General features: G+C 34.1%; 9 protein-coding genes and 3 non-coding genes across 18 annotated transcripts; 1 reads left to right on the forward strand and 11 right to left on the reverse strand.

Annotated features, from left to right (window-relative positions):
* Positions 1-8,000: 8,000 nt before the first annotated feature.
* Positions 8,001-10,434, forward strand: LOC109177770 (serine/threonine-protein kinase sel-5). Of its 3 annotated transcripts, none has more exons than XR_002053633.1 (4): positions 8,001-8,319; positions 8,634-8,755; positions 9,904-10,153; positions 10,189-10,434. XR_002053633.1 is itself a non-coding variant. In XM_019327224.1 (3 exons), exons 1-3 carry the CDS (start codon positions 8,070-8,072, stop codon positions 10,069-10,071), a joined length of 540 nt encoding a protein of 179 aa, XP_019182769.1. In that variant the 5' UTR covers positions 8,001-8,069; the 3' UTR covers positions 10,072-10,434. The 3 variants fall into 3 exon arrangements, 1 of the variants encoding a protein (XP_019182769.1); XR_002053632.1 differs by having other exon boundaries at positions 9,904-10,150; positions 10,185-10,434; XM_019327224.1 differs by having other exon boundaries at positions 9,904-10,434.
* Positions 10,435-11,668: 1,234 nt separating this feature from the next.
* Positions 11,669-17,675, reverse strand: LOC109177767 (3-epi-6-deoxocathasterone 23-monooxygenase). The gene is made up of 9 exons (XM_019327220.1): positions 17,262-17,675; positions 14,984-15,317; positions 14,439-14,588; positions 14,090-14,356; positions 13,246-13,335; positions 13,078-13,156; positions 12,839-12,945; positions 12,620-12,747; positions 11,669-12,030 (listed from the first exon to the last, which is right to left on the reverse strand). The coding sequence occupies exons 1-9, from the start codon at positions 17,537-17,539 to the stop codon at positions 11,928-11,930; spliced, it is 1,536 nt and encodes a 511-aa protein (XP_019182765.1). The 5' UTR covers positions 17,540-17,675; the 3' UTR covers positions 11,669-11,927.
* A 6,000-nt stretch (positions 17,676-23,675) lies between these two features.
* Positions 23,676-25,201, reverse strand: LOC109177768 (peroxidase 72-like). The gene is made up of 4 exons (XM_019327221.1): positions 24,910-25,201; positions 24,596-24,787; positions 24,345-24,510; positions 23,676-24,269 (listed from the first exon to the last, which is right to left on the reverse strand). Exons 1-4 carry the CDS (start codon positions 25,135-25,137, stop codon positions 23,857-23,859), a joined length of 999 nt encoding a protein of 332 aa, XP_019182766.1. The 5' UTR covers positions 25,138-25,201; the 3' UTR covers positions 23,676-23,856.
* A 6,648-nt stretch (positions 25,202-31,849) lies between these two features.
* Positions 31,850-32,745, reverse strand: LOC109177771 (abscisic acid and environmental stress-inducible protein TAS14-like). Its single transcript, XM_019327225.1, has 2 exons — positions 32,694-32,745; positions 31,850-32,254 (listed from the first exon to the last, which is right to left on the reverse strand). Exons 1-2 carry the CDS (start codon positions 32,742-32,744, stop codon positions 32,075-32,077), a joined length of 231 nt encoding a protein of 76 aa, XP_019182770.1. The 5' UTR covers position 32,745; the 3' UTR covers positions 31,850-32,074.
* Positions 32,746-35,154: 2,409 nt separating this feature from the next.
* Positions 35,155-35,226, reverse strand: TRNAH-GUG. Its single transcript has one exon. It is a non-coding gene; the product is annotated as a tRNA-His (tRNA).
* A 1,268-nt stretch (positions 35,227-36,494) lies between these two features.
* On the reverse strand, positions 36,495-36,566 carry TRNAH-GUG. The gene has a single exon. It is a non-coding gene; the product is annotated as a tRNA-His (tRNA).
* Positions 36,567-37,831: 1,265 nt separating this feature from the next.
* Positions 37,832-40,504, reverse strand: LOC109177769 (thioredoxin domain-containing protein PLP3B-like). Of its 3 annotated transcripts, none has more exons than XR_002053630.1 (9): positions 40,268-40,504; positions 39,491-39,565; positions 39,359-39,406; positions 39,118-39,260; positions 38,860-38,932; positions 38,630-38,691; positions 38,390-38,487; positions 38,159-38,317; positions 37,832-38,125 (listed from the first exon to the last, which is right to left on the reverse strand). XR_002053630.1 is itself a non-coding variant. In XM_019327223.1 (8 exons), the coding sequence occupies exons 1-8, from the start codon at positions 40,349-40,351 to the stop codon at positions 38,211-38,213; spliced, it is 690 nt and encodes a 229-aa protein (XP_019182768.1). In that variant the 5' UTR covers positions 40,352-40,504; the 3' UTR covers positions 37,832-38,210. The 3 variants fall into 3 exon arrangements, 1 of the variants encoding a protein (XP_019182768.1); XR_002053631.1 differs by having other exon boundaries at positions 37,832-38,094; positions 38,139-38,317; XM_019327223.1 differs by having other exon boundaries at positions 37,832-38,317.
* A 1,105-nt stretch (positions 40,505-41,609) lies between these two features.
* Positions 41,610-47,797, reverse strand: LOC109177765 (UPF0261 protein y4oU). Of its 3 annotated transcripts, XM_019327219.1 has the most exons (10): positions 47,693-47,785; positions 47,373-47,591; positions 46,408-47,067; positions 45,948-46,154; positions 45,315-45,530; positions 44,990-45,191; positions 42,900-43,147; positions 42,598-42,776; positions 42,182-42,435; positions 41,610-42,016 (listed from the first exon to the last, which is right to left on the reverse strand). In XM_019327219.1, exons 2-10 carry the CDS (start codon positions 47,511-47,513, stop codon positions 41,865-41,867), a joined length of 2,259 nt encoding a protein of 752 aa, XP_019182764.1. In that variant the 5' UTR covers positions 47,514-47,591; positions 47,693-47,785; the 3' UTR covers positions 41,610-41,864. The 3 variants fall into 3 exon arrangements, with proteins under 3 accessions (XP_019182764.1, XP_019182763.1, XP_019182762.1); XM_019327218.1 differs by lacking the exons at positions 41,610-42,016; positions 42,182-42,435; positions 42,598-42,776; positions 42,900-43,147 and adding an exon at positions 43,207-44,719 and having other exon boundaries at positions 46,408-47,052; positions 47,693-47,797; XM_019327217.1 differs by lacking the exons at positions 41,610-42,016; positions 42,182-42,435; positions 42,598-42,776; positions 42,900-43,147 and adding an exon at positions 43,207-44,719 and having other exon boundaries at positions 47,693-47,797.
* A 369-nt stretch (positions 47,798-48,166) lies between these two features.
* LOC109177966 (proteasome subunit beta type-1) lies at positions 48,167-52,711 on the reverse strand. The gene is made up of 7 exons (XM_019327484.1): positions 52,566-52,711; positions 52,377-52,484; positions 50,725-50,806; positions 50,259-50,388; positions 50,014-50,156; positions 49,842-49,928; positions 48,167-48,417 (listed from the first exon to the last, which is right to left on the reverse strand). Exons 1-7 carry the CDS (start codon positions 52,610-52,612, stop codon positions 48,343-48,345), a joined length of 672 nt encoding a protein of 223 aa, XP_019183029.1. The 5' UTR covers positions 52,613-52,711; the 3' UTR covers positions 48,167-48,342.
* Positions 52,712-53,914: 1,203 nt separating this feature from the next.
* Positions 53,915-53,986, reverse strand: TRNAH-AUG. Its single transcript has one exon. It is a non-coding gene; the product is annotated as a tRNA-His (tRNA).
* A 790-nt stretch (positions 53,987-54,776) lies between these two features.
* LOC109177653 (heavy metal-associated isoprenylated plant protein 2-like) lies at positions 54,777-55,475 on the reverse strand. The gene is made up of 2 exons (XM_019327067.1): positions 55,243-55,475; positions 54,777-55,127 (listed from the first exon to the last, which is right to left on the reverse strand). Exons 1-2 carry the CDS (start codon positions 55,325-55,327, stop codon positions 54,799-54,801), a joined length of 414 nt encoding a protein of 137 aa, XP_019182612.1. The 5' UTR covers positions 55,328-55,475; the 3' UTR covers positions 54,777-54,798.
* Positions 55,476-55,898: 423 nt separating this feature from the next.
* Positions 55,899-56,711, reverse strand: LOC109177563. Its single transcript, XM_019326950.1, has one exon. It carries the CDS (start codon positions 56,709-56,711, stop codon positions 55,899-55,901), a length of 813 nt encoding a protein of 270 aa, XP_019182495.1.
* Positions 56,712-60,318: the final 3,607 nt, after the last annotated feature.

The following is a 60,318-nucleotide window of genomic DNA, read 5'->3' on the forward strand; positions in this document are numbered from 1 at the left end:
GCTTTACGCGCATTATTTCTGCTGAGCATTGTTTTTTCACATTTTTTGGGACCCACAAAGAAACCCTCCTTGCAGGAGAAAGAACCCAAACAAAATCTAAGCACCACATTTGTTAAAACCCCCACCTCCAACTTTTACTATTCCAAAAGCCATGTAAAATCCCATTTTGGGATGCCCTAATAATTATGTTCATAAAATGAATCATTTTGTTTGTGAGACAAAGAATGTTTTTTAATCAATTGTACATTCTTATTGATGTTTGCTTTTGTGTTTAAAATTCCATTTTTTAATTAACGTTAAACTGTAACATTAGATAAGGTTATGATGATGATAAAACGGTTATTTACACAAGCATACCAATATCACTGCACTTAATTATCTATTGAATTTGAGCGTTCGTTAATTTCCCATACACTCAATGAAGTTTTGATTTGATATAAAGAATATCCAATGGTGAATCATAAAATACATAATTATACATAATATTATATATATACACACCCGCAATAGAGGTAAACCACAATAGAAAAAACTCATGCAGCGGATTTTGACAGAGAAGATGTTGGCCTGGTAAGAATCAAACTCATGATCATCAAGTACGAGAATCATGTTTCATTCGCTTGACCTAATTTGTTTGTTTGTTTGGTATTAAACAATAATTGAACTCTAAATAAACAAATAAAATATATACTCCATATATACATACATATATGTGCATGAATATGCTATATTCATCTCCTGATTCTTTTCCTCATGTTTACTCCCTGACATAATAATAAAATTCTTTATATTTAATTATTATTTATTAGTAATTCATGAATCACTGGACGCCATCATGAGTTAAAAATAAATTTATTTACTAATCAAATAGAACACGAATCATTCAAATAGTGACTCTGAGGAAGTGAGTATTAAGAGAAAAATGTAACATTACTATGTGTGTGTATATATTAAAATTCCGCATTTTATCTTTTTTCCCTCCATATTTTTATTTCAAAGTTCAAAAATATTAAATAGGAAAGACAATAACTATTATAAAGAGATTTGAATCTGATAATGAAGTAGTAAAAGTAGGTAAACAAAAGAGATATGGATTGTGGCACAAGAACAGGGTGAGACCTGCAGGCCACTTATATTAAGTGGTACCAACCAAAAGTAAATAAAATAAATAATAATGTGGACAACTTAACTCATTAGGGTTTGGCATGCTCCAAATCCTTATAACATGCATGTGGACATTCCTTCATATTCAAGCTAGGCTTCTTAATTATCGTGATTCATGCTTGCATGATTTTTGTTTTTTTTTGTTTAAAAAAAAATGAATTTCTCTTGGGAATGTGGTCTAAATTTATTTGGCACAAGTGTCAAATAGACTCATCTACTATTGCGAAGTGCTCAATTTTCACTACGAACTAAATGCAGTGTCAAATAGATCCATCTACCCGCTAAATTTGTTCAATTGACATTTTTTATAAGTTGCCTATTTAATTATTAAAAATAAATAAATAAATAGATTGCCTATTTAATTATTAAAAATAAATAAATAAATAGAATAAAAAAATTAAAAAAAAAAAAAGAATATCAGCCACCGGTTGTCCGACGAGAATAGTCGGTGGCTGATATTTTTTATTTTTTTTAATAATTTTTTATTCTGTTTATTTATTTATTTATTTATAATAATTAGATAGGCAACATGTTAGCAACCTGTAAAAAATGTCAATCGAACAAATTTAGCTCGTAGATTGACCTATTTGACACTTAATTTAGTTCGTGGTGGGAATTGAGCACTTCGCAGTAGTAGATGGGTTTATTTGACACTTATGTCAATTTATTTATATTAAAAAATGTTATGATTCAAGTCATTTAATTTAACGAAACATATCATTGACTTTAAGTAAAATATTATTTACCAGGACTATGTGGTCCAATGGTATTCGAGTTGGACTTCCATTTGGAAGGTTGTGATTTCGAGCCTCAGTGGAGGCATTATTAGCTCTTTGTGTTTCAGTAGGTTGAGAAAGTATATGAACAGATACTACATTGTAATAGAGCTAGTACCATTCAAAAAAAAAGTAAAATATTATTTATGAATGCATTCCAATTAATGAGGGGTTACTACTACTACTACAAACATATTTATGCTTTCCGGTGAGAAGAGTAAACTAATTTGAGCGATTCACCTAAAATAATCAATAGCTAGAAAAAAAAAAAAAGAGAGAGAGAAAAAAAATGACAGAGTCAATTTAAGTTTGTATATTTATGAAATTGACTTCGATTTGTTTTTTCTTATTTTTGAAAAAAAAAATCAATCATTAGATCTACTAGATCGATTATATTTGGGTGACGAGAAAAACTTGCAACCAGTCCGTGGGTATATATGCACTGGGTAAATTTTGTTAATTTGTAATAATTCATAAATCACACAAGAGAGATAAATAACACTAAGAAGATCTTGTGATCCTTTGTGATAACCTTTAGAACACACACGAGCGATAAATAACACTATGAAGATCTTGTGCAACGGACTCATCTAAGATGTTTTGGCAAAAATAAAAATCATAATCTTTTGACACATAATCATGTTCCATCCACTTAATCACCACTTTTAGAGCACTAAAAACATATTTTTCCTAGTTTGGTTGGTGGAAAATTTATTTCAATAGAAAATAAATTTCCTCAAACTTAAGGAAAATGAAATCCTCACTCTCTTTTGATATTTTATTTTTCACACCATTTGATAGAAAAGTTACAACACTAACTCTATATTACTCTCATATATCTTTATTATGTAAAAACATTTGAGCATTTATACTAATTACTCCCAAATAATTCTTTTTCATAGAATTTAAATTCAATTTATTCTCAATTCTTTCTCATGAAGCTGTAAATATGATACAGTTGAAAACAAAGATATTTGTAAAAAAAAAAAAAAAAAAAATTGACAAATTCTTATATGTTGAAATTTTGTTAATTGTCCATTCGAAAAAAAAATATTATCATTTTTAGTCCCTCGACTATAATACATGTATCAATTTTAGTCCTTTGACTATTAAAATTTTCAATTTTGGTGCATGACTATTTAATTTGTATTACATTTGGTCCTTGACTATTAACATTTTCAAATTAAGTACATGACTATTCAACTTGTATCACATTTGATCCGCCGTTAAATTTTCCGATCAAAATTCTGACTAAGTCACCGGTGACTGGCTAATTTATTTAATTTTTATTTTAAAAATTTTTTAAATTAAAAAACTAATAAATAAAAATAAAATGAAAAAATGCCCCCCACCCTCCTCCTTCGTCTCCGGCTGAGACGAGGGAGGAGGGGGGTGGCCAGAGTTCTCTTTCCCCCCTTCCTTCTTCATCTCCAGCGGTGACAAAGGAAGAATGGAGAGAAAGAGAAAGTTGGCCACCCCACCCCTTTCTTTCTTCGTCTTCGGCAGAGACGAATGAGGAGGGGTGAGGTGGCTATCGTTTTTTAATTTATTTTTTTTTAATTTTTAAAGTTTTTAATTTTAAAATTATTAAAATAATTTTAAAATAAAAGTTAAATAAATAGCCCGTCACCGATGATTTTGGCCAGAATTTTGACTAAAAAAATTAACGACAAGACCAAATGTGATACAAGTTGAATAGTCATGTACCTAATTTGAAAATGTTAATAGTCAAGGACAAAATGTCTTACAAATTGAATAGTCATGCACCAAAATTAAAAATTTTAATAGTCAAGGACTAAATTGATACATGTATTATAATCGAGAACTAAAAATGATATTTTTTCATAGAAAAATCATGATTTGTAATAGAATTTTGTCATGACAAGTTGCGAATTGTCTTTTAATAGTAGTTTATGTTATTGATAAATCAGCATTTAATGTAATTAAATTCAACAAAATTTTCATACCGTAATAATGGTACTACGTGAACATCTAGACCAAGCATAAGGTTTCAAATTCAAACTTGCTGCTTAGCTTATTGGTTTAGTAGATTGAGAAAAGAAATCAAGGTTTGAACTTTAATAATGACAGTGTGAGAATTATGTCTAAAGTAAATAGATCTCTTGTGCACACTGACATTTTGACCTTACCTGTTGAGTTATCGTAAAGTCCGTAATTTACATCATCCCAAATATTATGTCATGGAGCCCTTGAGATTAAAAATTGAATCTAAGGTTTCAAATTCAAACTTTTGTAATGAGTCAGAGAAATAGCTTTCCAATGATGGTACTATGTGAATATCTAGCCCAAGACTCGCGGCCCAACAAGGGTTTATGGCCCATATTGGTGTAGATTTGGGCCGAGAATCAATAGTTATGCCATGGACCAAGGTCCACCTTGCAAGGTGGACTCAGATCAAAATATACAATTTATATATGAGTTAATACCCAAAATCGTCCTCGACTATAGTGGTTTTTCTCAATTTCGTCCTAAACGACTTTGGTGACCTAATATCGTCCCAGACTTTTGTGTTTCGCTCAATTTAGTCCCAGACTTTAGTGTTTTTGCTCAATTTAGTCCCTCATTTGTTATTCTGTCCATTTAGTGTTAAATAAATAGACAATTCAGTAATTTTAATATTGGCATCTCTTTACTCATAGACATGTGAACTGCGAAATCCCTTTTTTTTACGAAGTACTCCCAGAATTACTCCTAAAACTGCGAATATAAAATTTGATTTGCAGGTCCGAGAGTAATTCTGGGCGTAATTCGTACAAGAAAGAGGAATTTCGCACTTCACCAGTTGAAAGTAAAGAGAGATCAATATTGACGTTACTGAATTGTCCCTTTATTAACACCAATTTGACGGGATAACAAATTGAGGACTAAATTGAGCGAAACACAAAAGTCTGGGACGATATTAGGTCACCAAAGTCGTTTAGGACGAAATTGAGAAAAACCACTATAGTCGAGGACGATTTTGGGTATTAACTCATTTATATATTGAATGGTCACAATTTACATACTGATTATTCACAATTCAAATTGTGAACATTCAATATGTAAATTGTGAACATTTAGTATATAAAATTGTGAACATTCAATATGCAAATTGTGAATATTCAGTATGTAAATTGTGAACATGTAGTATGAAAATTGTAAACATACAGTATAAAAAAAAATGTTAAACCACTTTAGACAAGCACAATTGAAGGGTTGAACGTGTCTTGTCATCCAAATAATCTCAATCTTCATCTGTCATTGTAGTCGATTTCTTCTTCCTCTCGGTTAGCGCTTTCTTCAAACCGTTCTAGGTAAGAACGACTTCCATCTGAACCTTCCAGATAGAAAAGCTATTTTTTCTCGTCAAACTTCTTGATATCGAACTTGGTAACAGATAACATCTTAGAAAATAATTCTCAATTAAACTTGGCTTTAATACCACTTGTTAAGAATATATCGTGGCTCTGATACCACTTGTTAAGAATATAGCATGACTCTGATACCACTCCTGATCCATCTCCTCTTCTTTTAATGACGAGTGATAGAGTCAGAGGGGATGAGACGATGGGTGGCGGCGGCGATGCTGGTTCTCCTTCTCCGGGAACGACAAGTAGTTGTTCCTGGTTCTGGACTGTGCTCAAGAGAACATGCAGATGATTGCCTTGGTGAAGCCCGGCTTCAAGAACGAACCTATCATCCGTCCATACCCTGTCGTTAAAGATAATGGTTTGATTTTCAGGGGGAATTCCGATAAGGTCTTGGATCATCAGCTTAATGTGGAAAATCGTATGAATATCCTCAATAGAGGAGAAGGGAAAGACGGTGTGCACTTCTGCGGTGAGACGCATCCTTAAAATCAAAGAACAAGAAAGAAAGAATGAAGAAATTGGATGAAGATTTAGGCGGCTCATTTCAAAATTTCATTTTATATTATACATATAGACGACGACAACGACTCTCGACAATTTGAGATTTTTAATTTTAATTTTTTTAAAGAAAAGAGGTGGGTTTTTCGATTTTTTTTAAAAATGGAAAATTTATTATTGTATAACAAAATAATTTGACAAAGGTCCCACAAATTATGCTGCATTCTGGACACGAGTCCAAAGCGACGTCGTTTTCAGGAAAAAAAATGCATAATTTTAGTTTAAAAAAATATGATTTTGTCTTTGTTAACAGCGTTATTCGTTTGTGGCATTATGAATGTACAACTATGGAATTATAAATGTACAGTTATAGAATTATGAATGTACAGTTATGGAATTATGAATGTAAGTTATGAAATTATGAACACAGAGCTCTGACATTATGAATTTACAATTATGAACATATAGTGATAAAATTATGCACTTAGAGCGCTAAAATTGTGAATATAGAGTTTCGAAAATTATGAATGTACAGTTATGAATTATGAATGTACAGTTAATGAATTATGAATGTACAGTTATGAAATTATGAATGTACAGTTATGGAATTATGAACACAGAGCTCTGACATTATGAACTTACAATATGAACATATAGTGATAAAATTATGAACATAGAGCTCTAAAATTGTGAACATAGAGCTTCGAAAATGTACAGTTACGGAATTATGATTTATGAATGTACAGTTATGAAAGTATGAATGTACAGTTAAAGAGTTATGAACACAAAACACTGACATTATAAACTTACAATTATGAACATATAGTGATAAAATTATGAACATATACTCCTATAACGAAGCGTTATGAAATTTTAAAAAAAATGGAAGATAACGGTATCACTAACGGCACCGTTAATGTGTCCACAATGCATGCTGGACACGAGTCCATAGCATAACGATTGCAAAGGTCCCAATCGTTATGTTGTGCATCCGTATGTATCATACATGGTGCATACAGATGCAAAAACGACATCGTTTTGACGTCTAACTTAAAAAAAAAAAAATCAGAATTGCATAACTACACATCCATAATTTCATAACTATACATGCAGAATTACATAAGTACATAACTACACATCAATAACTTCATAAGTATACATCCAGAATTGCATAACTACACATCCATAACTTCATAACTATAAATTCAGAATTGAATAACTACACATTCATAACTTCATAACTATAAATTCAGAATTGAATAACTACACATCCATAACTTCATAACTACACATCCAGAATTGCATAACTATACATCAAGAATTGCATAACTATATATCCAGAATTTCATAACTAAAAATCTAGAATGAATGATCTCAAAAATGAATAACATAATGTTGTTGCTGAGAATCGAAACTGATTTTTTCTTTTAAGTAGGACGCACGTTTTGATGCAAAACGACGTCGTTTTTGCATGTGGTTTTGCCCAAAGGTCCGGGTTGGGCTACTAGCCTACTACAATGCAATAGTTATGCTGTGGGCTTGTGCCCAGCGTGCATCATGGGCACGGTAACGGTGCCGTCAGGCACCGTTATCTTCCCTTTTTTAAAAAAAAAAAAAATTTAATTTCAGACCGCTTCGTTATAGGAGCATATATTCACAGCTTTGTGTTCATAATTTCATAACTGTACATTCATAATTCCATAACTTTACATTCATAATTCTATAACTGTACATTCATAATTCCGTAACTGTACATTCATAATTCAATAACTGTAAATTCATAATTTTCGAAGCTCTATGTTCATAATTGTAAGTTCATAATGTCAGAGTTCTATGTTCATAATTTCATAACTGTACATTCATAATTCCATAACTGTACATTCATAATTCCATACTGTATATTCATAATTCCATACCGAACATTTATAATTTTCGAAGCTCTATGTTCATAATTCCATAACTATACATTCATAATTCTATAACTGTACATTCATAATGTCATAACTGTATATTCATAATTTCATAACGAATATGCCGTTAACGGCGTTACGAACAAATTTTTTTTTTTTAATTAAAATAGCGTCGTTTTCACTAAAAACGACGCCGTTTTAGCGCCGTGCGCACCTTGCACGTGCGCATAGCATAATTTGCCACTACAATGAATGGACCTAAACCCAACCCAATTTGACGTTTAGTCTAGTCGTTTACCACCTTGTTTATCTCCGTCCCGCTCCCGTCTCCCCAAATCAGAGAGTAAGCAATGGGTTTCGGAGCCATAAGATCCGTCGCCCGACCCGTTTCCAGAGCCCTATTCTCTTACCGGAATATCTTCGCTGTTTCATCTCCTTCCACCTTTCCCTCCCTGTCGCCGGAGCTCCGGTTGCTCTTCCGCCCTAAGCTGCCATGGATCCCGCCTTCCACCGCCTTCCACAGCTTAACGGACACCCGGTATCCGAAGCGAAGACCAAGCCTCAAGTCCCGGCGTAAAAGGCCAATCCCCAAACCTCCAGGTCTATTTTCATTTTAGCGTCATTTTCCCTCTTGGCCCCTATAATTAGGGTTTTACTTTTAGGGGTTTTACGATTTTTTTTTTGGAAAATGGAAATTTTATGATTTTCTGTTACACTGTTATAAGCATGTAGATATATATTAGTGAAAGAAATGTAAAAGACTATGTGGAAGGATTAAGCATTTGTGATTTCTATATTGCTGAAAAATGGGACCTTTTTAGCTCATGGCTGGAAAATCATGAAAATAATTTGTTTGGATATATTAGAAAGAAAAAATTAAAAATGGTTCATAAGGCCTTATTCTTGGAACGTAGGGCTGTATGTTGTGGCTAAGCGACTGCCCCATGACCCAAAACCTCCAAAGAACCCCAATGAAGGGAGTCTGAAGCGGAGGAATGAGAAGAAGAGAATTAAACAGCGCAAGGCGTTTATTGTGGTATGTTCTTTTGTAATTTTTTTTCCTGGTTTTGTTCTCTGAGCATGATGCGTTTTCTTGACAATTAGACTGTCTTTTAGGATTGTGGCTAAATGAGTACCCTCATAACATATGCACACCCCCCCATAAAGAATGTGCATTACGGAATCAGACATAGAAGTGTTAATTCTGCTTTTCGTTGTTGATTTCTAAGTAAAATGGTTGATGAATTTTGTCAAAGTTGTTTTGAGTGTGATGAGTACCCGATTGTGATTGAGGGCAACTTATGTCGGTAGTTCTTATTTGAGGATATGCATGAATTTTCATATAATGTACTTGTTCTAAGTGATTTATCTTATTTGATCATAAGATTTTAACTTTTAAGTTTTGCTCTTTGAACTAGGATTCTTGTTAACTTTTACCATTAAGTATAACGCAAAAGGAAAACGTGGGCCTGTGAGGCACTCATCGGGTGCTCTGCTTAATACAGATAGAAACTAAATCACTACTGATTCTGTAAAAAGTATGTCTTTCATATGGGCTGGTTTAGGGAATTGTAATATTGTATACTATTGAGTGTATTAAAAGTAGTGATCATATACTGCAGAAAACGACCTGACTTTAAGAAACAATATAGAAATGAATTCAGAATTCAAGAACCAAAATGTGACATTTTGGTATCAAGATTTGACGGAGATACAGATTAGAGCTTATATAAATAGCGGTTGGCTGATAGCTGTTAGCTGATTGGGTTAGTGAGTTTGATTAGTTGATAGTATTGGCTTATTGTAGAAAGATGTTTAGTAAATTAGCTGTTAGCTATAACTGATTATATGCAAAATGACTTTCTCATAAAGCTAATCGAAAAAGCTGCTTTGAGCAGTTTTTTGAATTTTAGCCTTTTGGAGCAATAAACTGTTACAAAAAGTTAATTAACCAAACATTTATTGTTTAACCAAGTCAAACAACTAATAGTGGTCAAACAAGCCAAAATTGGCTGATAAGCTAACTATTTTACCAAACAGGGCCAAAGAATTTTAATGTTTTGTATAACTGCATCCCCTTCCTGTACCAATGTACCATGTCCATTTCTTTCCTAGTTGCACTTGTGTCTTTCTGTTGGAGATCCTATGTTTCCTCTGGATAAAGTTTTGTTCAACGATGTGCAGTCTGAAAAGAAGAAGCGCAAGGCTCTGGTGCAGGAAGCCAAAAAGAAGAAACTAATTAAAAGAGTTGAGCGCAAGATGGCTGCAGTAGCAAGGGAAAGGGCATGGGCCGAACGACTAGCTGAGCTGCAGAAGCTCGAGGAAGAGAAGAAGGCGGTTGTCATGGCTTAACATTCTGTTTACTTGAATCTCGTATGTCAGCCATAATTCTTTTTGCTCTTCTCCGATCAGGGGTTATAGGTCTCGACGTTGTCTCTTTTTTTTTTTTTTCTGGGTCTCGACGGTGTCTTTGTGTTTGCTTCTTTGCAATCTTCCACAGCTCAGTCTGTATGGACTTATGGTCTCCTGGTGTCCTCAACCTTTTGGTTCAATGTCTTTGTTTGTTATTAGAATTATCAAGTGGAAGTATATGCACTGAATTTATACCATGTCAAAACAAGTTCTGCTTAGCTACAGCCAATTGTTATTGTCAGTGGTCCAAGGACCTTGCATTTGCATTGATTGCATTCAGTTAATAAATATTGCTTAGAATTACTCCTAGATTTGTGACCGTAATTGGTAAAGAATCAGATAAATTAATTTGGGTTATTTATAACTGATCGACTCAAATCAAGAAGGTTCAATAAATCAAAGAAGGCCAATAGACGACTCTATGGGAGTTGAACTTGAAAATTTAAAATATTGTAGTTATTAAACTATCTTACCAATTTGGCTGGGGGTGTCTCATACTATACAATATCTTGCCCATGAATGGTGAAATTTTCTCGTCCTCAGAGTCCCTACTTCTCGGCCCAATATGATAGTTGATGGATAAATCAAATTTGCTCAACAATCCATTAAGTAGGAGGAATCCTGACCCAACAAGATTGTTGATGGATAATCAATGATATTCAATGACCCATTAAATGGTAGGAATCCCAGCCCAACAGGATTGTCGATGAATAAATCAAAGTCACCCAACGACCCATTAAATAGGAAAATTAGTGTCTAATGTTCACAAAAAGCGTACTCTCACATTGCGGTTATTAATAATCTATTAAAGAATCAATTAGCTACTCATACAAGCATATTGTACAATATTTACTATTACTTTTGGTCATTATTGGTGGGGTGCGGCGATGCACGTGTGCAAAACATGGGACGGGACCGCCACCACCTTTCAATTTCATATTATCACTCCACAACCACCCTATGTTTTGTCATTCCCATGGGACATAATCGTGACTTTTAGGTAACAAATTAAGAATTAAGGTTGCAATAATGATTTTCTCCACTTGCACAATAGTACTAATCCAAATCCTGGCCCCCTCATAAAGCATAAAGCAAGACTAATACACTTGAACCAACTTTTAACCTCTCCAATCCTTTATCTTATCAAATTCCCCTTTTAATGGCTGTTAATTAGTGACCCAACGTTTAGTGCATGAAAGTAACTTTAAGAAAAGTAATTTAGCGTATATGACTCATGATAACTTTCCTAGGTTGTCCCTTCACTCTGTCCGCATGGGTAGCTCAACTGGTTATAAAAGTGAAAGTTTGGAAGAATGACTAAAGATCGAGTCAGTTAAGTTACATCCTTCCAAATGTTCTCAAACTTTTCAGATTTTTTCAATCAAAACACTCATGTCAATACCCCAACTCTCCACCAAGTGGAGTTGAAATAACTCAAACTAACAACCTAACTTCCCACAATCTTGTATGTAGGTGATATATGACTATATCAATATGTTTATGTATGTATATCAATCATGACTAAAACGGCAAATAATTCAAGTAAAATTTAACTTATCAATTGAATTAAAAAAAAAAAAAAAAAAAGCATTTATACTCAAAACTATTCAAGACCATACAATCGTTTCCCTGGTTGAATCTACAGACTGGCCTGGGCCTCATCGCCATAAAATTACAACGTTTCCAGTTGGCATATGAGTTGCAGTGCGAGTGTTTGAAGGAAGAAATGGCGACATAAATACTGAGGTAGTCTGTAAAAGGTGGAAAAATAATGGGACAAATTTGTTTGGTCTGAACTAGAGAAGATGCTCCACGGCCAAGGGCGTGATGGTGATGGGCAGCTTCCGCCTCATTTTCACCGTTGGGAAATACACTATTTCGTCCTCCTCCGCCACCCACCTGTCCACCACAACATCACCCTCCTTAGTCCCCATTATTGCTCAATAATTAATTTACTATTGCTACCAATAATATCAAAAACAAACTCACAAAGTGTACTATTAGCACCGGTAGTAATAGTATCCGATACAACTAAGTATACCCTATTCAGCTGTATCAGGTACTATTTTTCATTCTTTTTTTAATAATGAGAGAAATCCAAACCACGGGGTATATCCTGCCTTGTGATTTTACCCGACAAAAAATCACAATGAGGTAAATCAACCTCGGTTACTCATAGTTGAGTGAGTGACGAGAGAAACCCGAGCCTACTACCTGAAGGTATGCACGAGGTAAATCACATCTTGTGACCTTAACTGGCAGAGGATCACAATGAAGTAAATCAGTCTAGATTGACATAGCTGACTGACTCAAATAAAAAAAGGGTCAATAGACTGCTTCCTTAGGTAGTTGAACTTGTAACTTTGTAGTTATTAAATTAACAGTCTGACCAATTTTGATAGGGTTTTTTCCAACTTTTTGATTTTGACATGGTAAAATGAGTAGTATGAAAAAGATTTGTCTAACATCACTCTTTAAAATAATATACCTATAGGTTGTAACGAAGTGATGCAGGAAAATTGCGATTTCAAGCCTGGAGAGTTCTAGACCAGGACACAACCTTTGCCCACCACCGAATGGTGTAAACTTGCTGCTGTTTATGTTAATTCCAGGTTTCTGTCCAATAATAAATATTTTTGTCACACATTAAATTAATTAACTGAATTAATCGAAATATAATAATTTTCTTATAATCAGGAGAACACACCTCCCATCTCCAAGGATCAAACTCGTACGGGTTTTCATAGTTTTCCTCGTCCATGTGCACTGACGTCAAGGATGCCAAGACACACCACCCTTTTGGTATCAAATGTCCTGTAACACCAAAACATTTAAAAAAAAATTATTTTGTTTATTTACTGTTTTTGAATTATTACCCGGAAAATAAAGTTGATTTGATTTTCTGGCTTCATTACAATTCACATGCTAATAGGGGAGGAATCAGACCTTTGATTTTGACATCTTTCTGTGCTTTCCTCCACACTGCATTTATAATATTTGCTATCCTTAGGGTCTCGCTAATCACCTAACATTTTCATTCATTTCCCAATCAGTTCGAACTTTTAGTCAAAACTAAAAAAGACAGATATAATATTTACGAGTATAGTAATATACATTTTGGGTGAATGAGAGTGACATGTAATCGGTCCAAATGTATTCTTCCCCGGAATTCAACTTTCGCATACGTAATTTCATGTTCTCCTCCTGCAACAAGAAAATTAATCTTTTATATATTAGAAAAAAAAATAATCCTACAAAACATGTCTGTTGATTTTAGAATGACAAATTATGAACAAGAACATAGGATCGGGCCGTAATGTGTAACTCATTGGGGTTTAATGAGTGACTGTGATTTATCCCTTCTGTCGGACTAAAATGTGAAGGGCGGAGCAAGAGAGACTCTACCAAATGGGAATCACGGGTTTGATCCCCAGTGAAGATGGTTTAACTCTGTGCTTCATTGGATTAAGAAAGTAGTTATAAACAGATACTACATTGTAATAGAGTCAGCCTGAGTAATAATTTTTTAAAAAATGTGAAAATTTTGGGAAAAATAATGCAAAAGGAATAAAGGCGGTGACAAGAGGGAGGGACAAAGCAGTAAAAGTAGAGGGCGTCAATGGCAGAAAGTTGTCCAATCGAAAACGTACGGCGACGACACATCCCACACTCCTTACACCCACGTGGATGCCCCACGTGCGGTCGTGCAGACAGTGACGTGAAAAGTCAAATGGAAATATTAAATTAAAAACATTTTTTAATAAAAAATACGGGTACTGCACAATCATACGAGTGACGTTTTTTCCTCTGCCGTGTCCCCACTGCACTCTCGTGGGCGTCAGTCTGATCCCAGCCGTTGATTTCCGCCCGCCCATTCCCATCCGTCCGTTTATTACACCCACTAAAATTAATTAAAAAGCTGAAAATTATATAAATTAATGAAAATAGGAATGCATACCACTAACTGGGCTAGCGTCACGGGGTTGTCACTTAAGAATTTGACAACTAACGTCATCGCCGTCGGAAGCGTCTCCTCGCCGGGAATCATCATCTCTATGAGGTTGCTGGTGATGAAATCCAACGGTAGCCGTTGCCTCGTCCCGTCCGATTCTCCCGTGTCACGTAACAACACATCAATTGCGTCAATTGGATCGTCTCTTTTCTCTATCTCCTTCTTCCTCTCTTCCACCATCTTCCCAACCATTTTCAACAATTTCCCCTTTGCCTATAATTTATATTTTTATCTTTAAAATATTAATAAAAAGTACGAATTATTATATAATTAAATAAAAAGTGACATGGCATACCTTAAGGGACTTATACAACGTTGTTCCAGGGAATTTAACAGGAAAACAGATCAACCCCTTCATGAATTCTTCAAATTCTCTCTTCATGAAATCCAAATCTTGACCTGGCTCAACACTCAACAGCACTTTGACTAGAACTTCGAACGCAATCTTAAGGTATCCAAAAAGAATAAAAAAAAAATTATTACACGGTACAACATTATTTTTGCATATATAACAGTACATACAATATTCATCCACCAAACATATCTTCAGAATAATTTCATTACAATCTTTGTTGGGCACTTGGGCTCCCCACATGATTAATATCCTTACATATAAATGTCAAATCAAATAATTGCTGTAATACTAATAATTAAGTCTTTATAACTTATCATTCATTTTTAAACTCACCCCTATTTGCACCATAAAATTATTTAAAAAAAAAAAGAATCTATCATTATTTAAAAAGAAAATTGTCCCCAAAAAAGGTGGGGTCCACAACTAGGAATTGTAAATAAATGCATGCATGTGGGTGGATATAAACAGAGGGTATGGATAAGGACCTGTTTGGCATGATCTTGGAGGTAAATAACGAGGCCGTTGTTTTTATCCGCCCAAGCCGACAGCGAGCGGCGGACAGAGTTCTGAATGTGGGCGGTGAGACGGGCTTTGTGCAGCGGCGATTTCAAGAAGGTTCCGATGAGCGCGTGTACTCTCTTGTGCAGAGATCCGTTCATCTGCAGAATTGAATTCTTGCCAAACAGTTCCGTCACTGATTTCGGATAGGAAGGCACGAATATGTTGCCGTGGTTCAGTAACACAACCTTGTTCACCTCCGGGTCGGTTGATACTATGATTGGTTTCCCCAACAAGTGTGTCTTGAACACCTTCCCATACCTTTTCACCCATCAACACACAATCCCACACACATTAATTCATTTGCATCACTATATATATATATATATATATATATATATATATATATATATATATATATATATATATATATATATAAAGACTTATTGAGAACATTATCAAACAGAACTTATAACTTATTAGTAGTTTAAAATAAACTATAAATTCTTAAATAAGCTCGGCCTGTTGAGCATATAACCATTAATGTGCAATTCAACTATAAGCTTAGATTTTTAGTTGGAATAGAGTGCTTCAATTTAATATTATAACTAATCCAAAGGTACGTGAGGAGACGTGTTGAACATATAGTTATTAATGTGCAATCTAACTTTCAGAAATGTGTAAATCTAGTTAATTTGGGATATAAGGCTGGGGATGTGAGGTTTTTCTGGTTGGGGAAGTGAGTAGGATAATAGGGTACAGGGGCTAGAATAGTAGAGTGGGGGGGAGTGGCAGCTTTTATAATTAGTAAAATGAATGCTGCTTTGTTGCAAAATCTTTTCTTGTTTTTGATGAAGGGAAAGGGAAGCTGCTGCTGGGTGCAGTAATAATGTAGCCATCTATTGGTAAAGCAAAAGGGGAGGGTACAATGCTTCCATGGAAAAAGATGTTTCCTTTTTGCAGTCAGAGCATCATCCTTCTAATGCTCATTTTAAGTACTCCCCCTCTCTTTTAAGTCAAACCCTCTTTCATCCTACTCTCATTCCATTTAAACCCCCATCTTTCTCTCTCCACAATCATAATTCTTCTAATTACAAATCATAAATTTGATTCTTGTTAATATTCTTTTCGATTCAAAGTATCACATAAAAAGACACAAAATCTTTTTGATACAATTTACCTTTTCTCATGTGATTTGTATCCTATTACATAAGAATTTACCCATTGCATATCTTCCTCTAATGAATGCGAATTTCTCTCATAAAAAAAAAATTCATATTCTTAGCTATTATAGAAAATATTTTAAAGTTCCTTCTAAAGAGCCAAATTCGGGTCATGTTTTACTCGCTAATGTAATGAAAAAGAAATAAAAAATTATTTAAAGAATCAAGGCTGATAATATAGTCCTAAATTATTTTAGGGTACTACACAAAATTCCTCACTAATTTGATGTTTTACATTATTTTTGTCCCACTATATTTTCTTTTCATTATTTTAATACTTAATCTAACCAAATATTTAGCCTAATTAGATATTTTCATAATTATAGACTATATAAATAAAAATTGTTATAATAATAAAAAAAATCATGACAATAAGCTTTTGGTTTATATTACATAACATTTTGTTGTTAGACATTTTTAAACCCGTAAAATACTTAGACTAATTCCCGTTGTATCGGGTTGCTCAATTCAGGGGCAAAGTGCTCGAATTTTGACATTAAGATTTGTGTCACGGGAACAAAACTTTAGGAGTTAGAATGTGATTAGTTTAATAATAAAAACAAAACATATGAGACCAAACCATGTCACACGTGAGATTGTTAGATGCAACGGTGAAAAAAAAAAAAAAAGAATTATAAAATTGTGAGTGGATATCACCAAACTAAAGGTCGACAAATAATTTTTGGAGTTAACGGAGTTATTCATAAGGTGGTGTCGGCAATAATAGAAAGAAGACATGAGAACTGCTAGTTGTGGAATTTAATTAACATGATTAATCCCACATCTCTATCAAGATTAATACATTATTATTCGTAAAGCTAAATTATTATATTATATTATATTATATTATATTTTCAATTTAATAACTAATATAATTTATTAAATATATAAATTAGAATATTTTAAAAATGAAGTCAATAAGGATTAAGGAGTGAAATTTCCTGGAGAATTTAAAATATTTGTGTTTAAAAAAAATAAGAAAATTAAGGAGAAATGGAGAGAGAGAGAGAGAGAGAGAGAAAAGGAAAGGCCGTTTACTCACAGAGACTTGCGTTTCTCCATGAACGAGACGGGGCGGGAGGTGTAGCCGCTAGCTATGAAATCGAGCGTTTCGCCTAACAGCGGCCAGCCGGAGCTTCCTCTCGGAACTCTGCCGTCAATTTCTCCGTCATCGTTATCCGGTTTTCTCGTCTCCTTCCGCCGCGCAACCACCAACCAAACGCCGGCTGCGGCAACCATAACGGCCGTCGCGATCACGATAGCCAAGTCCAAACCGCTTCCGGTCGCCGCCGCCGCCGATTCCCATGTCTTCTCCTCCATCTCTTCTCGATTTTCTCGTCTTCGATCTAATCCAAAACCACATACGTTCTCAGTAGTCCGATATTATATAGATATACTGAGTGTATGTATATATGTATGAGTGAGTACATGCAGTGGTCTCTTCTATCTCTATATATTTATATATATATATAACGGCGGGGAGGCGGGGATAGTGGGGTGGTAGGTGGCGGGGGGGGGGGGGTGAATATTTGATTGGGATACGAACACCATAAATGAAAGGCCATTTTTGCTTCAACAGCGGTAGGGAAAAAATTCTTTGGTGGGCCGAATGAGACCTTTACTAAGACAAAATAGTAAGAAAAAAATAAAGAACAAAAAAAAGGCAATTGATTTTATAGTAAATAATTATTGAGATATTATTACATATTTACATATACCATATCAGTCAATCATATTTAAATATTTAAGGGAAAATGGCACTTTTTACCCCTGAGTTATATACTTATAGCACTTTTTCTCCCTCAATTATTTAGGTAAGCACATTAGCCCCCTCAATTATTCTAAAAGTGGTGCTTTTTCCCCCTGATATATTAAATTGACATTTATACCCTTAAAGTAAACATTTTATTTATTTTACTACACCAACAAATTATTGCGTATACGTAGGGATGACCACTGTTCGATTTGAATTGAACCGGATACTAAAGCAATCGAATTAATAGTTTACGGTTATAATTCAGATCTAGAACCCAATATTTAAATGTCAATTTATTAAAATTATGTATCAAAAAATTGAATCTTGAACCGTGAACCGGCGGTTCCGGATCTGATTCGTGGTTTTGAACCGTCTTTATTTTAAAATTTTATTTTTTATTTTAAAATAGTCTAAATTCAACAATAAATGTATTTTATTTTTTTTCGGAACATGAACCGTCCGTTCCGGTTCACGATTTTAATAAACTCTAAATATCGAATTTCGATTCTAAATTGTAATTGGAATATTTCGGTTTGGTTGCTATAGTGTTTGTTTAGTTTGAACCAAATTATGGTCATAATTTGTTGGAGAAAAAAATAAATTAAATATTTAGTTTAAGGGTAAATATGTCCATTTAACATTTCAGGGGGAAAAACAGTCACTTCAATAATTTAGGGGGAAAAAATGCTATAGGTATATAACTCAGGGGGAAAAAGTGCCATTTTCCCAATATTTAATTGATTTTTGCAAAGTTGTAATCAATTTTAAATTTGGAATATCTCTAAAACTATAGACATAAAATTAATCAAGAGTAAATACTCAGAATGGTCCTTCGACTATAGCTAAATTCACAAATTGGTCATTGACTTTCAATTTCAACCAATTAAGTCCTTAACTTTGCAATTTTAGCACAATTTGGTCATCTGTCTATGTGACCGTTTGTTAACTGTGATTTTTGAGGATATATATGTAATTTCATGGTCCATCGTCGGGTTTTTAAGGTTCCGGTTGCATTTCAGACCGCACTGTTACATTTGAATCCACTACCGAAAGCAATCTACCAAATTCGGTCGCCTTTCTTCATCCTCCCTTTGGATTCAATGTAATTGAGTTCGTACCAGAGCGAAGAAGACGACGTGTTTCCGAACCGATGCAATGTCATTCTGGAGGCCTCCACGTGCTCCGATGAGAGCTAAAGGTTCTTCTGAAGATCGTCGATCACGGTCAATGGTCAAATAGATGGAGGACCAAATCGTGTCAAAATAAAAACACCCTTTTGAATTTGGAAGATTTTGCAATAATGGTAATCAATTTTTGCGCAGCACATAAATTGTAATTAATTTTAAATTTAAAAAAACTACATTTAAATATTATTTTTTGGATACTTCAGCAATGGTATCTTCCCGTCCTCAAATTGACCCAATTTTTGCTAAGTAATACTCACACTTACTCCCCTCATTTAAGATATGGGAAATTTTTATAACCTGATAGTGGTAAAAATTTTGCGAGAATGTATACTCTTACTGGATATCGTCTTAAAAATTGGGCTAGAGGAGTGTAAAATAAAAATTTGGTCAAGCACAAACCATGCAAAGTATTTAAGAGCTAATAACTTCAACAAATTGATTAGGAAACATCATTGGAACAAAGTACAAACAAAGAGCAATTTAAGTAATTCACAAACGTAAGGAATGGAACATGGACTCATAATCTTACTATCACTTACTCTTCCATAGATGTTAATGGAAAGCTAGGGATTGGGGATCATGTAGTGGATTAGCAAGAGTCATGGGAGATGCAACAATGGTGTTAATGTTATTATCATAGCAAAATGATTAGACTTGAAAAGTAAAAGCAAAATGATTATCATACCTCTTTGCACGCCAAAGATTCTGCCATTAGAGGGGAAAAACAGTCCGGGAGATTGCTGTTGAAAGCCGCCGTGTAGCTTCCATTCGTGTCGAATAAAACAGCTACTACCGTGGTTTTGTTGGTCGAAGGATGAAAGTCAGCGTCGAAGAAGCATTTCCGCATGGGGACAATAGCGCGACCTAGGCAAGACTCCTCCGGAATCATCTGCGGGCTGCTTCGCGAGTGGACGGAACGCCATGCATATAGTGCGGCAGTGGCAGTCGCAACAAGCTTCTTTGGCGACAGGAGGAAAGCATCCCAAATTGCGCCGTTTCTCGCCTTCCAAATGTAATATAATAGGGCAGCTGTCAACATGATGTCATCGATGTCTAAAATATTTAAAGCTTCATTAAACCAAACGTGAAAAATATTTGCAACAATATTGGAGATTGGAAGGTGGGATTCACACCATATGGAATTAGCAAAATCACACATAGGCTCTGTTTGGCAAACCTAGCTGAAAAGCTATAAGCTAGGAGCTGAAAGCTGAAAAGGAGAAAGCTGAAAAGCTATAAGCTCGGAGCTGAAAACTGAAGAGCTGTTAAGCTAGCTGTTATGATTGAAAGTGTTTGGTAATATTAGCTTTTTGATAAGCTGATAAATGTAAAAAGACTAAAAAGGACATCTTTATAAAATTTAAATTAGTTTGTTTACATATTAAAATTTAATATTTTGAAATAAAATTATTAGCATAATCATGATCTAGCATCTCATAATGAAGTAGCAATATTGTTACAAATGTCATAATAATAATAATAATAATAATAATAATAATAATAATAATAATAATAATAATAATAATAATAATAGTAATAATTATAATAATAATAATAAGGAATAAGGTTCAAATTGGCCACTAAACGTAACCTGAAAATGCAATTAGGCCACTAAGCAATTAGGCCACTGAACACTCCAAAAATGTGAAATTTCACCTGATAGCAGGTTACCCTCAATTTTAGCAGGTTATCTGCTTACGTGGCAGCTGAGTTGGCATTTTTAATAAATTTTAATTAATTTTTAATAATTTTTAATAATAACTTTTTATTAATTTTTTTTTTTAAAAATAAAAACGACTTTATTTTATTTTTTATTTAATTTTTTCCAATTTTTTTATAAAAGTTATTATTAAAATTAATTATTAAAAATTATTTAAAAATGCCAACTAAGCTGCCACGTAAGCAGGTAACCTGCTAAAATTGATGATAACCTGCTATCCGGTAAAATTGCATACGTTTGGAGAGTTCAGTGGCCTAATTGCACATTTTTTGAGAGTTCAATGGCCTAATTGCACTTTTTTTTTTTTTCGTTCAGTGGCCCAATTGCATTTTCAGGTTACGTTCAGTGGTCAATTTGAACCTTATTCCTAATAATAATAATATTTGCGGTAAAAGTTGCGGATAAAGAAAAAGAGAAAATAGTTTTAATTGGGAAGGGTAAATTATGTCATTTCTTTAAAATAATAAGGATAAAGATGGGAAAAAAGTTAGGAAGCTAGGAGCTTATTTTGAAACGCTACCTAAGGTAGCGTTCCAAAATAAGCTCTTATTTTAAGCTATGAGCTTATTTTGGGAGCATTACCAAACAGAGCTTATAGCTTATTAGTAGCTTAAAATAAGCTATAAGCTCCTAAATAAGCTTTGCCATACAGAGCCAATATTAAAGCATGCATGGTATCTTCATGGTAGAGACCACACATGGCACATGTTGGATCAACTTTCACCCTCTTTAAAAGCAAGTTCTTGATTGTGGGAAGAATATCATTTAAGGCTCTCCATAGAAAGGTATTCCATTTGGGGGAATTTTAGCTTCCAGAAAGAGAGTCACTTATTAAAGGTGCCCCATTATCAACATAATTTCCAACGATGAAAATATAATCTAACCTAATATAACTAGATTCTAAGTAGAGAGAAGTTGGGGAGTGGAAATCTAAAAGTTACCCTCAAAATAAGAGTCCATCCCCTTTTGTAACGGTTGAAATCGCACCTTATTATAACGGTTCCATGATCAACGTCATATCGTGACGACTTACCAAAATTTTTGATTTTTGAGCTATTCTTCATCTACTAGATGTTTGAACTAGATTTTGTGATCTTCATGAAAATTGTATATCTCTGAAATAGCTTTCGGATACTGTTAAAAATTAAAATTAATACGTATAAATCGCCTAAATGACACACATGAATCAAATAAGTACATATATAGCTTCAAATTAGCAAAAATATCATATGAATTTAATGTCAAATATACACAAAAGAAATATAGTAAGAATCCACACTCAAACAGAATTCCACATTCAGCAGAGACATTAATTTCTGAAGTCAGTAAAATTCAAACTACAAAGCATTAAACATACAATGAAAATTACAACATCCAAATTACAATGCATCAGGAACTACTTAGATTTCAATATACTAATGTCCATTCAATGTCATTAATAAGCCAACACTAACTGATAGAACTGTCTATCAATTAGTCAAAGGCAGAAATGTCTATGAACTAAAATAGGGCTTATAGAACTGTCAACTGTGCACCTTGGAGCACAGAATTATAGTACTTCTTCAGTTATACTATGTCTTACAGGTTAGACTGTTTGCTGTTAATTATGACACCTACTATTCATCTGGAGATATACAGTGGATTCATCTTCATTTCTGCCAAGAGCAAATAGCATAGTTTCCATTTTTGTGCAAAACAAGAAGTCAGAATCCTGGCAAAGAGAACAGATCATGACTGGAAATGGGAAGGACTGGAATCAGTTTCATGAGAACTTAAAGCTTTAGAGTAAAAAAGATTCTTCCTTATTAGTCATCTTGAAGAATACTTGAGAATGTTTCAGCACAAAAAGGTTCAAATTCATGGAAACCATTGCAGAATGAGCTGAACTTAGTTATATCAAGTATTGCTTGTTTCAAAGAGTGAAGCTTTACGGCAATCCAACCAAGTTGGTTAGATTGTTAGCTTGATAACCATAAAGTTATAAATCTGACTCCTTGTAGTAGGTGTCTGTTAGATAGTTGATACATATTTCGTGATTTACGTTCTCTAACGCCCTTGGGCTGGGGCTCTGGAGACTTAAAGATTAGTCTAGTGTAAGTTGAGAAACCTAATGTATAATAAAACAAAGTTACAAATTTGGCTTCCAGTAGGAGTGGTCTATTGGTTTTCTTAGTTTGAGCAGATCAGCTATGTATAACCTCTATTGGTTTACCACCTTGTGGTCTTTTGTCGGCTAAGGTAACAAGACGGAGTTTTCCCGTGCACACTCTCGAGTAATGGTTGCAGGTTTCCGTACTTGATTTTGGTGTGTGAACTTCAACACCATCACTGATTCTCGGATTGCGCTTCCCACTGTGATCAACCTTATGTGGATAGACAGATTAATAAATGAGACATGGTACAACTAACACAAGCTGAATAGTGAAAGCTTCAGAGTCATAACACTGGCCTGTACTTCTGCAGAAAGGTGAAAGCTTCAATCTGTTCTTCAAGCCTATTTCATTAGAAAGATGCATGATCAACATATAGTTCCAATGGGGCATGTGGTTTCTCTCCCGTGCTGTATGCAAATGAGAGTCCTATATCATATCCAAGAACTGTTTTTATAGGGTTATATGTTTCTCAACTTATCCATGTGATAGTGTACTTGTTAGGGTGACTAGTTTGTGAAAATAAAGATGTCATCTTTTTATATACCCAGATATTACATATATGCTTGTTCGGGTAGATCAGTTGGTTTTTGAGTGACAAACTGTGGGCAACGACACAAGGGGTGTGGGGCCTTAAATAAGCTTTGAAAGTGGAAATTTATGTAATACTTTATGTATATTCAAACACAAACCGATCAAAAAATGAGGAAATACAGACACTCAATAGCTGGAAATTTGGAAAAAGAAGACAATACATGACAATCAAGACACAAATTAAAATATTATTCTTTCTGTTGCCTCTCTGGGGGTTTATATTATTAGTATTAAGAGTTGATTTTCCTGCAATTCTTCCTGATTTCTCCCTTGGAGCCAGTGAGAGGTGAAATGTTGGCCATCTTGATCATGGACGAGACGAAATGTTGAAGGAAAAGCTCATTGTTCTCTGCATATGCTTTCACCAGCTGCAATGATGCTTCACTCTTGGTGGTCAGAACTTGGTCTGAGTTGAGAAGTCCCTTGTTTGCCAACAAGAGCTTGAAGTAGCTGTTGTCGAACTTTGTCGGGCTCACAAAGTCCAAGAAAAACAGGTTCTGATCGCCACCGGATCTCGGGCACCTGTTGCGCAGCTGAGCAGCATAGTACTGATCCAAGGTAGTGTCTGGTTTGCTGTTTCCAGATTGGTTGTAAAGCCTCTGTCTGAAGCTGGTACATCTTGAATTCCCAATTGTGTGGCTCCCTGCCACCAAAATACATAATTCTTAGCATTTAACCAAAAGTCTGTGTTCACAAAACTTAGTAAATATATATTTACCAGATAATGCCACAAGATCAACAAGATCAAGGCCCTGGCGCTTGAACTTGGTAAGAATGGTTTGGAAGGTGTTGTTTGGTGCAGGGATGTTGTTGTTGGAGCCACTCAGGCTGGCACTCCTGGAGTCTTTCCTTCCTAATGGAACTTCCCAGAATGGTCCGCCACTCTGTTTATAGTAACAACATATCATTCAATTTGGTATCAGAGCAATCTATATGTAATCTGGTAGAAACAGAGGTGGTAGTTTTTACCAGATGTGTAGAATCCCGGGCAGCAAGCTGCAGAATGTCAGCGCAAGAAACCGTGTGAGGGCACTCCTTCTCCAAGGCAGCTTTGATATCGTCAATTACATTAAACCCACGAGCAGATTTTCTGTTGGGGTTAGAATTCTTCTCGCTGGTTATGCCATTACCGCTGTCTAGAAGCAGAGATGCATCACACCCCTAATACACCACACATGCATGTTATAATTAGTCCATGCAGAATTGTTTTTTGACAAGATTTGAACTCGTAACATAAAGTAAGGCCCCTCGAGACCGTACAGAATAAAGTTTTTGACAAGTACCTGGACAAAACAGTCATGAAATGAGAGCCTGAGCAAAGAAGCAGCCATTCTTGCTTCTTTAGCGACGGCCTTGGCAACCTCAGACCAGACAATCTCTTGCACTCGTGGGCACGACTTCTCGTAATACTGTGGATACAGGCTACCACCATAGCCATTGTGACCGAGGGAAAGCGGTGCAAAAGCAAGAAGAGTAATGGCCATGAAGAAACACCTGATTGACACAGCCATTGTTGCCAAACTTAAGAAGCTGTTATACTCTCTGGAAAGTACTGAAAAGCAATGGCTAGCTCTGATGAATATGTGGGATTGGGTGTGGGTATATATAGAGTCTAATAAGTGGAAGAAGACTTGCACAGATACATCAATGGAGTTTTGGAGTTGGTGTGGAAAAGTAGTATTCAATTGCCCCATGAAATTAACAAGTGATGGAGTCAATCAACCCAGAGTTTTTAATTAGGCATGATTAGTCAATAGAGGATTTGGTTTAATATAATGCAATACAGATGGTTGATCATGACTCTGTACAATCCAATTCGGTGGTTACAAGAATTTCAACGTTTTCTAGTACAATGTTACATTATTGAAAGGACTGTGCACATTCTCGAGTGGTGTCTGCAAGTTTTTCTCGTCACTCAAAAGAGAGGAATACACCCACATGTATTCCTATCGGATTATTAGATACTAAATGAACATTGATGAATTCTCAATTGAAGTAAAATATTTAAAGGTGTTAATTTAAATGAAAGGGTTTGACAGGTTTAATTATAAGAGCAACTCCATTAAGAGTTTTTTTTTTTTAGGTTCAAATTGGCCACTGAACGTAACCTAAAAATGTAATTAGGCCACTGAACGAAAAAAAAAAATGCAATTAGGCCACTGAACACTCCAAAAATGTGCAATTTCACCTGATAGCAGGTTACCCTCAATTTTAGCAGGTTATCTGCTTACGTAGCAGCTGAGTTGGCATTTTTAATAAATTTTAATTAATTTTTAATAAATTTTAATAATAAATTTTTATTAAAAAAAATTTAAAAAATAAAAACGACTTTATTTTATTTTTTATTTAATTTTTTCCAATTTTTTATAAAATTTATTATTAAAATTAATTATTAAAAATTATTTAAAAATTATTAAAAATGCCAACTAAGCTGCCACGTAAGCAGGTAACATGCTAAAATTGATGGTAACCTGCTATCCGGTAAAATTGCATACGTTTGGAGAGTTCAGTGGCCTAATTGCACATTTTTTGAGTGTTCAATGGCCTAATTGCACTTTTTTTTTTTTTTTCGTTCAGTGGCCTAGTTGCATTTTCAGGTTACGTTGAGTGGCCAATTTGAACCTTATTGCTTTTTTTTTTTTACCAACGTAATATGTTTATGTTATGAGTTCTATTATATGTTCACTCAAATTTTACTTCCTGACGTGACAGATAATGATATGTCATTTTTATCATGTGAATCATAAGAAAAATACTTACATAAAAATTTGAGAATAAGACTAAAATTTAAAAGTAGAACTTAAAAGTTGACATAATAATTTTCTTATGGTATAGTGCTTAGCAAGATAAACGTCGTACTAGCTACAGATAATAACAGTACAATTGCATTATTAAGCGGAGTCTCCGGATGGCTTGATTTGGTCAGCCATATTTAATTTTTATATTGGCTTGTGATTGAAGCACGCGGAAACATTAATCTAAGGAACACCCACCTGCTCTCTTGACAAAAGTCGATACCAGATTGAGTCAAATGTTTTTACATTATTATTATTATTATTATATTAATGTTTCTTATCCTCCCTTTCAAAAAAAAAAAAAAAAAAAATTCTTATCCTCACAAGTCTTGACAGCCTAATCACATTTGGCAAAGTTACATATAGTTCATATTTTCTGAGTGGTTATAAAATCAATACTTATTATCTGAGAGTTTAAATAAGATAAATTTTGTATTATAATTTTAGCTGACAAAGAATTATAATAAAGTAAATTAATTTAGATTGTCAAGCCAATAATTTGATTTGATCAACTTGATTGAAAGTTGATACTATGTATTAATTATCAGGATTCATTTATTTATCATAATTTAACCAAGATTAAAACCTTCTCGTCATACCGACCTTTGCTTTACTGTGTTTTTCGACATTTCTGGAATCCTTAAACCGCCTCTTAGATCTTCTTGCGTATCGTACAAGTAATAAGATATATAACTGGACATATCTAGGCAATAGCTTGACGAGGTAATTAAATTCAATTACTTTATTTAACGAGACGAACGACGACCATCTATGATGCCAATTCAACGCATCTTATGCAATATATGTTGAAAATTTTTAGTTAAAATTAGAATTAAAAGTTTATTTTGTAGTATAAATAATTTTCAGTGGGATTCACACTACAGGGGATTAAAAATCAAATGCACCCGAGATCAAATTACGGACTTCCAGTAACCTCATGGGTGATGACTGATGAGATTTCTCTCATGTAGGCATAAGGAATAAGAATTTACGGTTTTTTTTTTTTTTTTTCACTTAGACCTTTAAACACTCTTCATTTTTTTTTTTTTTTTAATTATGAAAACAACTACGTTAAAAAAAAAAAAAAAAGAATTTCGATGTGAAAGGGTTTGAAATGCAAACATGTTCAGATGTTCTCCCCTACTACCCTACAGTTGTTGCATAGGTAAAGATACACTAACACTTTGTTTGGTAACATAGTTAACTTATCAGTCAATTTTGACTTATTTAACCACTATTAGTTGTTTTACTTGGTTAAATAGTCAATATGATTGTTTTATTAATTAGTTTTTTGTAATAGCTTATTGCGTGCTCTAAAATGTTAAAATTCAAAAAACTGCTCAAAGTAGTTTTTTTGATCAACTTTTTGAGAAAATCATTTTGCATGTAATCAACTATTAGCTAACAGCTAATTTGTCAAATATATTTCTACAACCAAATGCTATCAACTAGTCAAAGTTATTAACCTAATCAACTAACAACTATTTACCAAACACCCATTCAAACGTTAAAATAGAAGTATAGTACAAGGTTGGAATGATGCGCCACTCATCTAGAGCTAAGAACGGGAACTAGCTTGTTTTGGGTTTTCTCCTCCCCTCTTATCCAAAAAAAAAAAAAAAAAAAAAAAAAACTTTAAAATTCAATCTCTATTATCTCTATTATAATAAAGCAAAACTTTTAGAAAATAAAATTAGAAAAAAAAAATTTCCGCCCAAAAGAGTATTCTCAAACCTCAAAAAATACATTTAATTACGTTACCTATAAAATGCATAATTTAATTTGATGGGTGTAACCCCCAATCTAATTTAAAATAATTGATTATATTTATATATTATAATCATACATAACATATCTTTTATATAATTCTTCCAAAGGGCTGAACCCCAACCCTAATGGTCCCTCACACCCCGACTCGACAGAACATTTGGAAAGATGTAAATCATGATAACTCAACTGAACATAAACCACAGATGCTAGATCTGTGCTCACTGCATTTGATATAATTATATATATAACCCCCAATCTAATTATATCTTTACATAGTTGTACACGCATTACTCCACACACACACACACACACACACACACACACACACACATATACGGGTCGGAGTCAAACGGTTCGGGTCAAAGTCAAACCCACTTATGCATGGTCTATATAAAGGGCCTTAGCCCTTCATTTTATAAGGGGTTCTTTCCTCTCACTCTCCCTCTCTCTAAAGCACTCTCTAAACATTGAAGAACACCTATATGAATAAAAGAGTCTTTGAGTTATTATTCTAGGATTTTCTACTCTTGATCCAACATACATACGATATGCATTTACACACAAAATACACGGATCAATTATCCGCATCAACACTTACACATATTTGCTTACAAATATTGTATACTTATCTTTTATCTTTGTATAAACTTTCGTACAAATGTAGAAGAATGTTTCTTAAAAATGTAAAAAAATGTCTTCTTAAAAATGTACAAATGTAGAAGAATGTACAAAGAGGTTGGAATACAATTCTCCTATTTGATGTAATATAAGTCTAAAAAAAAAAAAAAAAAAAAAAAAAAAAAAAAAAAAAAAAAAAAAACTAACATACGTAGATGCATGAAGGATTTTTGCAAATTTTACATATATATGTCAAAGCCATGGCTAATAATAATAATAATAATAATAATAATAATAATAATAATAATAATAATCTTAACTATAATAAAGCTATATGGTTTGGGAAGTAATTAATGTTACAATTAATGCCACAACATCCTTTATTATAAAAAAAAAAAAAAAAAAAAAAAACACAACATTTGAAAAATAAAATAGTTATATATTATATAATCATATAAAAATTGTACTTTTGAAAAATAAAATAGCTATATATTATATAATCATATAAAAAATGTGTTCAATTAGATCAGAGTTTAAATTTATTCATACAAAATTTGAAATTTGCTTTCCAAATGTAATTATCTTAGTTATTATTCGTATTGTGAAAATTATAATATAGATGAAATACAATTAAGAATAAATCAATGTAATTATGTAAATTCTCTCTATAAGTTTATATATGAATATGCACATAATTAGAGATTATATTAACCATACAAAATTTTAATTTTAATTTTAATTTTAATTGTAATTTTGTATTCTATAAAAATAATAAATACTTGACCAATGGAAGCTCAAAAATATAATAATATTAAATAATTTAAAATATTTTAATTTTTCTATTTTTATTTATATTTATAATAACATAATTTTTTTCCCGTGCATCGCGCAGGTGAATTACTAGTAATAATAATAATAATAATAAACCCTAACTAATAAAAAATACGAAGCAGAGTAACCTGTGATGAGAAGGAGATGGCCCACCCATTGACATATATCCATCAATTTAATCTTTACAAATATATATATATATATATATATATATATATATATATATATATATATATATATGTATATATATATGAATGTTAGTAAACAATGTGTAGGACAAACACGGATAAACTAAACGATTCACAAAATCAAGCTCCCATCGGCTCAAAATCTGTAGTTTTAAGAGATTTTATAATCTAATTGATACATTTTTTTTGTACTTTTATTATGTTTATTGAGTACATGTTTTCATTATATGTAGAGAATAAATCTTTAACAAGGGTTGAGAACATTCGAAGAGAAAACTTCTTCAGTGCAAGGTATACGAAATTCCAAGGATCACTTAGTACGGTATTGGGCGTACTAGAAGATAGTTAGAACATAATAATTTGTATAAATCGTATTTACGTCAATTCTAAAGTTATTTACCATAAAGTGTTTAATAATGTATCATTCTATTTGTACATAATATTCAATAACAAGTTTTTTTTTTTATAAATATAATTATAATTCATGTATTTATTTATTGTACTTCAGTTACCTGTATTATAAACAACTTCAAATAATTTTAATAATTATTTATTCGTTGAAAGAATAATTATTTATTCATTATAACATTACAAACAAATTTTTAATATTTAAAGCTGATGCTCTTACTGTTGTCCAAAGCTTAAACTCTACTTTAGGAGCTTCTTCTTTTGACTTGGTTTTGTTAGATATTAAAGATAGGCTTAGCTGGTTTTCCCATGTGTCTATCTCGTTTGTTAAGCGTTCTACGAATCGGGCTGTCCACTCTCTTGTTCGGGAGTCCCTTTCTAAGTCAGAATGTGAGGAATAGGTCACTAACCCCCCTCTTTTCCTGTGTAATGTTCTTTATGACGACTTTATTAATGAAATCTAATCTTCTGTTCTCAAAAAAAAATAAAAAATATTTAATCGTGCATCACACGGATAATACTAACATCCCTTTCAAGATGTAAATTTGCCAATGTTACTGCGCTACCAGGTAATTTACAAAAGCCAAGGCTAAAGTAGGAGAGAGGAGGACGGATAGGTCAATCTTTACTGCAGAAAGAATGAGTGATTTATTTATTAGAACAGGTAGGGATTAGGAGAACTGCTCCTCTATTTTTCAAAAGAATACACAGCACGTACATTTAAATATTTAATTTCACTCAGGAGAAGAAGTAAATCGTGAAATATGTATCAACTCTCTAACAGACACCTAAATACTTGTACATTACTGATCATAACAATGTCAAATTCATATCTCTTTTTTTAATCATTCGAGTCCTACACCTTACAACTGCTAGCAAAGTAAAGTTTATAAACTTATTTTGAATTGATTAGCTAGTTGAGCAGTGTCCGGCGGTCAGAATTTAGGATTTATGTATGTATGGGCTGCTGCAATTCCAAGTTGTTTCTGAACCCAATAATTATGCAAGCAATGACGCGATATGATTGGGCAAAATTTGCATTAATTTCTGTGTTAGTTGCATAAACTTATATTATACAGTGAATTTTGAAATCCTAAACCTGTTATTAATGCATGTTCGAGAACTTTTCAAAAGGTCACATGTTAGAAGACTAAGTCAGCATAGAGCATTATAGCGCTACGGGTTTGGTTGAGCTACCTCAATTAATGTACTTGGGTGTTGTAACAAGTACATGCAGTACATCCCAATCAAATTAGTTGAAAAGATTTTAAATTTGATTCAATATAATTTATTTTATTGTGATTCTTTACTGATTAGAGTCACAAAGCATGTGATGGATGTAGTACCAGGATTTTGAGAGTGTTAATTAATACTGCCTCCAATGAGACTCGAACCCTCAAACTTCTCAAATGGGTGAACAACTTGGTGTCACTTTACCCCAAGGTCTTTGGTCATTTAAGCTAACAACTTATCTAGCAATAAATTAAAGTAGTCTCAAATAGTCAAACACTACCTTATGTTATCATGTATGTATTACCATGCATTTACCCAAACAGATATTAATTAATAGCTATTTATAATGACATGTATAATACAAGGAGCTAGCTTGTACATACAACACAAGACCATCCACTCTTGATGTTGCATATATGCATGGCCTGTAGAATAGGGTAAACTAACGCCATGCTTTATGACTCACACAACCTCACATACATATATAAATACAATACAACGTAACATAAACATGCATACATGCATATTTATAGTATACACATTATTATTATTATTATATTGTATCTTCCGAGGAGCTGAGAAAGCTATATATATGGATGGATGGATCAGTGCATTCCAGGGATCTTGTCCTTGATCTTCTCCATCATCCCCTTCTTTTGGCCACCTGCACCCACTTCTTCTCCCCCTTCAGCACAAGTATGGTGGTGCTCCCCTTCCAACTTCTCTTTCATCATCTTCCCCTTTGTTCCCTTCTTCCTTCTCCCTCCTTCCCCATCATCCTCAGACTGCATGCATTCACCCATAATATATATCATGTCAGTCTAAGATTTATAATACTCACAGCTCAGGAATTGGATAATCTCAAATATGGCATCTAAACGTCTAATCTTTTTCATTTTCCCTGCAATTCTACTGTTCGAAAAGTAAGATGTCAGCTTGCAGAGACAACTCTTAAGATAGTTAGATTATGGACAAAGACACATGATTGAGCCCTGACAATTATTTTTGTAGGCACTAGCTAGTAGCTAGACACGGATCCTCCCACCTAATGAACAATTGAATCATTGTGATTTATCTTTTTATTATAATGTTGAGTTCGGTTGAATCTGGGGCGTTGATTGGGTTCTACTACAAGATTAGGTTTCTGGTAGATTTTTATATATATATATATATATATAGCACTGAGACCGTACTCAATAGAGAAAGAGAGAAGCATGCACTCACAGAGCTGGAGCTTGAACTGCCGGTTCGACGAAGCTGAGGTTGCTGATGCATGCCCTCATCAATTGCAGTGTGGGGTCCACCATGCTGCATGCCCTCCTCAACTGCAGTGTGGGGTCCACCATGCTGCATGCCCTCAACTGCAGTGTGAGGTCCACCATGCTGCATGCCCTCGGTTATAGGGTTTCCATGTCCATGTCCATCGCCTCTGCGCATTTGGCCTTGCATGCCACCATATTGCTCTCCAAATTCAGCTGCCATTCTCGATCTCGACTATATATACTCACACAACAAACACAAACTCAAAGACAAGTACCGAATTAACGTTGTATCTTATCGAGTTGATGATGATGAAGCAGAGGGTATTGGGCATTTATATAGGCCAGGCGATGATGAATTACTCAAACTCTTTACGTAACTTAACGGATTTAGTTGAATTGGGATGAGATATTATTCTCCCCCAGGCCCAGGAAAAAGACAGACAGGACAGTGGCTCCTCGTATCGGAGAGTTCGAGAAGCTAGCGTTTTACAGGTGTACAGTGGGGCAACCAATAGCGCAGAGATGCGTGGCAACATGGAGACAGGTGTACGTCCCTGTGCCGACACTTCCATTCAATTCGCAGCCTACTGTACAGGTGGAAAGCAGCTCAATCCTCAACCTTTATCATAAAATCCACAAATTAAAATGTAGTTCCCAGGCAAGAACAAGTGGTTGATCATTTGACCTCAATTATGGCGGGAGGCGTTGAGGTAACGTGGTGAAGATTTGAATCTATTTCAATTAAAATAGGGTGTGAGTTAGACTCATTGTATGCATCATAAAGCGAGGGACTGTTTGAAAGACTGCTCATACAACTCGCGATTTGTATATATCCTTTAGTGATATATACTAGAGGCTAATTAGTTTAGTCCACGTTGAAAAATCTATGTATAAAAAAAAAATAAAAAAGAAGATAAAACTAAGATGGTTTCATGGAGTTAGGAGTCTATGTATCAATAAAATAAAATAAATAAATAAGAAAGATAAAACAATGACATTAAAGACTTATTATATCAAAAAATAGATCAGATAAAAGGTAATATATATAAGTTAAGTTTATGGAGTTCAAGAATTGTGTATTAAAAAAATAGATAAAATATAACAGGAGACAAATTTATAAAGTTCAAGTATCACTAGCAATAGAGTTTGATTCAATCTACGAAATAAAAAAACTTTTAACTGAGAGGTGTTATCAAAATTAAAGTGTAACTAACCCTTTGATAATTGGATATATATCAACTGGCTAACAACATTACTATTTACTCATTAGTACCCAATTTGGATATGCACTATGAGTTAGTTGTAACCTTAAACGTGTAAAGATATGGGCCATTTCTTTGCTTTCTATTTATTCCTGAAAAAGTTATTTGCAAGTCATATATTCTATATATTATATGACGATGTGACAGAACAAAAATTAAATAAAAGCAATAGCACTCTTTATTTCTTGCATGAGAAATATTGGCCTTGTTTAGTAAATGAAGTTAGCTGATTGGGTTAATTAGATGGTATAATTAGTTGATAACATTAGCTGATTGTAGAGAGGTGTTTGGTAAATTAACTGTTAGTTGATAACTGTTTGGTATAATTTCTTTTCTCAAAAAATTAATTGAAAAAGTTGATTTGAGCAGCTTTTTAAATTTTAGTATTTTAGAATTACAAAAAAGCTAATTAACTAAACATTTATATTAATTTTTTAACCAAATCAAACAATTAATAGTGATCAAATAAGTCAAAATTGACTGATAGGCTAACTATTTTATCAAACAGGGCCATTGTGTTATATTTCTATACTAAGGGTCAGTTTGAAAATCTGGAAAATGTTTTCCACAAAATGATTTTCAGAAAATGACTTATTTTCTAAAAGAGTATTTTAATTTTCTGGTGTTTGGTTCAATGTCAGAAAATTATCTTTTTCTATTTAGGTGAGAGTTAAGAAATTGTATTTTTCAGTTTTGAATAATAATAATAATAATATTAATAATAATAATAATATTATTATTATTATTATTATTATTATGCAGTGGTTGTGTGGTGTGGTTGTGGTAGTGGAGATGTTGATTTTTCACAAGCATTATATTTTCTAACTGATACTATAATATGATTTCTTATCGATTTTGCAAGAGATCAATTTGGGCGGTGATACTTAAACAGTTAAACCTTAAACTTGAAAGGTTCTTCCACCTATTAAATTAGCTTAGTCTTTTATTGAGTTTCCATACTATTATTACTCTTGTTGAAAAATTGATACCCAGAAAATGAATAAGGATTGACGGGTAGCCAAGGAGACTGCTCGCTGACCAAACAAAGAATGCTTGGTATGATATTACATAAATACATACGAACATATATCTGCAGACTCAATTGCTGCAATGCAAAAGCTTGGTGAGTGGAAAGCATTACAGTAAAAATGTGTGCGTACATGTGGCTGCTGGGATTCGAGCCCAGGTCTCCACGGCCACAACGTGGAATTCTCACCACTAAACTACAGCCACTTGTTGAACAGTTTCTCACCATTTTTGTTTAAATCGCCTGTACTTTCAAAGTTTTGAAGAGCCTACCTAACATGTAAAATTACCTATAAAAGCTACCATTTGAATCTTTTTTGCAATCAATTTTGATTAATGAACAAAGTGTAAGCCCTCAACCTTCAAACAAGAAGGATTTTGACAAGAAAACTGGTTTTGACTACTTGGAACTCGTATGGTGAAATCGTTGAGAATGATAAAGTTTATTTAATTTCAACAAATAAAATTTATCTTCTTTATAATAAAAGCAATTTATTATAAAAATGCACATCTTCCTCTTGTAGATCAACTAATGCATTGATGAGGCTTTTTGGTTCTTTAACTATTCGAATGTATGTTTTGGGTGAAAGTTGTCTTAGCTTGTGACTATAACATGCAAGAATCACAATGAAATAAACCAGTCTAGATGGCATAACTGATGGATTCAAACTAAGAAAGCCAATAAACATCCATATGTTAATATACAACTCTTATTTACTATCAATAGCAAAAGTGGGATTTGATTCAATCTTGCATGAGAAGAAACTTTCAATTAAGAGTGACTCTCGAAATTAATGTGCAACCATTTGATAAATGAATATATATCAACTAATTGTATTAATTAATATTAACAACATTACTCATTACTATACCTAATTTGGATATGTACTGCACTTGTAGCCTTAAAGATGGGCCCTTTAATTTCACCGCTCTCATATTATTTCTAAAAAAAGTTATTTTCAATTCGTGTATTTATATATTATATGGCGTGACAGAACAAGATTAAATAAAAGCAACAATGTTCTTTATTTCTTTCATGTAAATTGCAAAATCGTTGTTGTGTTATATGGCGTGACAGAACAAGATTAAATAAAAGCAACAATGTTCTTTATTTCTTTCATGTAAATTGCAAAATCGTTGTTGTGTTATATTTCTATACTAAAGTTTGTATTAAACAAAATATATTATAATTAGACCCCACGAGTTTTTATGTTTATCATCCATTTGTAAATTAGTTAATCTTATGAAATAATATACGAGTAATACTTATCATATAATATATTAGAATCAAATAAAGAATTGAAAATCAGTAAAAATATACAAGAATTATTATAGAACACTAATAAGAACAATACATAATATCAAAATGTGTTCAAAAGCTTATGAGTTCTATAGCCAAGTCATTCTTCTATGCCTTGGCTTTAGTACAAGTTTCAGAGCTCACATTTCTGAAATGAGTTTTAAAAGTGATGTTGTGTGGCTGCTGGGATTCGAGCCCAGGTCTCCACGGCCACAACGTGGAATTCTTACCACTAAACTACAGCCACATGTTAAACACTTGTTCACCATTTTAATATAAGTTTGCAATGACACTGGACTCTGCAATAATATTAATGATAGTATCTACTGGGTTATAATTCATATTAGAAATGGTAACTTATTATCTACCTTTTTTAAGGTCTAGAAAATCGTGGAATATATATCAACTTAGTTGGCATTAGCGGTCGTGCATAAGTATAAATTGACAATAAATAACATAAGGAAATTAGAAATTAAGATAGAGGAAATAGCAAGAGAAAGACAAGAATTTTTTATTTATTTATTTTGAAATAGAGAAAGACAAGAATTAGTACCAAACATAGTTTTAAAAAAAAAACACAAAAAAAAAAAAAAAAACATAAAATTTAGAATACCCAGAGTAATATGACCTCAAGAAATACGTAGTGATAAATTTAAAATTGAAATAATTATAAAAGAACTTGATTAAGGAATAGAATTTAACAAAAGCTATATATAGAGGCTACCATTATATTTGAAACTTTGAACCTTCTTGCAATTATGTTTTTTTTTTTTTTTTTTTTTTTTATAAGTCAAATTTTCAAGCTTTGTTGAATTATATCTTAGATCTTATGAACCTACTCTAGACCTATGAGGAGGTAAATTAAGCCAATTTAATTTTAAAATTTAAAAGATTTTGACTAATAAACAAATATAAGCCCTCAGCTTTCATAATAACACTAATTTGACATTTCATAATTGGTTTTGAGTTTTGACTACTTGAAAATCAATTGGTGTAGTTGTTGAGGACGATATGATTTGTCTAATTTCAATCATGAAATCTATCTTCTTTATAGTCAAAGTAATTTAATGCCTAAAATGTAGATCAACCAATGCATTGATGAGGTCTCTTGGTTCAAATAGATATGCCACAACGTTCTTAACAAACAAAAAGAGTAAAAATTATAACTTCTAAATAAGGAATATAAAATGGGGTATATGTAGTATTACTTGTTTAACCATTTCCTAAGGGCTAGGAAGATAACAAATTGTGAATCATAATCCAAAAATGACGTCGTTTTGCGTAAAAGAAAAAAAAAAAAAAAATTCACGCTACCCGCTGAAATATACATTTTTATAACTCATAAGGTCTATTATCTTACTCCAGAAGTTTCATTATTTTTAACACATAATGTACATTATTCTAACATATAAATTACATTATTCTAACGCATACTGTACATTATTTTAACTCATAAAATTCAATGACGTCGTTTTGGATTGTGGTCCACACAATAATTTGCCGAAAACAACATTCAATCCAAAAAACAGAGAAAACTGGATATACTCACAAGTAAGCCACACCAGTATGTCACTCAAATACATATACTAGTAGTTACTACACTTTAGATTTAGAATCCCTGCACAACTCCATAATGTTACATAATGAAAATTCATTTTTCTTATCATCATACAATGCTTTTTTTGTTTTTGGTCAATAGAGATGAAGCTCTGCTAAAATGATTACTTCCACCAAATTCTCTCCCTCTTGTACTTGAAGAATAGTACACAAAACGTAAAACGGTAAAAGGTCATCCAAGACACTGCACTCTCCTAATCGTCTGAAATGCCAAGCATGACAGTCTCGGCAGTTTGCAGCTGGGATAAAGACCGGCTTTCTTCAAATTCCTTTATCAATCGGAATCTGAATCAGAATGCGCAGATGACCTCACCGCCCTGCGTCCATTATCATAATCTCTCTCATCGTCATCATCATCTGGTTTGTTCTCCTTGATTATTCCTGCAATTATTTTCAGTTTAGGGACTGCCAAAAGCCATTGAATACGAAAACTTTCTGTGAGAAAAGCAGTACCTTTCTTTAACAGATAAGTTTCCAGTGTTTTTGTGGAGAAATCATCCTTTCCTCCCAGGTCCTGGAATCCAACCAGCCTATCTGTAGCAATTCCTTTCCTATACAGCAGAAATTCCACTTTTCATAAAATAGAAATGTATAGAACCTGAAATAGTGTGTCTATGTATGCGCAAATAAGCCAGACAAAGAATCAACTCCACAAAAATGATAATAATAATAATAACGCGAGATGGAACCAACCTGAACAAGATGACACATGGCAAAGTTTTGATTCCTAGCTTGGTAACAAAAAAGGGAGCATTCTGCAAATAATTTGGATGCAAAAATGAAAACAACCCTTTATCAGCATACTAGTAAGGTGAACAAAGCCAAATATAAGTCCCGAAGTGAACCAATCCAATCACAAGAATGCTTAGATTCAATTGGTAACTAAATAGAAGAAAATGAATATAAACTGAAGTGAAGCTGACCTCTGCATCCAATTTTACGAACTTAGTATCAAAATGCCTTGGCGCAAGTGACTTTAAATGCTTATCCATGATCCTGCAAAGCTCAACCAGCACAGTGACATAAAGACATAAACTTTACAAGAACTAAAGTATATCTGTGATAGGAACTCATGAACAAAACAGGAAAACCAAAAACAATCACCCAAAGACAACCAACAAATAGCAAGGCAGCAAACATAGTTTACTTCACTTGGTTGGTAATTACTTTAATATTCTTACTTGCATCGGTAAAACTCTCTATGGTAAAAGTGACAAATCACTTTTTCACTGCCAGTAACTTCACCCAAAAAGTCCCCTTCAGTAATCTCTCTATACTCTCCATGCCCATGCTTTTTCAATTCTTGTCGCTTCTCAGTTTCTTTCTGCACAACATGTCCAGTCAAAATCACATCTTTACAATACGAAAGGCTCACTCCTAAATCATTCATAACCTTGAGATGCAGGCAAGCCAAATACAAACCTTGAGAGCAGCAATCCTATCAGCATGCAACTTTTCCAATTCAGGATCCTGTTTATGACAGAAACAAATTGAAAGATGAACAGCCTGTTTATGTGGTGAGAGGGAGAAATAAAGACACATTGGCAAACTCACATCCATTAGCTCATCAAGATCAAAATCTACATTAACAGAACTTGAAGTCTGTGCCTTGTCCTTGGATAGCACTTCCTGCAGAAATGAAGATGCTTACATTAAGAAACAAAAGAGAGCCTTCCACCAGATAGCTAAAAGAACTAATGGACATCACATTTCTGATTATATCCATATAGGCAAGCCCCAACTTTGACAAGTAGTTATCTAAAAATAACCCCTCAAGTCACACCAGTTGCAGGTTTCCAGTCTACCATTAAGCTCAACACTACATTAGCACTCTGGCTGATATGAAAGCATAAACTTTGGGAAGTGCTCAGAGATCAGATTTAAACCACTAAATTCTAAATGAAAAAAAAAAAAAAATTAATTCAGCCAGTATTCAATGACTTCTCGAATCAAGTAGATGGTCCCTGAAATTTACTATGACTTCTCGAATCAGTAAGAACATTATGTTGAAAATATGAAAGCCCATAAGTCTTGGAATTTCATCTAATCTATCTAACATCTAGAAAACTATTCTGTACATTGTTTATATGTGGGTACAAAATTAAACTCAAATACAGCTTCTTTATTAGGTAACTCAGCACTAGATTGGCTAGTAATAATTATTTGTTTATAAATTCAGGGGGGAAAAAAGCGAACACCCGTTCTGTAAACGCTTGAAGCTGACTTATAAAAATCTAAAACTTCCAATAGAATAATCAAAAGAAGTGATGGTGAGGAGTATGAACAGAGATAGAACGAGGGGAAATATGAATTATAGCAGAAAGGAGAGACCTTTTGATAATCGCGAGCTGCCGCGGCCATGACATTTCCAAATGCCAACGTAGAAAGAGTTGATTTCACCGAGTCCGGATCCATTTCTAGCTCTATCTCCGAATTACAATTCAAATTCACGGCGGAATCTAAACGAGAACGAAGATCTGGATTTCAACTTTCAAGCGTGGGAACTCTCACCAAATCTCCCAATCCAAGCAGCGCACTCCGCAACTGTGTTTCTTTATTTCTAGCAAATGATTTATACTCCTTAATTTATTTGGAGTTTTTGTGTTTTTTGTTTTTTTGTTTTTTTATTTTTTTTTCGCCCATATTATTTACGGTCTTATTTTAAAATTTTATTTTGTTGGATTACATTCCAAATTTCATGGACACCATTTTTATACCATAGAATCCGATCCTAAATTGTATATTTTTACTATTGAAATTATCCTAGAATATAAATTATGTTTTTAAATTTTGAAAATTTGTTAATACAATCCAGGGTAATTACAAATTGTATGTTTCTAAGTTCTGAAAATTTGTGAATACAATACAGGGTAATTACAAATTGTAAATTTTTAAAAGGTAAATTGTGTATATTTTGATTCGAATCCGCAGAATAATTTGCACAATGACATTTTTTATCGCATTGTCCAAGGGGAAAACTGGAAAATTTGTTCGTCTCCCATTCTTTTTTTTTTTTTTTTTTTTTTGATAACTTAGATTTTCCAATTACGCGGAACTATATTTTAAATCTCACGAACACTCCTCCCAACCCATGAGGAAGTAAATAGAATCCATCTAGCTTCAAAACTTAAATGACATTTTTTATCGCATTGTCCAAGGGAAAAACTGGAAAATTTGTTCGTCTCCCATTCTTTTTTTTGTTTTGATAACTTAGGTTTTCCAATTACGCGGAAAATTTGTTCGTCTCCCATTCTTTTTTTTTTGTTTTGATAACTTAGGTTTTCCAATTACGCGGAACTATATCTTAAATCTCACGAACGCTCCTCCCAACCCATGAGGAAGTAAATAGAATCCATCTAGCTTCAAAACTTAACACCAAACTATACATTTTTTAGTATAAGAAGTTCAACCCAAACATCCCATATTCAAGGCAGGAATCAAACCTCCATTCTACTAGAAGTAAATTTCAAGTGAAACTTCTCATCCCAATGCTCAGGGGGCAAATTGCATTGCATAAATTGTCCGTCTCATTTTTTTTTAAAGGTGAGTGGAACATGAATCTCGTACCAAAAAAATATTTTTGCAGTATCTCAAATTCAGCAACTAATATAAGACTGATGTCGGGAGCTGATTGATTATGTTTGTAATAATGATAATGATAATAATAATAATAGTAACAAAAAAAGATATCCCATAATTTTTTTTTATTTAAATTCAATTCAAGACAATCTGAATATAAGAATACACAGCCATTTATGGGGGTAAACATGGATGAAAATTGGAAATTGACAGCTTGAGAAACAGGCTGCCAACAACCAATTTTCTTGATAACATCCTGCACTGCACTAATCAACAAGTTGACAACTTGATAAAATGGCAGGCTCACATTTTAACCAACACAAGAACAAGATCAAAAGTTATTATCTTTTTACCCCATAGACATGGATTTATACTGCTGGACTGTGGCTATTATAGCCTTCTCGACAGGCAGCCTCTCCAAACTTGAAGCACCATAAAATCCATGAACTCCTTTGGTTCTTTTCAGTACATATTCTGCTTCTTCAGGGCCAGATATAGGACCTGTAAATTGGTCAAAAATGGATTCAAACTTCAATACTAACTTGGTCATGTCTATCTTGCTATCTACATCAGAATATCCAAAAAATATCATATGTTTCAGGAGCCTCCTCCTGCTAGATGATTAATAATCCCTTTTCTAGTGATGAAGAGTTTATCGAACTATACCTCCATGGCAAAGAACGATAGCATCAGGATTAATCCGATGAGTAGCATCTGCGATAGCTTGTACACAAAGCACACTTTCCTCCAATGAAAGTGCTGTTTTAGCACCAATGGATCCAGATGTTGTGAGCCCCATATGAGCCACTATGACGTCAGCACCAGCTTTCGCCATTTGCAAGGCTTCATTTGGATTGAATGCATACGGAGTCGTCAAGAGACCCATTTTATGAGCTTTCTCAATCATCTCAACCTCCAAACTAAATATTCAAATAGATGATCGTTGTCTTTGTTAGTTTGTAGTAAGAAGGATACAAAGATTAGTTCAGTTGCAACAGATTATAAGCATGCTCTTTTTTTTTTTTCAAAGGAAGAGTGTATAGATCATATCAGTATTTAAGAGATGCAGTAATAGAACATACCCATAGCCCATTCCAGTCTCTTCTAGGTTTTGCCTAAAATTTCCATCAAATAATCCAACAGTAGGAAAGTTTTGCACCCCGAAGAATCCAACAGATTCCAACTGCTTCAGGAAGTAATCCATCCTGCGGAATGGATCAGTGGCGCAAACTCCAGCCAAAACTGGCACCTTTTTCACAACCTGAGCATTTCAGAATTCAAAGAAGCCAACAAACATCATCATGAAGATACTATAGCATACTAGCATAGCGTACATTTAAACTTTGTGGTTATGCAAATAGACAAGCAAACAATTTTCCCTTACAGGTAGCACTTCATTGGCCATCTCAAGTACAATGGCATTTGCATCAGCAAAGGGCAATAAACCAGCTAAGGATCCTCTACCTGCCATCCGAAACCGCCCCGAGTTGTACACAATAATCATATCCACACCACCAGCCTCCTCAAATTTCGCCGAAATGCCTGTTCCAGCACCAGCCCCAATGATAGGTTTTCCCTTGCTAATTTGATATTTCAGTTGCTGTAGTATCATTCGTGTTCTCTGCAAGGTCTCTGTTTAGAAAGGTTAAATTGAGTTTCAGGTCTATAGCCAAACAAAAACAAACACCATATTGCCAATGTTGGTAAATCCATATCTCGCTCAAAGTTTTCCATCATACTCGCAATAACACTGGGTAGAATGCATCAGAGAACCTAAGGGCATCTACAGTACAATGTATGTGCATATTTGTGAGGTCCACTCACTCCACATCAACACACAGTATCTCATCTATCTCCAATACACTATCTCCCTGTCAAAATTTACTATAATATCACATAAATAAGCATTTACATCTCTAAAATAAAATTTAAATTAATTATTTGCCCATATGTGTTCAACCAAGTCAGCCCGAAGTTGATGATGTACTTGAGAATCACATAAATTGGAATATCTATGAAGGTATTCTTGAAATTCTTGGGTTGAGCCTTGAGACGCTGGTGCTAGCGCACCACCCATATCATCCACCCAATTGGCTATGGCATCTCCTTCATCCTCAACAATCATGTTATGCAAAATAATGCAAGTATATATTATTTCTTTCAAGTTTTCCCTATACGACAAACGCCCTGGACCTCTAATCATTCCCCAACGAGATTGAAGAACCTCAAATGCCCGCTCGACATCCTTTCTTGTCGCCTCTTGTCTTTCCTTAAACTTCTTTTTCTTCGGGTCCACTGGGCACAAAAAACTCTTCACGAACGTTGACCATTTCGGATAGATGCTGTCTGTAAGAAAGTACCCTTTTGTATATTGTCTGTTGTTTACAGTAAAATAACCATCCGGTGCATTTCCTTGCAAGACAACATTAAATAAAGGTGACTCATTAAGCACACTGATATCGTTATGTGATCCTGCGACGCCGAAAAATGAATGCCATATCCATAAATCTGCAGACACGACTGCTTCAAGTACAATTGTTGGAACTCCATTATCACCTCGTGTAAACTGGCCCTTCCAAGCTGCTGGGCAATTTTTCCATTCCCAATGCATGCAATCAAGACTCCCCAACATCCCTGGGAAGCCGTGCCTCTGTTCATGCATGTGAAGCAAGCGCTTGATGTCAGTTGCGCTCGGTCTTCTCAAGTATTCGCCTCCAAAAACTTCAATGACACACCGACAAAAGTTGATTACACACTCAATGGCAGTTGATTCACCCATGCATAGGTATTCATCCATTGGGTCGGCAGGTGATCCATATGCTAATTGATAAATAGCTGAAGTGCATTTCTGAAGTGGTGATAAACCTTTTTTGTTGGATGCGTTGGCTTTTTGTTGAAAATAATCAGACCGACTTTGCAAGGCATCCACTATACGCAGGACTAACTGTTTTCGCATCCGAAATCGTCTTCGAAACATATCTTCTGGATATATCGGATCATCAGAAAAGTAATCATTAACTAGGCGAGTGTGTCCCGCATCATGATCCCTATCAAAATACCTTCTCTTTTTTCTTCGGTCAGAAAAACTCCATCGCATTCCAACAACCATTTGATTGTACTGAATCATGGACCTAATTAGTTGTTCTCCCATCGCCCAACCCCGATCGTTGGTATTCAATTGATTATAATTACCAAACATTTTGACTGTATGGAAGATATAGATGAAAGCTAGTCATATGAAAGTGAAAGGGTTTATTTATAGGGAAATATTAGGGAAAAAAAGATGAAAACAAATTGCAACAAGAAGAGGGGTACATCCTAAACAACCAGAGAGACACTGAAAGTCTGAAACACAGATTAGAGCACCGTCCCCAGTTCTCCTCTGTGTTTTTCTTTCCTATATCAGCTGATGAAGGAACCCTTCTTTTTAAATATAAAATGCTAATAATTGAAAACATAAGGAATGAAAATTACCTGGTTTTGCATCAGGGAAGTCACTTGGGCATGAATGAAGACTTTCACCGCTTGGGAGCTTTGTCTGATTATCTTCTTCGATGGATTCATTGCTAGCTTGGTGAGTATCTACAGCTTTAGGTTTTGAACATATATCTAAGAAGGAATCAACCAATGCATTTGCAAACTCCAGGTCATTAATATGATAAGGAAAACTTTTAACCTACCAATACAAAGAAAAATCAACTCAGTGTAAGTGGCCATAGAGGTAGAATCCTGGAAATAAGTTACCAACAGAAAGAGGGTTGGAGACTGCCAATACTAAATGACTCAGTGGGATGGGTACCTGACGGTCTTCATTAATCTGAATAAGCCTTTGTAGCTCTTTAACAAGGCATCCACTTGCCTCAGGATCATAAAATGCTTTCCCTGGGGCATCCAAAGAAGAGATACCTTTCTCTGGCAAGCAAACACATACCTTAGATGATGATTTATTCAACTTCTCCGCTATAAATGCAGCAAATTTCTTATTTTCATCTGCAGTAGTTCGCATAAGAGAAACCTGGGAAAATAATGCATTCAGTGAATTCAAGAGGCACAATTCAACTAATCATCTCTTTTAGTAAACAAGTTAATTCATCCAAAACAGTATACTTCAAAAAAAAAAAAAAAAAAAAAAAACACACACACACACACACACCCACACACACACACACACATACTTTACTGTGCTGCCAGATATATTCTAACTAGGTAGTCATTTTGAGATGAAAATCCCTTGAGAGTTGAGAATATGTAGCTACCTTCTAATTGCAATTATAAGTAAAAGGCTATACTGATCACAAGGGCCACTTAGCACCCACAAACTTATTTATCTTGGTAGATGGGAGTTCCAGAAATATTCTAAATGAATTGACTAGAACTTTATAATGAAGAAAAACAGCGGAGGGTGCTGACTTTTGTGAGACAATGCCATTACCTGCTCATTATGCACATGAATCTTCCTTTGCTGAAAATCAGAAGGTATGGAACTTTTGGGACCAAAATTTACCATATCCAAGGCTCCCACACTTAGAACTAAAGGAACCTTCTTCTCTAATATTGCATCAAAGCGAGAACTATCACACGCCATAACACCTCCAACAAGGTAATCTGCAACTTCAGTCGTAGTGATGTCCAATACACCCTAGGATGAAGATAGAAGGAAAAAAAAAAAAAGGTTGTTATCTATTGAAAGCCATTGACTTTCTAGTGATAAAGAGCACTTATGAAGCAGCACAGGAAGATTCATAAATATCATTGAAATGCAATAGCCTATTAGTTTTCAAGTTTAACACATCAAAGTCATTGTTCTGCACTACACAAGTCAAATAGGAACTAAAAACAAAAGAAACAAAAACGAGAGAGAGAGAGAGAATCACAGTGTAGGGTGAAAATACCTGTATAAATCCTCCTTTAACCAGATCCTCCATGGCCTTACCACCAACTCCAGTTGCATGAAAAACCAAGGTCTCATATCCTTCCTTAGTCAATCTTTCTTTAACTGCATTAACACATGGCGTAGTAACCCCAAACATTGTAATCCCAACAGTAACCTTATCATCAACAGTAGGGGATTGCTTGGAGCTCTGGAGTCTTGCAACCACCATACCAGCAAATGCTGCACCAGCATTGGATAGAACAACCCTGCTAACACTGTTAATCCCACAAACATCCACTACTGAAGGAAACAATACCAAGTCTGATGCTCCAACATAGTGCTCCGTTTGACCACTAGCCACAGTCGACACGATCAGTTTGGGGATTCCAATCGGAAGAGAGCGGAAAGCAGATGACAACAAAGACGTCCCTCCACTGCCTCCTAGGCCAACAACTCCAGCAAGAACCTTATCACTATGAACTTTATTGAGGAAATTCTCAAGCCCTTTATTCATGATTGCAATAGCTTTGCCCCTATCATCCGGAAGCTGAACAGAGTGTTTTTCCCCTGTCCCAGAATAGAAGGAAAGAACATCCTTTCTTGATACAAAATTAAAATCTCCACAGCTATCAGCCTCCTTCTGACTACTGGTTGAGACATCCACCACTGTGACATCCACCTGTATGTTATCATGCAGACAGATCAAAAGTTTGTGACCAAATACAGGAAATTTTCTCTTATTTTCATTACTTAGTATTTTACTTTACAAAATAAAATAAAATAAAACACACACACACACACAGTGCAGTACTTCACTAATTCTGGTGCATTGTGGAAACTCATTCAGGCGATGGATCTTCGATTGAAGCGTCGATATATTAGGAATGTTTAAACAAACATGGAGCAGAAGAAGTTGAAGTTGAGAAAGGCATGAGATTCGGGAGAAGAAACAAAAATTAGAGAAGGGAGCGGTAAGCAATGGACCTTGGTTGAAGAGTTACTGGAGAAGCTACTGAGACTGGATCGGACAGCTTCGGAGAGGAATCGGAGCTCCTCAAGCTTCGTATCGGCCGTTCCAATGCAGAAAACTTGCAGGGAACTACTAGCATTTTGCTCCGTACCCATTTTTCGTTATCCTCTTTCTGGTAATTCAACTTTGTTTTCTTTGCTAGTAAACTAATTCTTCTGTACACACCGAATACAGTAATTCTTCGGTAGACACCCAATAATTTGGGATCGAGACTCTCAAAGTGGCTTATGTATTCAGCTAAGTGTTATCATGATTTACGTCTTGAATAATTTGAATTTGAATATAGTGAATGCAACCCTCTACCTATCCACCAAAACACACGAAATTCCTGACCATAATTCAAAGCAAATGTTTAATTCTCGAAACGATATCAGATCAAATTATTTAGATTCTAGATTTAGGGCAACCAATCAAGATGTTCATCTATCTGTGACTACAGATTTTCTTTTACCACTTAAAAAAATTAATTCATAAATATTCAAATTTATTTATATATCTGTGGAAAAGATTACTAACAAGTAAAAATTATGTAAGAATTTCACATCCACTTGTTATAGGAAATAATTTCTTGAGCAACCCCATAATTTAAGGGATATTGATAGTGATTAGTTAATCAGACCGTCTGTAATACTTTAGGCATCTCATTTTAAACAATCTCACACAAGAATTACTCATAGAAAAATCACTTGAATGAGTACTTCTAACACTTTTAACTCAACTTCTTCTCCTGCTCGTTGGGCCCTTAGTAAGAGAAAAGAGGTTTGACAAACCAGCTCTCCATAGTCTATTACCGTTTTTAGTTGGTAACAAATGCAATTCAAATTACATAATTCAAAACGGAAATACATAGAGTGCGATTGGAAGGAAGATTCAGTGTCTACAACCAACAAGAACTAGTAACACAAGGTGGTGGGTGCAGGGTGATCAATCTTTCCTAAGCTCCATTTCTTCACGACGGATACCTTCGGAGTTCATTATGACTATCTCCAACCTGTCACCCTGCAGGACAAATATAACATGATCAAGGACAATACAAACATGATTTAATGCAATAAACTGCCAAAAACGATGGAAACTTCACCCTCTGTTAAATAGAAAACAATTTTTAAGTCATTCAATAAACTTTCCCAAGTATGGATATCATAGCTAAGTGTTCAAACCTAAGCAGCACTTAGATTGGCTCCGGGTTACAGGTTAGTAAGAAAAATTGTCCAGAGATGTGTAGGTAGGAATAGCGGAATAATCTTAGGGGGCGTTTGGTTCAGGTTATATAAGATAACCAAGGTTATATTTGCTTGGTAATATAAGATTCCATGTTTGGTTCAGGTTATGTAACTTTCCCAGGGAATGTCAGATAACCTCCACATTAAGTTTTTAGCTATTTGAAGGGAATGTGAGATACCCTCTAATTTCTTAGGTAATCTCACATTCCCCCGTCTTATTACTAGTGTTGGGCTTTAGACATTTTAATCAATTTATCTTATTACCGTTGTCTTATTTACATATCTTAGTTTTAAAACCAAACCCAGTAATCTAACATTCTCAGCAATCTAACATTCCCTAAGGTAATCTAACATTCCATGAACCAAACGCCCCCTTATATTCTTTGAAGTTCAAATATAATAAAAATCATTTGTTTTATCTTTCCACTGGGATTCAATCTTCATAAAGTTATTCCATTTGTCATAAATAAAACAACACAAAAAGGGTGAACTAACAAGGGGTTTTGGTTGGGAGGAGGGAATTAAGGGGGAAATGAATTGTAATTCCATGGGGAAAGAATATGGTAAAAATAAAGTATGAATTCAAATTACCTTGTTTGGTAGGGAGGAATATAATTTTTTTTTTTTTACATCAGATGGAGGGGGGAGGAATAGAATTATTGAGAATGGAAAGAGGAGTGATATAAAGACTAAAATGTCTTGTGTAATAATAATAATAATAATAATAATAAAGGGCAAAAAAATCATTTTCTTCTTTTTTTTGCTTTCCTTTCTACGCTGAATTGGAATTCAATTGGAGGGAATTGCAATTCCCTCCAACCAAACAATGTAATTTCTGCTACCAAAGAATTAGGTTGTAATTCAACTACAGCCTACCAAACAGGCCATAAAGGCACAACAAACACCCACATCTTCATCCAACTAGCCTGTCCATATATTGTCAGAGCCACCATTCACTTACTTACACTCTTTACTTGTAGTACCATTTCTAAGAAATTCAAATTATAGTGGAGAAACTAAAGGGATTCTCAGCCATTTTCACAAAAAATAAAATATACAACCTGACATTATTTGTAGTAAGGTTAATTTATAGTTATAGAGGCAGTGTTGGTTTGTAATATTTTTGTGTGAATATTTCTTAGAACACCAAACACAGAAAATACTAAAACATGGAGACAACAAAGAAACAAAGAGGCTTACAGTGTATATATCCCTCTCAGTTGCTGATGCAAAACATGTCTTCACTAAATCGATTGCTTCATTCTCAGAAAGTGGAGTAACAGCATCCTGGGCAAGCAATGGAATCTTTATTAGATATCAAACCTTAAACATTATTTCTAAAGAAGTCATGCCAATGAAGTAAATTCCATACCACGGCAGGTAACAACAGTGGGCTAGGAGACTTCAGCTGGTTATCCAAGAAAGGCGTGATCAACGTAGAACCCGAACCTTGAGAACTGTAACCAACCCTCTCATATGATCCAACAGCATCATATGTGAAAACACACCCTTTGCCTGAAAGATTTCAAGAAAAGAAAGGAGGTGGACAAAAATAAAAGGTCATTATCTCCTAATCTAGACAGACAGTAAAGCTCAAGCTGGACGGCAATGTGTTACCTTCGCTATCAAGGCCCCCTACAACATTGAAAGAGTAGTAAGGGAAAAACCGTTTGTAGTACAAGGTGTTTGAAAGTAACTGAGCCATCCCTGGGCAGCTCATCTGCTTGTTGTGTTGGTGTTGATAGATCTATTTTGAATAACAAAGAGCAAATTGTCAACAACATATTTTGGGTTTTATGCCTCAAACACAAAAACATAAGCTAATAAATGATAGTTGTAAACAATCGGCCTCCGCTATACAGCATATGTGGTATCTCATACAAGTTTCACTAGTAAAAGGAAATATCCTTATACAGCTGATTAGATCCAGCTTCATGACATAACAGATTACATTAGGAAATCCACCATGGAGATACCAGATCGTGAGAATTGAGAGAGAAATAATGTGGAAGATATCCCATTTTTCTATTGGGAGAATAATGATAGCTACAAAAATCATATTTAGAATGTCTCAACAGCTTACCAAATGCCTGGCTGCCAAAAGCTTTTGCAAAGCTCTCACATCAGCCTGAAACCCAGAAGACGCCATCACACATTTATCTGCACTGCATCAGTAAGTACAAAAATATAGTTAAGAGAATATTTTACTAATTAATCAACAAAACTAATGAAAAAAATTATCTAATGTCATGTAATGAGGTATAATTAAGAAAATGTCCAATGCTTATATATTACATAAATTTCATCCACTGACTTGGTTCCTACATCCAACAATGCTCCAAGTGATTACAGGTACAACTTACAAGGGGTACCTTTTAGTTACAATTTAATTTTATCTAACTCAATTTAGTTGTTAAATTTGTTTCCAATGGATTTTCCATTGATGGGGAGCTTCCAGATGGGCAAAGATATTCCCTATCCCATTTAGGGACTGTGAGCTGTTCAATGAATAGCACTGTCAGATGAATGACTCTCACTTGAGCACCACTGAGCTAAACGGCAGAGAGTGAGATTTTTGTAGTCCTATGGTTTCTCACTGTGACGGTATCGTAAGGCACTAGAACACTATATCAAGTGCAAAGGAAGAATTCAGGCAGTATTAGATGGTATCTATTGATGTAATTGGCTGCCATGGATAACCCTCATAGGTGAAACAGATACCAAAATCATCTTCTTGCCTCCTTGATATTTATTGACCAATAAGCAGGTATGCCCAGGAAACTACGAGTACTTGCTTGTGCAATTATGGGATTCATGGCTAATTTTTCCTCTTGTACGATTACGCACACAACTGGGGAGGGTAATAGAGTTCTGGCCAAACAAGGGGCCACCAGATTACGCAAAGTCTTAGTTCTTGCCTGTGGACTTCCATCGGGAGGCACAACATTTATCTTGGATTGATAATGTGGGTGTGCCTAGCTTTTGGGATTGTTCTTAGAATACGGTTTTCTTTGTAAAGAAGTCCTCCATAGTTATTGCTTTCCTAGTATTTTTCAAGGCTGAGCAGTTTCACCCTTTGCTAGGATTATAAGGCAGAGTCCTATGCATATTGACAGCTTGAAAAGCAGGCTGCCAACAACCAATTTGCCTGATAACATCTTGCACTAAACAGCAAGTTGACAACTTAAAATAGCACAGCAAGGCTCCCTTTTGAACCCACACCAGAACAATTAAAAATTCCAAAGAAAAATGAGAATTAAAGGCCTTCAAACAAATAATACAACCAATAGTCACAACATGGAAAGACACCTAGGCTAAAATTGGAAGGAACGAAATTGGAAAGCCTTTAGCTTGAAGTGGATATCACCTTCAATGTATTACCATTTCACTTAAAGATGATATTTTGCCAAAAACTGCTCTCATCTATTGAATAAAAAATGAATAATAATACTATCACCAAGGGGCTTTCCCAAAAACATAACTAGTAAAGCAAGCATTATATTATAAGCATTACAAGGTGAAATTGACACCAAAACCTTTTGTTTATTATGGGATTATAAGCACCGAATTCTAATATACTGAATACAACCTCTACCTTCCGATAGAAACACACAATTTTTTAGCATGATTCCAAACAAAAATTTAATTCACCAAAGAGATTATTAGAGAATAATAAGATCACAAAAAGGAAAAGAACCGGCTAGAATAAAAATAAAAATAAAGGAAACTGTTTACAGTTTAATGATTTTGGAGTAATCGCGAGTGAGAATATTGTAGCCCGTGGACATCCGAGTATCTGCCGCGATTACGCAGTAATCCGCACCTGCTACCGCCACGCATGTTCTGCACAAATTGTTCAATTTTAGGGCACTGTGCCCAATACTAGGGAGAAAATTAAACCGAAGATATAAAAGCAAATATTACCCTCCATTGTTGTCGTAAGGAGACCAGTTAGCGTGCTGCTTCGTCATGGCGATTAGATCGATCGAGCGAGAGAGAATTTGGGGGCAGAAAGAGACGCAGGAGTTTTCGTCTTCAGCAAGTGAGATCTCTTCAAGCTTCAGCTCTCCTCGATCTTAAAGTGCAGTGCAGTTGGGCCGGTGATGCCGAGTCTGTTGGGCTTTATTTTTCAATTGGATAATAGGCCCGTTTCTTTTAGACAAAATTACCCCTTCTTTTTTATCATAAAATTGACGTTTGACCTCTCTCTTTCGATTATAACGTATCTTGTTCTTCTACTCTCAATCCAAAATGTCAATCAGTAGGTCAACCTCAATTAAATATGTTTTATCAAAACTCTCTTATTTATTTTATTGTTTTCGTTATGCAATTTTAAAATTTTTTTACAGCGTGTTACATAAATTTTCAAAAGCAAAATTTGAATTTAGTCATTTAAAATTTATAATAATAATAATAATAAGTATGCGCATTTTGGACTTTATAATACTTATTCATTTTCAATCCCCATGAAAGTAGTTATGAACAGATACTACATTGTAATAGAGTCAGTACTATTCAAAAAAACATTGGAATCCTTAAAAAAAAAAACATTGGAATTGAAATTCCCAGTAATTCTATTTATGCAAATCAAACATTGAAATTTAAATTATCACTTTATTCTCACATTATTCATCTCTCATGAAGTTACAATTATTTTCCCACTTAATTCTCTCCCTCCAACCAAACGTCTCGTAATATGCTAACTACATATGTCTAATATATTAATTTCAGACACATAATGTAATAAATTATAAATTAATTTTTATTAAGTAATTTTATTTTATTAGTACGTAAATTGTGCAAACTTATACAAATAACAAATATTTGATTATATCAATTACTATGTAGTGTGATGGTATTTTTATTATCATGTTAAATGGATGATCACATGTTTGCACCCAGTTAAATTACTCTAAACTATTTGAATTGTGTTGTGGTTATGGAGAAATGGCTCATTGAAACCTAATTAGTTGTAGACTTGTAAAGAAGAAGATATAGACCCTATTTGGTAAAATACTTAGCTTATCAACTAATTTTTATTTATTTAATCACTGTTAATTATTTAACTTAATTAATTAACTTTTTATAATTTCAAAAAATTATTGGCTACTTTAGCCAACACCTTTCTAATATAGACTAATATCTTGAAACCCAATTGAAAAGAAGAGGAGATAAGGGAAGGATAAGCCTAGATGGCACTATTCTTCTCTTGTACAACCCTCGGCCACTTTTTCTTCCTCTAGCAAGCATTAGCATAAAAACACATGAATGCATGTGGCTGCTGGGATTCGAGCCCAGGTCTCCACGGCCATAACGTGGAATTCTTACCACTAAACTACAGCCACTTGTTGAATAGTTTCTCACGATTTTATAATAAAAGCTATACTTTGTAAAGTTTTGAAGAGCCTACCTAGCATGTAAAGTTGCCTATAAAAGCTACATTTTGAAACTTTGAACCTTTTTGCAATGAATTTTGATTAATGATCAAAGTCTAAGCCCTCAACCTTCAAACAAGAAGGATTTGACTACTTGAAACTCGTATGGTGAAATCTTTGGGGATGATAAGGTTTATTTAATTTCAACAAATAAAGTTTATCTTCTTTATAATCAAAGCAATTTATTGTAAAAAATGCCTATGTTTGCGAGAATGACATGTTTCAGGAGCTTGGACCGACTGGCCTGAGAAGACAACGTAGGCAATGAAAAGACGATTTTACCCCTAAAATTGACATATAAATAACACTGAGGTGACGTAAGGACCAATGATGGAAAGATTTTGATAGTCAAGTGTCAAATTTGTCCAAATTAAAAGACAACGACTAAATATAGAAAATTACTATAGTCAGATGACCTTTGTTGGAATTATCTCTATTTTTATATATATGATGTTCAACATACACGCCCTTCATATATGCGAGCATGTTACTTTTTTGAGGAGCCACACACAATATATGGATCGTAATTTCTTTTTTTTTTTTTGGAAAAAAAATTGAGTGAGGAGGATATTAGAACTCATGACTTTTAAATCTATAGTTTTTCTAAATGTTATATCAAATGTTGTGAGGAGATGCTAATAGTTTGAAATTGATAAATATATAAATACTAAATTTGTTTTCCAATATAATAATCCAACCTTTTAAACAAAAAAAAAATAAAGTCACAATATATTACATAGTGGGGTGGAATCTTGTGGTTGGGTTACATGTTCAAGTGGAGGATAATAGAGTGGTGGTGGAGGAAAATATATATAACCCGGATATATTTGCTCATCGCCATTCTTCTTTTCTTCAGCCTTCTTTCCTTCCGGCTTCTTCTCTCCGGCTTTTTTCGGGGCATCTTGTTTTGGAGGAGCCGGCGGAGGCCCAATACTCACCACCTCCATAAATTTGCCAGTCTTTTTTATTTTCACAATTATCTCATAAGGATCACAACTTCCTGTTACACTCAAACTCCCTTTTGCTTCATCAATCTCAATTTTATCAACCCCTACTTACCACAATTAAACACAAATAAAGAAAATTGAGAGTATTATAACAGGAATTAAAGAGGCCAGCCAGGCCGGTGAAAATTATTGAGTATAATACGTACTATATATATATACCTTCAACTCCAGAGACAGCCTTGAGGAGCTTCTTCTTGCATTTCTCACATGAAATATCAACCTTCAATACAGTCTTCTGCACCATTATTACAAATAATGAACTCGATCGATCGATAAAACCACTGCTTTGATGATATGATAGATCTTTTTTGAAGTTTCAATTCTTCTGATCTATCTAGGATTTATCTGGAAATAACAAGCTAAGCTGGCGGCCAAGAATATATATAATTGAATGGTTCCAAGTTTTGACATTTAATTTGCATCTACCAAACATGCATATATATATAATCCTCTACCTGCATCTCTCCTTAAAAATCAACGACTAACAAAAATAAAATTCTTTGGGTTGTTCGCCGCCCTCTCCTAGTTTTCCTAACATAGTTTGCCTTTTCCTTATTGTCTTGTTTGATGTAAGCAAACACTATGCTTTTATCATTATTTTAATATTTCCTGGTCTTCAATTTTTTTTTAATTAGTCTTTAAAAAACACTAAAAATCAATAAGTCAACTGTTCATTTTCAACACCTTAGGCTAGTCCAAGTTTTTTTTTTTTTAAAAATCTGGTATGAGTTTCTCCTCACAAAAAATTGAAAAAAAAAAATTAAAAACAGAAATTCATACGAAAAACCTAGCTACTGCGTATTATTCAAGCTTGGCTATGAAGGAATATTACACGCAGTCAATGTGTATGTCTCTTCCCGATGGAACTTTATCTGTTTAGCAATGAAGGCCTCAATGGCTCGCTGGAACTCCTCATTGGTCAGTTCATCAACTGTTTCCTCCTTAGCGTCGTCTGGATTTGAAAGTCTCCGGAAATTTCGTTTCTCCGTTGGCGCCAACTCCTCATTGGTAAGTTCATCAACCGTTTCCGCCCTAGCATCGTCTGGATTTGAAGGTGTCTGGTAATTTTCTATCTCCGCCGTTGGCGGGGACTCCGATTCAACTGCATCTTTCGAATTCTCTGCTTGAATTCTCACCGGAGAAGCTTCCTGTTCCGAACAGCATTTTACATCTGTAACCGCCGTTTCGATCTCTCTGTCGCTTTCGCGATTAGCGATCACTTCGGAAATTGTCTGTTTGTCCTGGAACACGATCTCGTCCGGCACCGGTACCGGAGCGAAAATCTCGGATAATTTCCCGCAATGGACGCTGCTCTCCGTGAGTGATTTGCAGAGTTTAGTCTCGTCGTCGTCATTGGAGGTAGTGTTCGGATATACTAGCCTGGAATTGAGCAGCAGAGTGACGACGATGAAGTTGCTGACGATGAAAATAAAGAGCGGACTGATCATCATCGTCACTACCTGCCGGAAATAGTAGCCGGAGATTTTGAGTGCAGAAGGCAAGCGAGCAGATGTCCACGAGAGAAAAACAAGGCCGAAGCAGAGCTCCATAACGCGGAAGAGCTTTACGACATTTTTGAATTTATCGAACTTCAGGTACCATTTTTCGTCTAAATTGGAAAGCTCCATTTTAACTACTGAATATTCCTCTAGATCAGAATTATTTCTTTTCTGGAAAGTGGAAACCAAGACCACTTCGAATAAGTTAAAGAACAATCATAGTATATATATATATTAGCTGAAGAAACATGTGACCTGGAAATTAAGACAACTAAAATGAGTAATGGTATATTTTCTGAATCCAAATTGGTCAGATATTTGACTTGAAAATCGTAAGGTTTCAAGTTCAACTCTACCTGAGAGCTATCTAATGGTTTTCTTAGTTTAAACCAGTCATGGACAATATATATTTATTTACTTCCTTGTAGTCCTTCACTAACTATGATCACAAAATCGATTTGCGCTATTTCTGGTAACTCAAAATATATTCTTTAATAAAATCTTAATAGTAGCTAAAATTATATTTGACTTCCCCGGCAACTTAAAATTTGTATATATACACACGCCGTTATCCTTTGTTTCATTTAATAAAATGCTATAAATTGCATGGTTCATAAATTGCATTAATGTGTTGTCGACTTGTCGTACGTAGTTTCTTTGTTATTGGTATCGTTCATCGCAGGTCTCATAATTGTAGCCTTGCAGGTCAGTGTGTACGGAGTGATCAAACCAAATCTTACTCACTATTCTTTCAAAACTTCAATGCTTCAATCTGCCAAACTGAATGTACGATTTGTATTTAATGTAGAGTTTGAACTTGACCAACAATTATTGATGGTTAGAAATACAGATTTTTCAATTTTGACGGACTATATCCTAATTTTATGAACTTGCTTCAAGACCTATACAGATGTAAATCGAGCGAATCTAATTTCAAGGTTGATAGGGTAAGAAATGTGGAGTAAATCATTCACCTACGACATGAACCAGAAAAACAACAATTAGCATTCAGAATGTAATTCCTAATGTTTGTATGGATGGATTAGCAAAAGAATGACAAATTTTGACAATGTTTGGTAAACAACTTAATAGCTAATTTTTAATTTATTTGATCAATTTTAACTATTTGATCAAGTAAAATCGTCTAAGTAGTTGGTAAATAGTTTTTTTTTCCCTTAAATTATTGATGCTAATAAATTGAAAATGAAAAGGCTAGTTGGAGGGAATAATTTTTTTATATCAATTTTGATTACATTTTCTTTTTAAAAATCTAATTTACTCTTAATAGTTATTAGTTATTGTGACATTTATGTTTATTTAATTTTTGTTCATATTTATATTTTTAGTGTTGAATTACTATTAAATTTAAATATACTTCATTAAATAAAATAACAAACTCGATCATTCTTCCAAAAGGCTGAATCCCAACCCTAAGGGCTTCACACCCCGACCCGACAGAGTATTTGGGAGGATGTAAATCATGATAACTCAACTGAACATGAACCATAGAGGCTAGACATGTGCTCACTGCGCACAAGGAACCCCCCTCACTTTGAGAGGTTGTTCCCACACTGCCAAAACAATTAGTACAATCAACTACTGTTATTAGTTATAAAAAATAAAAAAATAAAAAAAAAACTACTGTTATTGACTATCTACTAATACAATTAACTATTAATTAACAAGTAATTATTATAAAAATTGTGGTTAATTAAATTAGCTACAGCTTTTCAAAAAAAAAAAAAATTAGCTACAGCCGTTGAGTGAGAATGAGGGCCGTGGTACTGGTTCCGTGGCTGGGTGCCACCGGCTCAGAAACTAAATTAATCACATGGCCTTGCCTGATCCGAGCACTGAAACCCACTGCATGTAATTATTTTTGAATTCAAGTGTTCAACCAACCATCTGACCTCTCCGGCTCTCCCCATGTACCCACTTGTGCTCATGAGATTAGAGCAACTAATTAAAATTATTAATTAGATTACATTTTAACAATGTGTAATTTAAGTATAAATAATAATAATTAACAATTATAATTTTAAGAATGATAATAAATATAGAAATAATTATAATATGGTTTATGTAAATTGGCGGATCCACAAAAAAACTTGAAAAAAAAATTTAATTAATAAAAAAAAGTTTTTGAGATTGAGTGGGATAGTGAATGATAACCTGGATGCTTGGGCCCACAAAAATTTGGAGTAAAAACGTCATCAATGAGGTTGATTTGAGTTTGTATTCAAGGTTTCATAATTGTGAACCCAAGTCAAAGTTATATCTTTTTTTTTATGCATGAATTATGGGCATCATATTCTTTTATTATTATTATTATTATTTAGTTACCATAGTGGTTTAAAAAAAATAAAAAGAGTTACCTCTAATGGTTCTTCGAGTATTAGCGATTTACCAATTGTGATCATCCGAATTTTAAATGATTTCCAATGGCCTTTCATGTTTTAAAAAGTAACCGTCTGTGGTCCTTTTAGGACGTCTCGTGGTCATTTTAAACTCGGATTTTTTAAAAATTAGGACCACATGTGGTTATTTTTTAAAATATGGAAGACCATTAGAGGCCATTTAAACTTGTATGACCACAGCTGGTAAATCGCTAATACTATGAGGACCTTTGGAAGTATTAACTCCAATAAAAAAAATTTATTAATATCATGGAAAAAACAGTTTGAAGTCAATCATATTAACTATTTGAGAAGGATCGGATTTGTTTACAAAGGTGGTATTTAAATAACCCAAGAAATTAAAGCTAGCGGAAACTATCCAGTAATATCTCTGAACTACATCACAATTATTCAGTTTAAAGGTAAATCATTTTTTTTTTGTTTTGTTTAAGATAATTTGAAATGTGTAAGTGTACAAATGATACACATTTATACCCTTATTATGTTGGCTATATTATTTGACAAAACTTAAAACTTAACTATTATTTTCTTAGTCTTGATTGGTCCGTATATTTATTCTCAGCAGCCTTCTGGAACAGAGTCAGCCTGGTCCTACAGTAATTTTATCTAACAAAAATCAGTTATGTTGAACAAGTTTTAAGGACTGATTTGAAGTGTATGGTGCTGGTTTTTTTTTTTTTTTTTAAGGAAAAACTTAGGGTGTGTTTGGTTCGCACATGAGAATCAGAATATCAAATACTTGATAATGGTAATGGGTTTTGATAAAAGTATTTAACATGTTTGGTAATAGGGTGGAGTGGGAATGGTTACTAATAGTAGTGCTTGAGAATGAATAAGGGAATGAAACCCTTATTTTATTTGGATATAAATTTTTCAATTGATGGGGTATTCGAAACCCATAGTAGTGTTCTAAAAACCTATAAACCAAACAATAACAATCACTTTCATACTCATTCCTATGTGCAAAACCCATCAACCAAATACACCCTTAATTCATTGAATCAGCGGAAAGAACATTAACAAGAAAAGCACGAGGGAAGTCCAACCACTCCCCGCAATTTGATATAGAAACGACTTCCCGCGCAACAGCATGGGCAGATTCACAGATCGCCTAGCAAAAACAAAAATTACATCGGGAATTTGAGACGCAATTTCCTTAAATTTGCTTAATATCATCTAAAATAAACCCAAAAGACGAAGTAAAAGATTCAGAACATAAAACATGAACAGTAAGCTGAGAATCAGTCTCTACATCAACATTCCCAAGATTCAGTCCTTTAAGCCAACTGAGAGCCTCACGAATACTAAACGCTTCCACC

Source organism: Ipomoea nil, unplaced genomic scaffold (assembly GCF_001879475.1).
Source record: "Ipomoea nil cultivar Tokyo-kokei standard unplaced genomic scaffold, Asagao_1.1 scaffold0805, whole genome shotgun sequence".
In the NCBI taxonomy this organism is placed as follows: Eukaryota; Viridiplantae; Streptophyta; class Magnoliopsida; order Solanales; family Convolvulaceae; genus Ipomoea; species Ipomoea nil.

What these genes read in the sequence shown, in the direction of transcription:
- LOC109177769 (XM_019327223.1), bottom strand. Translation starts at nt 40,351, where the DNA reads ATGGATCCGGACTCGGTGAAATCAACTCTTTCTACGTTGGCATTTGGA. An exon ending in ATAGGATTGCTGCTCTCAAG is followed by an intron (nt 39,261 to 39,358) that starts GTTTGTATTTGG and finishes CATGTTGTGCAG; the next exon opens with AAAGAAACTGAGAAGCGACA. An exon ending in CCATGTGTCATCTTGTTCAG is followed by an intron (nt 38,488 to 38,629) that starts GTTGGTTCCATC and finishes TCTGCTGTATAG; the next exon opens with GAAAGGAATTGCTACAGATA.
- LOC109177768 (XM_019327221.1), bottom strand. Translation starts at nt 25,137, where the DNA reads ATGGCTGTGTCAATCAGGTGTTTCTTCATGGCCATTACTCTTCTTGCT. An exon ending in TTCATGACTGTTTTGTCCAG is followed by an intron (nt 24,788 to 24,909) that starts GTACTTGTCAAA and finishes GTGGTGTATTAG; the next exon opens with GGGTGTGATGCATCTCTGCT. An exon ending in TGATCTTGTGGCATTATCTG is followed by an intron (nt 24,270 to 24,344) that starts GTAAATATATAT and finishes TTTTGGTGGCAG; the next exon opens with GGAGCCACACAATTGGGAAT.
- LOC109177771 (XM_019327225.1), bottom strand. Translation starts at nt 32,744, where the DNA reads ATGCATCAGCAACCTCAGCTTCGTCGAACCGGCAGTTCAAGCTCCAGC. An exon ending in GCAGTTCAAGCTCCAGCTCT is followed by an intron (nt 32,255 to 32,693) that starts GTGAGTGCATGC and finishes GAATGCATGCAG; the next exon opens with TCTGAGGATGATGGGGAAGG.
- LOC109177653 (XM_019327067.1), bottom strand. Translation starts at nt 55,327, where the DNA reads ATGGTGCAGAAGACTGTATTGAAGGTTGATATTTCATGTGAGAAATGC. An exon ending in GGCTGTCTCTGGAGTTGAAG is followed by an intron (nt 55,128 to 55,242) that starts GTATATATATAT and finishes TGTGGTAAGTAG; the next exon opens with GGGTTGATAAAATTGAGATT.
- LOC109177563 (XM_019326950.1), bottom strand. Translation starts at nt 56,711, where the DNA reads ATGGAGCTTTCCAATTTAGACGAAAAATGGTACCTGAAGTTCGATAAA.
- LOC109177966 (XM_019327484.1), bottom strand. Translation starts at nt 52,612, where the DNA reads ATGACGAAGCAGCACGCTAACTGGTCTCCTTACGACAACAATGGAGG. An exon ending in TACTCCAAAATCATTAAACT is followed by an intron (nt 50,807 to 52,376) that starts GTAAACAGTTTC and finishes TTACTGATGCAG; the next exon opens with TGCAGATAAATGTGTGATGG. An exon ending in TTTTGGCAGCCAGGCATTTG is followed by an intron (nt 50,389 to 50,724) that starts GTAAGCTGTTGA and finishes TATTCAAAATAG; the next exon opens with ATCTATCAACACCAACACAA.
- LOC109177767 (XM_019327220.1), bottom strand. Translation starts at nt 17,539, where the DNA reads ATGGAGGAGAAGACATGGGAATCGGCGGCGGCGGCGACCGGAAGCGGT. An exon ending in ATGGAGAAACGCAAGTCTCT is followed by an intron (nt 15,318 to 17,261) that starts GTGAGTAAACGG and finishes ATGGGTGAAAAG; the next exon opens with GTATGGGAAGGTGTTCAAGA. An exon ending in TGACGCTAGCCCAGTTAGTG is followed by an intron (nt 13,336 to 14,089) that starts GTATGCATTCCT and finishes TTCTTGTTGCAG; the next exon opens with GAGGAGAACATGAAATTACG.
- LOC109177770 (XM_019327224.1), top strand. Translation starts at nt 8,070, where the DNA reads ATGGGTTTCGGAGCCATAAGATCCGTCGCCCGACCCGTTTCCAGAGCC. An exon ending in GCCAATCCCCAAACCTCCAG is followed by an intron (nt 8,320 to 8,633) that starts GTCTATTTTCAT and finishes CTTGGAACGTAG; the next exon opens with GGCTGTATGTTGTGGCTAAG. An exon ending in AGCGCAAGGCGTTTATTGTG is followed by an intron (nt 8,756 to 9,903) that starts GTATGTTCTTTT and finishes AACGATGTGCAG; the next exon opens with TCTGAAAAGAAGAAGCGCAA.
- LOC109177765 (XM_019327217.1), bottom strand. Translation starts at nt 47,513, where the DNA reads ATGGGTACGGAGCAAAATGCTAGTAGTTCCCTGCAAGTTTTCTGCATT. An exon ending in TTCATGTGCATAATGAGCAG is followed by an intron (nt 45,531 to 45,947) that starts GTAATGGCATTG and finishes TTATTTTCCCAG; the next exon opens with GTTTCTCTTATGCGAACTAC. An exon ending in AGATTAATGAAGACCGTCAG is followed by an intron (nt 45,192 to 45,314) that starts GTACCCATCCCA and finishes TTGTATTGGTAG; the next exon opens with GTTAAAAGTTTTCCTTATCA.